At 46.6% G+C, this 71,785-nt stretch overlaps 1 protein-coding gene across 1 annotated transcript; it reads right to left on the bottom strand.

The window, feature by feature from the left end:
- Positions 1-26,991: 26,991 nt before the first annotated feature.
- TNFSF8 (TNF superfamily member 8) lies at positions 26,992-52,128 on the bottom strand. The gene is made up of 4 exons (XM_077306340.1): positions 51,615-52,128; positions 41,070-41,115; positions 35,060-35,122; positions 26,992-28,060 (listed from the first exon to the last, which is right to left on the bottom strand). Exons 1-4 carry the CDS (start codon positions 51,789-51,791, stop codon positions 27,630-27,632), a joined length of 717 nt encoding a protein of 238 aa, XP_077162455.1. The 5' UTR covers positions 51,792-52,128; the 3' UTR covers positions 26,992-27,629.
- Positions 52,129-71,785: the final 19,657 nt, after the last annotated feature.

Genomic DNA, 71,785 nt, shown 5'->3' on the forward strand with positions numbered 1-71,785 from the left:
TCGGGACGGGGGTGGCAGGCTCCGCGGCCTACTGCCAGGCCCAGGGGCAGTCTCGGCTGCTCCAGGGCCTAGCAGAAGGCTCGGGACTTCGGGAGTGGGGTTTGTGGCCTTCTGGCGAGCCCAAGGGTAGGCGAGCCTGCCCCAGGGCCCGGCAGAAGGCTCCCTGGGCGAGGGGAAGCCGGCCGGAGGACTTACCGCTGGGGAAGGCTTCTTCTTCTGAGCGGCAACTCCCCGGCCGGCCCAGGCAAGGCTGGGCCAAGCAGCCAATGGGGAGCCGCGCTTTGCGCGGCTCCCCATTGGCTGCTTGGCCCTCGAGTGACACTCGGAGGGCCCAATCAGGAGCCGCTTTGCGGCTCCTGATTGGGCCTTCTGAGTTTTTATCCCAGACAGGGCCCGCCCTAACTCCTCCCCACCAGCCCTTACTCCTTTATTCCTCCCGCTCCTCCGGAGCGGGGGAGGTTTAAAGATAGAGTCAGGACAGATGTGAAATAGAGCCAGAGCTGCATGGACAGAGTCATGCATGGTATGGAATGTAATTAAACCTTCCCTCAAGGACATTTGAGGGAAAAGCATTGATTTGTGTGAGAAAGAAAGCTCTTCTTTGGGATAGAGCATCGAGTACATGGAAATACTGGGGCATAAAGCCCACCTGTAGAGGCATGCCAAAAAACACTGGAGAATCTCAGCTAAAAAGGCAACAAATCGATTGAATGATGACTCAAAAGTCAACAGAGGATTGATCTATCTCCATTTTGCTGTAAGAGTTATGAAGATAATGAGTAAAAAGAAAAAGAAAAGAAAGAGATTGCCGTCATGTTGGAGCAGTGATTTCTTCGATCTCAAACGTGCTGTTGAAACCTAAAAGAGCCAGTTTGATGTAGTGGTTAGGAGTGCGGACTTCTAATCTGGCATGCCAGGTTTGATTCTGCACTCACATGCAGCCAGCTGGGTGACCTTGGGCTCGCCACGGCACTGATAAAACTGTTCTGACCGGGCAGTGATATCAGGGCTCTCTCAGCCTCACCCACCCCACAGGGTGTCTGTTGTGGGGAGAGGAATGGGAAGGCGACTGTAAGCCACTTTGAGCCTCCTTTGGGTAGGGAAAAGCAGCATATAAGAACCAACTCTTCTTCTTCTTCTTCTTCTTCTTCAAGACAAAAATGCACAAGGGGAATTTAAAGTTTAAATTTCAAACTGATTCATTTTACTTACAAAACACCTGGAACACTCCTGAGAGACAGGAGCATTTCAGGAAACATTTTTGAACAGCTGGACATAAATTCACCTTTCATAAGTATCACCTGAAAGCTGAGGACTTGGGATTGTGCAATACAGAATGCTACAAGCCAACCTTTCTGGTTTCCTAATGTCCTTAAGTGAAAGTAGGCTTTGGTATTAATGCTTTTTCTCCAGGTGTGCCCGCCGGGCAGGCTTGCATCACTTTCAGCTGGGGGTGGCAGCGTGGTTGAACTCATGACCTGCTTGGTAATCTCTCTGATGTCACCCTGTTTGTTGACCTTTTGGAGCTCTGCAAACTCTTGAGTCACACATTGGAAGTGTGTGGGGATGAGGTGTGAAACTTGCAGCGAGAAACTTGCCCTTATCTGGAAAGTGACAGAATAGGTTTGGAAGGACGTGGGTGCTAACCAGTGAAAGTATTTTTTTTTCTTTTGGACTTGGTGAGGCGTGGGTGGGGAGAAAAAAAGCTTCTGACTGCATGGATTGACCTAGAGAAGGGTGTTAGTAGGTGAGGAGATGGTGGAGAGAAGGCAGATACAGACAAGCATCTTTGTAATCATTCACAGCAGGGGTAGTCAACCTGTGGTCCTCCAGATGTTCATGGACTGCAATTCCCATGAGCCCCTGTCAGCAAATTCTGGCAGGGGCTCATGGGAATTGTAGTCCATGAACATCTGGAGGACCACAGGTTGACTATCCCTGATTCACAGGGTGGGGCACAAGGGAATTGCAGTGGCTGCTTCACTGAAGGTGGGATGTGTGGCTATCCCCCATTGACCACAAGGTGACCATGGGATAATGGCTTGTCTTCAAGCTGCTTTTCAAGGCCAGGCTGTGAGAAGTAGCTTGAAATCCCTTCCTGTGTCAATGGAGAGACTCTCTAATTCACAATAAACAACGAGGCATGATGGATTAATTCAGTAGAAGGTAGCTTTCTGGGATAAGTAACAGGTTCCTTCCTTGGAAGTAAAGGTGGTCATTGGGTATCTTCTGTTCAGTAGATCAAGATGACTGGATGAATACATGCTTTGTGCTGTGCCAGTAGTCCCAAGGTCAACCCTTAGCATTTCTTGCTAATGAATCTCAGGAGTGATTTCAAGACACTGCTGTCTGATGCCAAAGCACTCTCATGTGCATGGCCTCTCGTTTGCATGGGTAGCAAGAGTTCAGTTCCAAGAGATGCTTACTAGAGCAGTGTCCCATTGGTTAAATGTATTGAATCATAGAGTTGGAAAGGGCCATACAGGCCATCTAGTCCAACCCCCTGCTCAACGCAGATTCAGCCCAAAGCATCCTAAAGCATCCAAGAAAAGTGTGTATCCAACCTTTGCTTGAAGACTGCCAGTGAGAGGGAGCTCACCAACTCCTTAGGCAGCCTATTGCTTGCCTTGTGTTATCTTTCAGTTAGGTAGATGTTAAGTGGAGAAAACTGATCATGATCTTTAGGAATGCCAGTTGGAATGGACAGAGATTCCAAATGAGACAGCCACTTGCTGAAATGCAAAGCTAGAGTATGTGCTTTGGGAAGACCAACCCTTTTCAACTTGTTGACCATGGAGGAACCCCTGAAATATTTTTCAGGTTTCAACAAACCCCAGAACTGATTACATGCCCGGAGAAATGGGTGCAGAAGTAAGATGTGAGAGCAAGTCAATCAATTGATCACTTACTATTTCCATTGTGGAGAAAGGGACTAGGCCTATAGACCAATAGGGGAAGTGGGCTTCAGTGACTTCTAGTGATGTTAGGGGCTATCCAAACTTCTGGGAAAAGCTGCTGGGAAGCTCTCATGTAACCCTAGTGGTCCCCAGAACCCTGGTTGAGAATCCTTGCTTGAGACATTTCTGAGCTAGATGAAACAACTGTGTGACATAGATCGAGGAAGCTTCCCAATTAGTATTGGCCAAGTGGTTCAGCACCTGTGTTGTATTCCAGTAGGTGCAACAGACTAGAGAGACCTAGTGTGTGAAGCTCTGAGGCAGTTATAGAACACCTCTAGATGTCCTTAGGCCAGTTGCACTCTCTCAATCTAACTTAGGTCACAGACTAGTTGTGAGACTAAAATGGGGAAAGGGACAACCTTGTATGACATCCTGAACTCCTTGGAGGAATGATGGAGTTAAAATATAAATACAGTTTCTCCTTTGAAGAGATCTGGGGAAGAGGCATTGTCTGCGACAACTATATATTTTCCCCAGCCAGATAAATTGGTGTTGGTTGGTAAGGAAGATTGGTTTCAAGTCAGCTAGATGGATATCTATGCCTCTTCCTGCGAGTAGCCATAGTTCCTGCTGGCTGAATCAGAATTTGGGGTAAAGCAAGAGGAAAAGGGGGCAGCTTTTTAAAAACCTGAAACCCGCCACAGGCTACAATAAAGTGTTCGAAGTGAGAATCTGCCAGATCCCTGTCGACTCTCCCAGAGAATAGATGCATATTAGCAAAAGCAGTTTATTGAGGTAGCCCTACAAAACTCATGATTATTCTTGCTGAAACTGATTTGACAAGCAATACATTGATCAATATAACCTGAAGAATCCCCATCCCTAAGAGACCTAAGCATGTTCCAACTGGAGAAGGCGAGACTCGTCTCTTTCCCCAAGGAAAGGTGGACTCCTCCATTCCCATGGATAGAGCACAATGTAGCATTGCACCCAGGTGCACATGACATCATCCACGCCAATCTGACCAAGGTCAAGCTCACCTGAAAACATCCAAGCTCCTTTCCTCTCATGAATCCATTTTCCCAAAAGGAATTTAGCAACTAGCCTACACAAGCAAAACAAAGCAAAGCAAGAAAAATGGTTACAAACAGAACTTAGCAGTTTTTTTTCAGGCCTATGGCCCTCCTTTTATACATGATCCTGATTGACAGCTGGCACTGAAAGATTATTATTTGCACCTCATTGATACCTTACATATAACAATCCCAAATACCATGGCAGGAGGCTGACAAACAGGCAGATCCTGATAGCATCTCTCAGCGCTTCAGAGATAGTCGGCAAATTAAGTGTATATCAAGTAGAAGAAGAAGAAGAAGAGTTGGTTCTTATATGCCTCTTTTCCCTACCTGAAGGAGGCTCAAAGCGGCTTACAGTCGCCTTCCCATTCCTCTCCCCACAACAGACACCCTGTGAGGTGGGTGAGGCTGAGAGAGCCCTGATATCACTGCTTGGTCAGAACAGCTTTATCAGTGGCGAGGCCAAGGTCACCCAGCTGGCTGCATGTGGGGGAGTGCAGAATCGAACCCGGCATGCCAGATTAGAAGTCCGCACTCCTAACCACTACACCAAACTGGCTTAAGAAGATTACTGCCGCATCACACTGTCTGCTCATGTTTAGCTTACAGTCCACAGGTTGTTTGATCCTTCTAGAGCACATTATATTTTTGTAGACATCATGCCAAACAATTGAATCATCTACCAGGGGAAGGACAGGATACGTGTTGCTGGTGAGACTTTAAGTGGCATCAAGCTAATTGATTTTCTAGGACTTTTCACTTTATCACCACAGTGGTATTTATATAAAATAATGACTCCCTGCCTTATTTTCTTGGACTCAGACAGGCTAAGAGCCCAACTAGGTTGCCAAGTCAGAAAATGGAAGTCCCTTCTCAAATAAAAGCAATACAAACATTGACACACAGACCACACAAAGTGAGAACTGCAGAGAGCTCACCCTCATCCATCGGGTGTCTGCCTCAACAGTACTGTTTGCTCCTTTAAGACCGACAGATTTATTCACACACGTTTCCTCAGATACAATGTCACAATTCATGAAATGGAGGTGATCGGTTCATGCTTATAGGCAAAGTAACAGCTGCATTGGTTGCCCTTTGAATCTTGGATCAAGCTTAAGATCCTGGTAGTCACCTTTAAGGCCTTACGCAGGCTTCTCTGTATATTCCCCACAAAGAGCTCTACACTCTGCCACCTCCAACTGGCTAGCGATCCCTGGCCTGCATGACTTCAGCCAGGGCCAGAGCCTTCTGTGTCCTGGCCCCACCTGGTGGAAAGAGTTCTCAGAAGATATCGGGGCCTTGCTACCACAGTTCCACAGGGCCTGCAAAATGGAGTTCTTCCACCAGGCATATGGTTGAGTTCCAACAGAAGTAACAACTGGGCCCCCAGAACCCCTTCCCTCACACAGATGTATCCTTGGAGCAAACAAAAGGGCAACCAACAGACCAACTTATGGGATCCAGTTAATTGTTAATGTTGCTGTTGATGTTTTAATTAAGAAAAAATAATTATCACCAAATGCTATTGTTACTGCTATTGTTATCCTGCTGTTATTACTGAGCCATGTTTTATGTATTATGTTTTCCTGTAAACCGCTCTGAGTCATGAGCGGAGGGCAGTTTACGAATGAATGAATGAATGAATGAATGAATCAATCAATCAATCAATCAATCAATGAAGTGAGCAAGCATGCGAAAGAAAGAAAGAAAGAAAGAAAGAAAGAAAGAAAGAAAGAAAGAAAATGGTAAACAGATTCCGAGGATAAATAGGAATTTGGAATTGTTTGTATTCACTAAATTGCAAGGGAAATGTTTTGAGTTCAAGAAAGGTTTCTACATAGGAGAGTAATAAGCAAATATATAACCAGTTGCTGACAGCAGTTAGCTGAGACCTTCCCCTAATGCCATGCATTCTTTTCTAAAGATTATAAAGGGAGGAGCCCTCTATATTTGTTCCAGGTAGCCATTCCAGAGGACCAAGGAAGTCCTTGATAGTTATTCTTTGTTAAGGGTATTGATCCACCCCCACCTCTCATCCATTGTTAGATGCTGCTGGGTATTCCATTTGCAAGCCATCCTCACCCCACTTGGAGAAAGGTCAGACAAAAATATTTTAAACATATAAATTCCCTCCCCCCCCCCCCCAGCCCTGAAGCCAGCAGGGACCTGTTCCTTCTTTGTCCTCAAAACATTTCACAGGGAACCTTTGGAACACTCTGAGAACTTTGTTCTCCTGCAAAGGATTTTAGACGGCACCTTCCCCTCCCATTCTTTTAGACTGCTGACAAAGACACTTCTTGGCTTGTCTTAAGTAGCGGTCATGCCGCCTTGCGCTGATTTCATCATAAAGGAAGTGACTGATGTCTGTTTAATTTGTAAGATACATTAGGAGAATGCAACGGTCATAGAACTGCCAACAGTTCAAAAGGAACCACACAAATGGCATCATGGCTGGCTCTGCGTGCCAACAGTGCCTTACAATTCATCGTCTGGAAGCAGGGGACTTGAAGCTTGCTTCCTTGTCATGGACAGACCTGATTCAGTGTAGATTCATGGTTTCCTCTTCCCTCCAGAGGAGTGGTGGATCCATTAAGCTTGTCGTCCCTCCCCCGGTTCTTGATGGATCCCTGGCTTCCTGACTGCACTTGGGGAGTTCCCTACCTTCGCTGCTATAAGGGATGCTCCCCTGAAATTATTGGTCAATTCCAGGTTATAGAGATCAGTTCCCCTGGAGAAAATGGCTGCTTTGGAGGGTGGATTTCACTGAAGACCTTCCTCACACTAAATCCCATCCACTCCCTGCTCTACCTCCGAAGTCTCCAGGTATTTCCCAACCCCGAGCTGGCAACCCTAGCTGCTGCTGATTCTGTTGAAGCCCTGACCCCTCTTTGAAGTAGGAAATGGCTGAGGCTGTTGAGACAGTCTACATTAAGCACCCTCTACCCCCAGACAAAGCCAAGCAGTCTTCCCTATATAGGGAAATTGAAGGCAATTAAATGGGAGAGATGAGGGCTAGAGGGTTGCTGGTAGAGAACTGGAGGCGAGGCTGACTACTCAGAGTCTACATTTAGAGTCTAGTCTTGGGCAGTGACGGTGGCAAAAGAGCAACATTTCTCCATCACTTTTGTGTTTGCATGTATTTGTCCCGCAGAGTTGTTCCATGTGTTGTTGTTTTTTTTTGGGGGGGGGTATCTAACCTCATAGGCAAAGGAAACTGGACTACATGAAAGCCCACTGTGATCAATTTGCTACTTACCTGTCTAGACAACACTGCCCAGAACTGTTCTAGGTTCGATGTTGGGATGGATGGATATATGGATGATGTATCTTTGGCATCTGCTTGTGTGATGGATACATGTTCTGAAACCACTTCTCCTGGGGGACTGAACATGATCTCGCCATTGACCAAATATAAGAAGCCTTAGACTGTCCCCTTAGCCTTAGACTGAAGAAGAACTGGGGTTTTTTTGTACCCAGGTTTTTATTATCCAAAGGAGTCTCAAAGTGACTTACAATCACCTTCCCTTTCTCTCCCCTCAGCAGACACTCAGTGAGGTAGGTGAGCCTGTCAGAGCTCTGAGAAAACTGACTGGTTCAAAGTCACCCAGCTGGCTGATTATGGAGGAGCGGGGAATCAAACCTGGTTCCCCAGATTAGAGACTGCTGCCTTTAACCATTATACCAAGCTGGCTGTCACTGTCTTCATGAATGGAACTAGAACCAAGCTTGATGGAGAAGTACCCATTTGAGTCTTGTTCCAATGACATGTAGAAAGTGAAGTGTATATGTGGGGGAGTCACGGCTGCAGATGATTCCAGGTGTAATCGAACAAAACTTGGCTCCTTCCTTTTCCCTTCGATGGCCACAAAGAGAATAGCTAGAGGCAGAGGGCCCTCGTCTGGAACTGGATAGAGGCATGAGGGGGAGGTCCCAGTTGCTTCCTGCCTTCTCTGAATTCCCCACTGATGATTGGTGGAAGCCTGGAGAGAGTGGTGTTTGTTAATAGACCAGAGGAAACAACTCTGTCTCTTATCAGAAATGTCCAGCTAAGGCTGCAGCTTCGTGGTTTTCCCCATGAATGGAGTCAAAAACACCTTTCAGATCACAAAAGCCCCTCCGTGAATTCCTGCAGAATACAGATGACTAAGTGAATATGGGTTTGCACCTGAGAAGTCTGTTTGGAAGGCTGTCTGACCCACAAAGATGATAATATTTGTTAAAGGCCAGTCCTCTGATATGGTCCATTGAGCTGTACAACTTGGCTCATGTTCCTGTTATGCTGATAGTAGCATTGTTTGATTTTCAAGGAGACTTGTAAACACTTCTGGTTGGATCCATACTAAACCAGTAGTTTTTCTACCCCTTCCTGCTGCAGATCCCTCCCCTTGTTATTCCTCAAGATTTTCTACCGTTCCGGAGCAGCATTTTGGTGACATCAGTGAGCTGCAGTTGGAAGGTAGAGGCAGGGTAGTTCCATTTAGCCATGGGCGAATTTAATCTACACCCAGCCCTTGATATTTTAACTCCAGTTTGATGACTCAGCAGGCAAGAATGTGACAATCACCTTGCTGTGGTTGGCAGAGTTCAAAGGTGCACAAAGAAGTAAAGCACCAAGCTGCTTAAAAGAATAAAATAGTTTTATTAAGAAGAGAAACACATTTGTATAGAAATAGGAGAGAGATCTATCTAACTGTTGCTTTTGGTTCATTCTCTCCATTCTGGAGACAAACAGGGAGGAAGCGTGTTCAAAGGAACAGTAAGTCCTTTGTAAGTAAGGAACCAAAGAGGACATAGGATATTACCTGAAAAGCATCAGGAAGTTCCTATTCTAACTAAGCTAAATACTCATCCCCTCCAATGCCCCCTGGAGGAGAGTCTTCATATCCATTTGAATCATGCTCACTACAGATTTTGCATATTCCAACAGCTAAATCATACTTTTTAGCCATGCTGAGAAATGGCATCAACGTCCCTCAAAAGCAAAAGGTAAAGGTATCCCCTGTGCAAGCACCGGGTCATGTCTGACCCTTGGGGTGACGCCCTCTAGCGTTTTCTTGGCATACTCAATATGGGGTGGTTTGCCAGTGCCTTCCCCTGTCATTACCGTTTACCCCCCAGCAAGCTGGGTACTCATTTTACCGACCTCGGAAGGATGGAAGGCTGAGTCAACCTTGAGCTGGCTGCTGGGATCGAACTCCCAGCCTCATGGGCAGAGCTTTCAAACTGCATGTCTGCTGCCTTACCACTCTGCGCCACAAGAGGCTCTTTAAAAGCAAAACAATGAACAAAAGAAAGGTTGCTTCATCAAAGCCAGTTGCCAGGAAACAGTGGCTTTCCCTGATGAATAGAGACAGTTGGAGGGATCCAATTTTTGTGTGGCCTTTATTGCCAATGGGCAATAATTTTGGTTGCCAAGATCATACGGAGACAACATTTATAGTTTTGCCAAAATAGTCCAAGAGATTCTTTATTTTGCTTCTCAAGGGAAGTTCTGTCTTGTCCTGGCAGAGCGTGCCAGCCTCTGTTCCAGAGAAGTGACAAATAACCATGACGGGGTAGTATAAAAGCCACCAAATAAATAAAAAATAATATGGTAGTCACAATGAGGAACGAGCTGAAAAGGGACCTGCAAGAAAGGCATTGGAAATGAGGAAGTTAAAGCTTAAAGGAATTTTTGACATCCTGTGCTCTGTTATTAATAAGTAAGAGGGCATGAAATCAGTACCCACCCTTCCTGAGCTGAAGCCACTGATTATCATATTGACCTGAACCAATTCTTGTGAAGGGGGAAAAGGGAGAAGAGAAACTAAACTCGGGAGAGAGCAATGAGGTCGCTTTAGTGTGTGGCAATTACGGCTTCTGATAGTCCTCACGTTTTGGAAGTGTGTAATCTTCAGAAGGTTGTCTCTCTATTGTCCTCTCATTAAAACATTCTATGTCATTCTTTTTTTTTATTAAGGTATAAGGCAGGGGTAGTCAAACTGCGGCCCTCCAGATGTCCATGGACTACAATTCCCAGGAGCTCCTGCCAGCATTCGCTGGCAGGGGCTCCTGGGAATTGCAGTCCATGGACATCTGGAGGGCCGCAGTTTGACTACCCCTGGTATAAGGTATATAGAAAGCAGAACATTTGGTTGCTGTATTTCCCCATCCCTCATCGTCCCGCAGTCCCAATCATCTTCCTCACTTTTCATTTAGGGAGGTAATCCATGTAAAAATGCCATTGTTCTTGGAATTCATCAATTGGTTGTCTGTTGACCATAGAAGCAAGTTTCACCATTTTCGATAAATCAGCTAGTCTGTCAAGCCATAATGACATGGTTGGTGTTTCCAAAGACTTTCAGGTCTTGGCCAAGACGGATCTTGCTGTTGTCATAGTATAGAAAAAAAGTTCTAGCTTGGGGGGGGGGGGGTAATTTATCTGGACGCAAACATAACAGCATATGTTCAGGTCTCATAGAAAATTTTGTAACAAAGATCTAATACTTCATGTACTTTTGCCCCAAATTTATTCACTTTCCCACATTTCCACCACATGTGAGAAAAGGACCTCACTTTTTCATTACATTTCCAACAAGCATTATTGAACCCCTTGGCCATTTTTTGCAATTGCTTTAAATGTTATGTACCATCTGTAAAAAATCTTGTTCCAGTTTTCTCTTAAGATTTGACTGTTTGTCAGTTTGGGAAACTTCACCAATATGCATTTCCATTCTTCCACAGTAATATTAACCTCAGTATTCTGCATCCATTTAATCATGCATGTTTCATATCTCAACAACAACTTATATATATATGACCTTGTAGGTGTAGTTTAGTTTAAAATAAAATATTCCCAAACTCTGGAAGCAGGGCTCCCAGTTCCAATTATCCAGTAAATTCTGATTTAAACCTGTAGAGTAATTGGTTATATTCTCACCATTATATTTGCACCCCCTCTTCCTTTAGTGTTTGTATGTCTTTAGATTCCCCTGTCTTGGTTAGTAGGTCCATATTTTAGACCAGTGGTCCCCACCTTTTTATCACCGGGGACCGGTCAATGCTTGACAATTTTACTGAGGCCTGGGGGGGGGGTAGTCTTTTGCCGAGGGACATCGTAGCCACCACCGCCACCTGAGCCCCTGCTCTGCTTGCTTTTTCGCTGGCGCTCCTGACTTCCCGCCACCCACTGGGCGGTGCTGCCAGCAGCAGCTGTGCAGTGCCATGCCGAGGGGAAACCCCAGCCATGGTGGCCGCTGGAGAGCACCAAAGGTGAGTCAGTGGGAGAGTGGCAGGGCAGTCCCCATGGCAGCAGCCGGGGAGGAGGACAAGGAGGAGCCACGGCCTGGTACCGACTGATCCACGGACCGGTACCGATTCCCTGACCAGGGGTTGGGGACCACTGTTTTAGACACATTACTCTTTTTCACTGCATTCTTGTAAAATAAGCTTCTATTGGAGATTTCATCAGGGAGGGTATAGAAGAAAGTCTGTTTTTAGCCAGATGACTATTCATTACATTTTGATTTTTTTCCTCCTTCCCTTTTAGCTTTGATGAATGCCAAAGAGCCCTGTGGAATCCTTTACCCAGACTCACTTTCTGCAATATCAAATCTACTGTCATACCCATAAAACTCAATTAGTAACCACTAATAAAACTCAAGTAGTAACCACAAAATAGCTTGTTCTGCTCTAGCTATTTCCCATTCTGTAATTCAGGGGTCATCAAGACAGAAATGTCTATTTCTTGTTCTACCTTGGTAGAACAATCACAGCTATTGCTTTGATTCTTGGAAAACTCCCAAGGTTCCACCCTGGGTTTTGTCTTTACTCCGGAAAGACACATCACCTACTTTCTAGTTTCTTTGTCAAGCACAGAAATCACACAAAACATGTTCTAGGACAGTGGTCCCCAACCTTTTTATCACCGGGGACCGGTCAAACTTGACAATTTTACTGAGGCCTGGGGGGATAGTGCTGAGGGACGTTACTGCTGCCTGAGCCCCTGCTCCATTTGCTTTCCCACACTGCCATGCCGAGGGGGAGCCCCAACCATAGCGGCCACTGGAGAGCACCAAAGATGAGCCGGTGGCAGAATGGCAGAGCAGCCCCCGAGGCAGCCGATGGGGAGGAGGATGAGGAGGAGCCGTGGCCCGGTACCGACTGATCAGCAGACTGGTACCAATCTGCGGACAGGGGGTTGGGGACCACTGTTCTAGGGAATCATGTGCTAGCCTGAGAGTACATTTTTTCTGTTTAATCAGAACACCTATCATGCATGTGTATTTGTCTGTTTCTTGGTGCTCTGTATATACCGCCTGCTTCCATGTAGGCTACTTTTCTTCTCTGAGATACTAGTCATCGTTGTTGGTTCCACAAACTTCTTCTTCACTTCATGATGGTAGCTATAACTCCTCTTTATTCCCTCTTTTTATCCCTATTCATCCTTGCTTTCTTTAGCTTAAGTGACCCAAGACAGGGCGGAATACAATTTTCAAAATTATTATTATTATTATTATTATTATTATTATTATTATTATTATTATTATTAATTTCCTGTGCATACATTTACAAAGTTTTGATGTGTTTGCTTGTATTTACTTTAAGTTCTCTTTTAATAAAAACAACTCCCACTTATCCAGACTGATCTCTTTTAAGAGTTTCTATGAGAAATAACCCTGACATACACTGGTGTTGTTACTCCTCTCCCTAGCTAAATTCCCCATTCCACTCTCTAATTTGGGTAACTAAATTGGCCCTTGGAAGATGACCTTAGTGGTCAGGCAGGTTAATAAGGGACTAGGGACTGAAAGACCTTCAATTATGCCGGTCTCAAAGATCAGTGCCAACACCTTGAATCATGCTCTGAAACAGTTTGGGATCCTGTATAAATGAGGCAGTGTAGGAGTGAAATGGTCCCTACAACCTGCTCCAGTGAACATCTTGGCTACATCATTCTGTCCCAACTGAACTTACTCAAACTGTGTTTTCTGAAATGCAAAATAATCCCCTTTGCTGTGTATATCATTTTCTAAATTTTAGATTGGCCCAATTGCTTAGATCAGGGGTAGTCAAACTGCGGCCCTCCAGATGTCCATGGACTACAATTCCCAGAAGCCCCCTGCCAGCGAATGCTGGCAGGGGGCTTCTGGGAATTGTAGTCCATGGACATCTGGAGGGCCGCAGTTTGACTACCCCTGGCTTAGATATTATGAAGAATGCAAATATTAAGTTTTAATGATAGGACAATGTGTTGCAATGAATGACGATATTCCCATGGCTCCATAATAGAAGATGTTTCCTCTCTTCCTCAAAGATTAACATACAAAAGCTGCCTGGTCTGCTTACTGGTTCATGTAGGTCTCATTGTCTCCTCTGCAGCAGCAGATCTCAGGACAGGAACCTCTCCAATTTTGATTCTTGAGATCTTGTTCACAACAAAAGACAAGGGTTGAACGTGGGCATGTCCGTTGTACAGATGGTGTATTTTCTCGCTGAGCTAAAATAAGCTATCATCCAAATATTTCCCCTACACATCTTGGCTCAAGCCTGGAATGCTGGGCCGTTTAACCGCCACCCACTTACATTCTTGGAAATTCTCTAGCTTGCAGCAAGTGTACTGGATTCTTGTGTAGTGAGAAGATAAATTAAATAGCTCTGGAGTGAATATTCTGGTATCGGAGGAGGTTGCTGTTTCTGTTTTCCTGGCTTGGGAAAAAGGTAACTTTTATTTTCATTAATTCCTCTAAATGGCAGGCTCTAGAAAGTTTACTCTTTGTGGGAATTCCTCCCCCGCCCCCAGGTTAAATTACTCACAGTTCATTGTGCCTCTTGCACACACATGTTCAGTGATGACAACAAGCAGGGAAGCCCCAAGTACTTACAGGTTGCCAGCCTCCAGATGGGTAATCAAACCAAGGAACAAAACATTGAGTTGAGTCTCCCCAATTAGCTGTGACAAATGTAACTGTTTATTCAAAACAATGGCTGAAAACCACACAGGTTGAATTGGTTTTTCAGTGGACTATCTCAACAGCCAATATCTGCATTAAATTTATAACATGTCAAATGTTACAAATGTCGACAAAATCCATTGACATGCAGGCATGGAGTTGGGTTAAGGACGACACTCACACCAAACAGGCCACAGCTTTTATTTAAATTTTAACACAACAGAGTATTGGCCAACAAGGAGACAGGGGGCCTAAACCAATTTCTTATGGGTCATCCGATCCTCTATACCCAAACAGTGCCCTGGGTATCCTGTCCTAGACCCCTTGCTTTGGGGTATACCCACAAAGGCAAGGCTGGAATGCTTCGGGAGGCATAGACCCCCTTCAGCCCACTCCAGCCCACCTGCCTTTAATTATATGGGAATCGGCCCTATTACAGTTGATGCCTTTCAATGAGGCCTCCCAATCAAGGAAGTCCAATCGTTCCCTTCTGTTTCCCTTTCCTTATTTAGGCTCCATCCCCTTGTCCCCCAGCAGCTGTGACAAAAGTACGTATGTATTACAAAACCCCAACCATATAAAGCCATCCCCAGTGAACTGAGCCAACCCAAACCCTCTTCACAATGGGTGAGTGGGTAGGAGCTGTTCGCTGCATTGGTCAGGGAGAATAGGCTGCAAGCAAGCATGTGGCACCTTTTATAGTTCCACGCACTCACTACGTCCCCCCTCCCTTCTCTGACGCGGCATACCTGCCTGTGCCGTGCATGTCTGGCCTTACCTTCTGTGCTCTAATTAGAGTGCTATCCCTTTATGCCAGGGGTAGTCAAACTGTGGCCCTCGAGATATCCATGGACTACAATTCCCATGAGATTGGGAATTGTAGTCCATGGACATCTCGAGGGCCGCAGGTTGACTACCTCTGCTCTATGCCCTGCTATGCTGCTTCTTCAATGGCAGCCATGGCTGGTTGTGGGTTGCTCTTTGACTTGCAGGCATGGAGTTGGGCTAAGGTTGATGCGAACACCAAGCCAGCCGATCCTTGGTGAGGGATGAAATGTACTTGGACTGCATTCAGTTAGAGGCAAGATCAATGGGGATTTTCAGGGCAAGAGAACAGGGGTGAGAAATGTTGAATTATCAATTTTTCTTGTTATTGTCTTCTGCTGATTTAGATTAAAAACATGCCAGAAAATCATAATGTCACAGAATTTCATTACTACACTATTTAGATTTGGACACCCCTGTTTCTAACATGGGTTCTTCCCGTTAAGGATAAAACTGCACTCATCTGTTTCCCCTCAATCTTACTAATATCATTCGATAAAATTATTACTGTAAGCCTTGTTCCTGATTTGGAAGCAGTTGCATAGATAAAACATAGTGCATCTAACTAGGACATATGCATCCTTTGCCCAGTGTACCTGAGGGACCACCTCACTGTCCATACCCACCAAAGATCTCTACACTCTGTCATGTCCAACTGGCTGGTGATCCTTGGCCCCAAGGAAGCATATCTGACCAGAGTTTTTTCTGCCCTGACCTCTACCTGGTGGAACAAGCTCCCAGAAGAGATCTTTCCTTGTATGACCTGCCTGTCCATGGAACAAAGGAACTGGGCCATCCTTCAACAAGAAAGGGGATTTTATATATTCAAGAGACTTTCTTAGTATGCAGAAAAAAATCTGCTGGGTGGGAGGTATTATTGGAGCCAGAGGAGGCCAGCTGTCAAGCAAGGCTGCCAAGGCCAGACCACTGCCCATGGTGCCAACAAGCATAGCCTTCCTTCTCTTCCCCACTCAACGGTGGGTGGGAGGCAGCCTTGGGAGTGGCCAGGTCAGCAAGCAGGGCTGCCAGGGCCAGCTGTGTGCGCAGGCCACCACCAAGAGTGGCCAGGCTGGGACTGGAACAGCCCAAACAGGGAGAAGGACCACTGGGGTCAGCCCTCTGCCCATGTTGCCACCAAGCATGACTGAGAAGGTCATGTGGAGACTAGAGTGAGCCAGGCATCTGAGCCAGGCCACCAGGGTAAGCCTTCCATTCACTGTCCTGACTTAGCTTCAACATCTTGCTGAGGAGTGGAACCAGCTCTTTTCCCACCCTGGCTACAAGCAGTAGGAAGGAAGGGGGGAGGAGGAGGGGAAGGAAGGAAGGAAGGAAGGAAGGAAGGAAGGAAGGAAGGAAGGAAGGAAGGAAGGAAGGAAGAAGGAAGGAAGGAAGGAAGGAAGGAAGGCAAGACTGGCAAGATTGGCAATTGGACTTGAGTGGAAGAGTGCCCTCTCCCTACTGTGTGCATATCTGCTGACTGAGAACCAATCAAGCAGAGTTTTGCCTTGGGCTTTGGAACATTCATCACATTTTCCCTGGGAAACAGGAAGAACACCCACGCTTATATATGCATTCTGTTGCCTCAGGCAATTGCCCGTTGACACCAGATTGGCTGCTTTAACACACAGCAGTGAACCACAAATAAGGACTGAGGAGCCAGGTCATGCCACAATTTCATGGTACAGGCAAGTCCAGACATGTCCAGGCAAGTTCAGCATACAGTGACCCAGGCACTGCTTCATGAGCATACATCACATCTCATGAACTCAAAAGGAAAGAGGATTCCCCCTCCCACCCACATAAACACATTCATTGCCCAGTGAGCACTGTACACGAGTCATGTAATCTGGAAACTCTGTAGAGGATAAGGAAATTAGCCAATGGAACTCAAGAGGATGTAAAGAATTTGGTGGGGAAATTTGGATGGCTGGAGAGGGAATTCTTGCATCAGACTTCCCACCTCAGGATTCCTGGTGGGCTGGCAAGCATCTTGTTTCCTCTAGCAGCAGATGTCATAGTCAAGCAAGCACCAGGAAGACAGTGAAAGAGGCCTGCTTGAAGGAAAAATTGAGCTTGAGGCCAGGAAAAGAACATCTAACTCATCTACCTCACAGGGTGTCTTTTGCAGTGAGAGGAAGGGAAGGTGATTGTAAACCAGTTTGAGACACAGGGGACCTGCTGGGTGACCTTGGGACAGTCACAATTCTCTCAGGAGTGGAACGTACCCTGGTGATCTCTTCTAGCCTACAGAGTTTTCTTCCAACTTTAGTTGTCCTCAAAGACCAACATTTACCATTAGAAGGGGGAACTTCTCTCAAATGAGGGGGGTTTGTGAAGAAGAAGTTGAAAGGAAAGTAAGGAAGGTCAAATTCCTTCAGGAATTTTAGAGATTGCAGATATGTGGCAGACAGAAAGAGAGAGCCAGTATATTATTCTGGTCTCCTAGCTGTCATGAACCCCGATTCATGCCAGCTAAGTTTCGTTTTCTTGAAAGCCTCGTTGCTTCTCACCAGCCTGGTAAAGCCAAGGCCATAAACCCATAAATCTGCCGGTGGGCTCCTAGCCTCCCTTCCCTTTCCCAGCGGGAGTTTTCCGTTTTCACTATAAGTGTCCTTGTGGAGACAGCCCAAGTCTCAACAATGTGGCAATGACTTAGGCCATCTGGTCTCTTGGGAATCAACTCACCTTTGCTGCCCTCTTGCTCTCCCACCAAAATGTCTATGTACTCCCTCCCTTATGTGCTGGGCTCTATATCTGCCCTGGGTTTCCTATTGTTCTTTGTTATTATCAAGATCTTTGCCTAGGAAGATATTGGCTTTAGCATTCTGTGGACTCTGTTTAATAAAGCTCTCTTTGGATTTACAACTTCCTGTTGGGTCTCGGATGGCTCTTTATAACGGACTCTGCAGGCTAGGCTCAGCCTGGTCCCTGACAATTTGATAATAACCGACTTCTCCCTGCTAATCCACCCATTGGAGTGCCTCGCCACCCATGGCAGTGGCACCGTCGGAGAGTTCAGGGGCGGACTTTGTGGAGCAGTCCCCGGACTTTTCTCATCTATGATTTCTGGCCAAAAGGCTGTTGCCTTGCGGTGAGAGTGTGAGATGGCTCTCTTCAAAAAACGTACCATGTGCGGTACAAAGATGGTGCAATTGGACAAATACTCCCTGTGGTACCTGTTATGTCTGGTCAAATCCCATTGCTTGTGAAGCTTGCAAGCTGTTGAACCTGAAGGCCTGACAGGTAAACCAATTACTTGTGCATTTTATAGGTACAGAGGGAGGAGAAGGTTTGCCCTTCAGGCTATTGCCCCAGGTTTGTGATCTAGCTCAGGGGTAGTTAACCTGTGGTCCTCCAAATGTCTATTGACTACAATTCCTATGAGACCCTGCCAGCGTTTACTGGCAGGGGTTCATGGGAATTGTAGTCCATGGACATCTGGGGGACCACAGGTTGACTACCCCTGATCTAGCTGATATTTTTTCTGCCTGATGGAACTTAAAGGTAAAACTTAAAGATAAACAGCCAGGTTGCTGTAGTAGTTAAGAGTGGTGGCCTCTAATCTGTAGAACTGTATTTAATTCCTCACTCCTCCTCCACATGCAGCTAATTGGGTAACCTTGGGCCAGTCACATTTCTCTCAGAACCCTCTCAGTCTCACCTTCCTCACAGGGTGTCTGTTGTGGGGAGAAGTAAAGTGCTTTGAGACTCCTTCAGGTTGTAAAAAGTGGGGGTACAACATCCCCAGATCTTCTTCTTTGTTACAAAGGTGTATCTACAGTGGAACTGAGAGTTCAGTCCCCCGATACTTGGTCTTAACTTCTCAAGAGGGTTGTCTACTCTCTTGTTCCCTATCCCTTTCACTGTGGAATTTGTCTTTGGTCTGAATCCATGGCACATGTGAGCCATCATTCCTTTCATTTAAGACAGCTTTTCTTGTAGACATAACCTTGATCCACAGAGCCCTGGGAACCGATCTCCCTTTCACTTGGCTCCATGTGGACAAGGTGATGCTCAGGCCAAGTCTAGCATTCCTCCCTAAGGTAGATTCAGCTTTCCACCATTTGCATGATATTCCCTGGCCAGTGTTTTCCTCTTCCCACTCTACAGATGCAGAAGGTGTTCTCTGTTCCCTGGATCTTAGGGCATTGCTTTTTGTTGGAATGCAATCAGCAAGTGATTTGGAAAAGGCGTATCTTGTAGGGCTGTTTGTTGTAAACAACAAGGTTCTGGTGGTGTGCTCAGCAGAGATACTCAATGATTGTAGAAGGAAAAAGCTATGGCCAATTCCAAAGACACATCTGGACATGTTTTCCCCTGATTCACCGAGAGTCTTTTCTTTCAAGGAGGCAATGCCCACTTTCCTCGTGGAGGGGAAAAGAAGGGGGCTTTGTTCTCTCCCTGCAGTAGCCATTCCTGGTGTGCTTGCTGTGGAGTAAGCAAGCAGACTCCATGCTTAGTAAGTAGGAACAGTCTATCTTGCTCGCAGCCCTCATTAGCAAGGTGGGCTAATTAGGGAGAATGATCTATCTGTATTTATATCTATGCCAGGAAAGATTTTACAACTTCGACTCTATTTCTGTGCCTTTGTTTTGGAGCTCTTCTTCGCTCATTCATGGCAACCTATTTTACTGTAATCTCTCTTGATGGGCAACTCAAATGGAACCTTTTAGCAAGTTGTGAGAGTCTCTTTCTTTTTACTTATTGTCTGACCTTTACCAGCACGTCTAATACAGCTATCACATCTGTGGGCCGGTGCAAAGCTTTATTGGGAATACTCCAAAATCCCAACACTTTTCTATTTATCTTGATAGAATTCTTGATCATTCATTTGTCTGCTTTCCTTGCTGCAATAAAGGTTGGGTCCTTTGGCCACAAACAGTCTCCTGGTGCGTTGTGTCTCCTATCAAGCATGTCTGCTATCAAGCAAGATCTGGAATTCCTTGTCCCTTCCCAGTGTTGGTAAAGGTAAAGGTATCCCCTGTACAAGCACTGGGTCATGTCTGACCCTTTGGGTGACGCCCTCCAGCGTTTTCATGGCAGACTCAATACGGGGTGGTTTTGCCAGTGCCTTCCTCAGTCATTACCGTTTACCCCCCAGCAAGCTGGGTACTCATTTTACCAACCTCAGAAGGATGGAAGGCTGAGTCAACCTTGATCTGGCTGCTGGGAATGAACTCCCAACCTCATGGGCAGACAGCTTCAGACAGCATGTCGCTGCCTTACCACTCTGCACTACAAGAGGCTCACTGCCTAGTGTTGGTACATTCCACCAAAGTGCAAGCATTTTGGAGGGTGATTCTGAGCAATGTCTCCATCAATGAAGGCTGTAAGGAGGTGACTTGGTCCATGCCATCAACATTTATGAAGCACTTCTCGATAGACATTGATGTCAGGAAACAGGTACGTGTAGGAAATGTTGTGCTGTAGACATTATTCTGCTAGCTGGCCCACACCCTCCTCCATGTTGATGGGTGGTGGGCTTGCTATTCTCCCATGCTGAGACTGTATACAAGCCATGAAGGTGAAAATTGGGTTGTACTTACCTATAACCATTGTTCATCATGTGGTCTTCTGTGCAGGCACACGTCCCTCCCTCCTTTCCTGATTGTGGGCTGCTTCTCATTGTAGTTTCATTGGTGAAAAGAGAGGGACTGACAGAAGGAGCAGTCCTCCCTGGGTAATGTCTTAGTTTAGGTGGGAAGAGACAGCTTGTGCCAGGTGGAGGGGGACCACACACATGGAAAGTGCTAGAAGAAAAGCTTTTAAGCACTTTACCTCTATGGTTGCCTTTTCCAACCTTTTGACCATGGAGGAATTTCTGAAATATTTTTCAGGCTTCATGGAACCCCAGAAATGGTGACATGCCCATTCAGAGGAGTGGGCACGGAAGTAAGACGTGGAAGCCAATCAATCAACCTGTCATTTATTATTTTCATTTTGGAGACTCTAAGCCAATAGAGCAACAGAGAAAGTGGGTTCCAATGACATCTAGTTATGTCAGCAGCCATCCTAAGTTCTTGGGAGCTCTTGTGTAAACCCAGGGTTGGGAATCCCTGATCTTTGGCAAGCCTGAGGACCTGTGTGTGCATGTGTGGGTGTTAATTGCCAAGAAGGTTCAGCTAGACTTCAGATGCATAATTATCTGGGCAATTATAGCTGAGATAGAATTGAGGCAGTTATAATGCTTTACCTATATGTTTGGCTGAGGAAATGCTGTTCCATTATATCTGAAGAAGTATGCTTGCATACGAAAGCTTATATCTTGATGACCTTAAAGGTACCAATGGAACCAAACTTTTTCTGTTGCTTCAGACCAACATGGCTACTCACCTGAAATCGATGAAAGATGGTTACAGGTAAATACAATCTTTTCCCTCATTAAAACAAAATCAGAGTCCAGTGGCACCTTTAAGACCAACAAAGATTTATTCAAGGCCTTGAATAAATCTTTATTGACCTTAAAGTTGCCACTGGACTCTGATTTTGTTTTATTGTTCTGCTTCAGACCAACACGGCTACCCACTTGAATTTTTCCCTCATTGTCTTGGCATGTCACATAAACCAGACGTTGTGGCTTTTTTCTTGTGAAAAAGTGTTCTTTCGATATGTTATCACATTCCTGGATCAGCAGTCTAACACATGCAGTAGTAGAGTGATTATAAGAATAAACACGCACAATCTTCTACGAAGAGATTTTAAAAGCAAATATGTAACACTAAAGCAATACCATAGACTCTGGCAGCGGCGCAGTTTATGGCAACTCTGTGAGAGGTTTGATCTAAGGTGTGTCTAAGGAAAGGAGCTATACCATTCCTCTGTCCTTTCTAGGATTTAGGGATCATGAACCACATCTCGAGTCATTTCAATGTCCCCAGTGGCACAAGGGGTTTAAAGCTCATGAGGCAGTGCACCACAGTACCTCATAAAGTGTGTTGAGAAACACTGAGCGTAAAAGTTATCCAGAGTCTAGGAATCAATAAATTATCTAACAAGCTTGACGACACCAATTTCCTGTTTCTGAAGTGAGGGTGTTTTGCTGCAGAATTTAAATGGTGTTGAAGTTTTGATGTCCACAATCCTTTGCTCGATTTCCAATTTAGCTTTGGAATCGGATCATAGAAGCCTAGAGTTGGAAGGGGCCATCTACGCCATCTAGCCCAACCCCCTCAATGCAGGATGAGCCTAAAGCAGGGGTAGTCAAACTGAGGCCCTCCAGATGTCCATGGACTACAATTCCCATGAGCCCCTGCCAGCGAACGCTGGCAGGGGCTCATGGGGATTGTAGTCCATGGACATCTGGAGGACTGCAGTTTGACTACCCCTGGCCTAAAGCATCCATGAGCAATATCTGTCCAGTTTTTTAAACTGCTGGAAGACCATCCAATGGATCGTAATTTCTCTGAAAGTGACTTTTCCCACTTTGACTTAAAGTTTTCTGTTACTCTTAAAGATGCAAGACCCCCCAAGAGTGAAAACAAGCTTCATTCAATAACTGTCAATGAACGGGTGTTAACATACCATCCAAATTCACTATATAAACCAGCCTTTTGCAAAATAATCCACTTTGGGGAAGGGAGGGACCTGCCCGGATGGAAACTGAGTATTCCTGTTGAGCAAGCAGCAAATGTGCATCATCAGCCTCCAATGAAATCATTGCTGTTTCCACCCAGAGATTTTTCTCTACCTGGAGAGCAGGAAGTCCCACCTGGAAGGGGGGCGTTCACACCACATTGTGCTCATTCTGAGCACAGCTTGTCGTATTCCTAGGGCTTTTCCCTATAACAAGTATCGAATGTAGACTGAGTTGGATCTGATCCCAATGGGATTCTTCATAGTATCTATGTACAAGCAGGCCATCTCACTGCTTCTCCTCTCTGCCATTTTATTCTTGAAGGCCTTTTTCTCTTTCCCCATTGAATAGCGCTACAGCCCAGTTTGACTGGAACAAAGGGCAGGAGGGAGGGTTTCCTGGATTGCTGTCATAGGAAATGGGGGACAGGGGAGAGTAGAGAAGCAGCAGTGAGATTCTCAGTGGTGTGAGCAAGCTGCTCCTGTCCCACTTGCCGGTGATGCAGTAGGAATGCATTTCTGCAGCCCTCCATGGGGATGTGGCCTTTGTTGACCCAAGAGGTAAGTTTATCTGTTTTATCTCTGAGCAGGAGAAAAAAAAAGATCTGGACAGGGTTGCCAGCTCTGGGTTGGGAAATACCTGGAGACTTTGGGGATGGAGCTGAGAGTAGGTGGGATTTGGAGTAGGGAAGGACCTCAGTGCAGGATAACACCAAAGCAGCCATTTTCTCCAGGGGAACTGATCTGTCTGGAGATGAGCTACAATTCCAGGGGGCTCCTAAGTTCCACTGGTGCACTGGCATCCGTAGAACTGGGACATCCATGTCATATCCTTCTGCTCAGACCATTTCCCCCTACCATCAAATAGTCACATCTGCTACATTCAATTATTGAATGCAATAGTTGTCCAGGTAGCTTCTGAAATCCTCCCTCCCTGACTTTGACCCTGAGTTTGAGAGTTCTGAATTATTTTAGCATTGTTTCCAAAATGGCACTGATGATACGGGAATCCTCAAATCTCTCATTGTTTTTTTTAATCTGCAGATTTTGTACAGCATTTCCGTACAAATGTCTGTCTCTTCAGTTAATTTGCATATTTCAAATTCTACATCAGTGATGTACTTATGTGCATTGATAAAACAAATAAAGCAGATCTACATATTCATCCATTTGTCTTTCAGAGGGTTGTGTGTTTGTCAATAGTTTCAGTTGTCTGATTGTTGCAGATTTGCATATAAGTTGCACACTTTGTTGAACATTTGTATAGCATCCATGCACAGCAAATGTTAATTTACTGATGTCAAAAGGGCGAGCTTTTCATGGAAATTCATTGAATGCAAAGAAAACAAAGAGAGCAAAGAAATAAAAAGTCACTACATTAATTCCTGCAAGGACAAAGTGGCATGAAAGTGAGAATTTTCAATCTGAAACAGCCAGGATGAGATCATTGAAATTATTCCAGTATATAGCTGAGTTTAATGTGTGTTTGTGTAGTCAGTTCCCAAACAAATTCTCAGGAAGTGTACCATGAAATGGTTGGAACTGTTGAATCTACGAAGCCAAATGACTTTTAGCCCTCCAAACATCTCTGGCACATCTTAATAGTGGCACTTGCCCTCCCAGTGCTCAAGTGCTCTGTGATAAGTTTGAGACTTTGTATTCTAACATCTCTATTTTTATTTCTTTAGTCCCTATTGAGAAATAATTTCCAAACTAGAAATTAAGCTCACTGTAGGTAAAATACAGCGAGCGCTAGTGGATAGGGAGGAATAAGGAACAAAAGGAAGGTGCTTCGTGGCTCCTGATTGGCCCCTCCGAGTTTTTATCCTGGACTTGGCCCGCTCCTTTCTCCTCCCAACTTGCCCTTAGCGTTTTATTTATACGCTTACGCAGGACTTTTTTACAGTGGACTTTTAAAAATCAAACAGAGAGGGGATCTGATCAGGACCAGAGCACTTTGATAAGACATTTATAAATACCAATAAAGACTAGGTCAACTTAAAAAAAAAACAGTTTAAAAAAACATGCCAATAAAACAGCCAATAAAGCAGAGCAACCGAAAGCAAAGTTAATAAAATAACTCTCAGTCCAGGCGAAGATTATAAAACAGTTTTAAAAGATGGCATTCCTTAGTTAAAAGTCAGATTAAAGTTCAATATTTTGGCCCCGTTCCTGTGTGAGAGAGAAGAGTTGGCTTTTATACCCTGCTTTTCACTGCCCGAAGAAGTCTCAAAGTGGCTTACAGTCGCCTTCCCTTCCTCTCCGCACAACGGACACCCTGTGAGGTAGGTGGGCTGGGAGAACTCTGAGTGGGATGTGACTGGTCCAAGATCACTCAGCTAACGGCATGTGGAGGACTGGGGAATTTAGGTTCTCCAGGTTAGAGGCTGCCACTCTTAACCACTACACGAAGCTGGATCTCAGGTGTGCTTATTATCCATATTATCCTTGCCAATATAGCCTGACTTTGCCTGTGGGCATGGGAGGACAAGAGAAGGAAATGGGCAATTGATTGATTACATTTGCAGAGCAAACAAGCACAAAAAGCAGACCCCTCCACTGAAGTCCTGACCCTGTCCTCAGATGCATTTTAAGCTTAAAGACCAATCAGGAAATCAGTTGTTTAATCTCCTATATAACAAGCAGTTTGGTTCACAAAGGGCTTGATTGGCACCATCCAAAGCAGGTCTTCCAAACAGTGGCATAAATATCAGTGCTGCCATGTAAACCCAGAGATCAGAAGCAGCTTTCAATACAGCTGAGAGCTTTTGGAACACTGAGAGCTGAACATTATTACATGACTGAGGGTTAAAGTAACTCTCCCAGCTGAATGTCAGAAGTTATATTTATCCTGTGCTAGGATTTCCGAACATCAACTCAAATAAGCAAGCCTTTAATAAAATATACACTTTATTCTTGAAATTAAAAAACAAACAAACAAACAAACAAAAAACCTTTTTTTTATCATTCCTTCTTTGGAAGGCAATCCAGCATTTAAAGAGGGGGTGTGTACATATAACCCTCTTCCCAATTTTGCTTCTTTAAAAAGATATATGTTGCTATTGCGATCCAAATGGTAGATGTTCCTCCTGATTTAAGTGTTTCTCTGGGGTTGCTTTTATGCTATTGGTACATCAGTCATAATGAACATGGCATGAATCTTAACAGAGAAAATTTAGCACAAGAGATGGGGAGGGAGTCTCAAAGTGGCTTCCTCTCCCGACAACAGTCACCCTGTGAGGTAGGTGAGACTGAGAGAGCCCTGAGAAAACTGCAACTGGCCTAAGATCACCCAGCGAGCTTTGTGTGTCTCAAAGTGGTTTACAGTCGCCTTCCCTTCCTCTCCCCACAACAGACGCCCTGTGAGGTAGGTGAGACTGAGAGAGCCCTGAGAAAACTGCAACTGGCCTAAGATCACCCAGCGAGCTTTGTGTGTCTCAAAGTGGCTTACAGTCGCCTTCCCTTCCTCTCCCCAACAACAGACGCCCTGTGAGGTAGGTGAGACTGAGAGAGCCCTGAGAAAACTGCAACTGGCCTAAGATCACCCAGCGAGCTTTGTGTGTCTCAAAGTGGCTTACAGTCGCCTTCCCTTCCTCTCCCCAACAACAGACGCCCTGTGAGGTAGGTGAGACTGAGAGAGCCCTGAGAAAACTGCAACTGGCCTAAGATCACCCAGCGAGCTTTGTGTGTCTCAAAGTGGTTTACGGTCGCCTTCCCTTCCTCTCCCCACAACAGACGCCCTGTGAGGTAGGTGAGACTGAGAGAGCCCTGAGAAAACTGCAACTGGCCTAAGATCACCCAGCAAGCTTTGTGTGTCTCAAAGTGGTTTACAGTCGCCTTCCCTTCCTCTCCCCACAACAGATGCCCTGTGAGGTAGGTGAGACTGAGAGAGCCCTGAGAAAACTGCAACTGGCCTAAGATCACCCAGCGAGCTTTGTGTGTCTCAAAGTGGTTTACGGTCGCCTTCCCTTCCTCTCCCCACAACAGACGCCCTGTGAGGTAGGTGAGACTGAGAGAGCCCTGAGAAAACTGCAACTGGCCTAAGATCACCCAGCGAGCTTTGTGTGTCTCAAAGTGGTTTACGGTCGCCTTCCCTTCCTCTCCCCACAACAGACGCCCTGTGAGGTAGGTGAGACTGAGAGAGCCCTGAGAAAACTGCAACTGGCCTAAGATCACCCAGCAAGCTTTGTGTGTCTCAAAGTGGTTTACAGTCGCCTTCCCTTCCTCTCCCCACAACAGACGCCCTGTGAGGTAGGTGAGACTGAGAGAGCCCTGAGAAAACTGCAACTGGCCTAAGATCACCCAGCGAGCTTTGTGTGTCTCAAAGTGGTTTACAGTCGCCTTCCCTTCCTCTCCCCACAACAGACGCCCTGTGAGGTCGGTGAGACTGAGAGAGTTCTGAGAGAGAGAATTGTGACTGACCCGAAGTCTCCCAACTGGCCTCATGTATCTCAAAGTGGCTTACAATCACCTTCCTCTCTCCACAACAGATACCCTGTGCGGTAGTGGATGCTGAGAAAACTCTAAGAGAACTGTGAGTGGCCCAAGTTCAGCCAGCTGGCTGTGTGTGGAGGAATAGGGGAAAACAAACCCGGTTCTCCCAATTAGAGGCCGCTGCTCTTAACCAAAATACCAAACTAGCTCTCAGAAAGCACATACAAGCATACGATCTTTTTCCAAACCATATGTATTTTACGTCAGAATTTAATACAGCCGAATGTTTCAAAAATTAAGAGGTGAAGAATATTAGTTTACGGAAAATGATAATTAAAATAGTTCAACATAGCATTGTATCGATCTGCAAAATACAGCAAGTGGATTCTTATTTTAGTGGTTCTTAAAAATCTTAACTTATGGGATTCAGGCGGAAAATGGCAGCCTGAGGCCTACCAGCGGGGTCCTGGTTGTAAGGCCCAGCCAGTCAGCCAAAGTCTCTGTTTGCCGGAGATGAAGAGAAGGAGGAAATGGGCAGCATGTTGGCTATATTTCCAGATCAAATAGCAGAAAAATTTGGTCCCTCCAGCTGAAGTCAGGAGCCCAGCAAATGGAATAGATGGCAACAGGACATAATACCAGGAACCGCTTATGATCCCCACTCTGTTTGTAACATCAGTCCAGTCTCTCGTTACATCTTTTTTTTTTCTTTTCCAGAAGTGTGCCTTTGATCAGGGATATTTGCAGCAAAAGCCCATCCTTTACAAATAATGACAACTGAAACAACTTCAGCGTAAATGAGAATTGAACATTCCGTAGTCCCTCAAAGTGAGGCTAGAAATGGCACACCAAAAGGTAAGACACAGTTTATTGTTTAGCTAAAGATCATTCTAAAGTAGTGTCTGGAGCAAGGGCAAGCCCTCGTCATCACCATTGTACCTGAAAGCTCCTAAGACATTGTTCGGGTAGAGAACATCCGTGTCCACGTATTCAAACATTTCGACGTTCACCGCTATTCGATTTCCCTTCTTCAAGGTGATCAGAAGCACCTGGAAGAGATCGTGGTAGGTCCCGTTGGCGGTCTGGTCACAGCTGCACAATGTGAGCAGAGTTTGTTTCAGTGAAATCTCATTCACACAAATCTCTAGCTTGAGGTCAGATGTCTTGTCGGGACACAGGCTGATGTAAAAATGTAAATGGCAATAGATGAAGTACGTTCCAGGCTGCTGGATCACAAGCGTCCCATTCTTCTCCTCATATATCATGTTGTAGAGAATGTCTTTGATCCACCTCAGTCGTGACTGGTTGATTGGTTTCATCACTGGGACAGGTGGGGAAGAGAAGAAAAAACATGACCATCGGAAGGGGCTTACCCACACCAGGCTTAGAGGAAGAAGAAAAAAGAGTTGATTCATATATGCCGCTTTTCCCTACTCGAAGAAGGCTCAAAGCAGCTTACGATCTCCTTCCCATTCCTCTCCCCTGTGGGGTGGGTGAGGCTGGCCCTGATATCACTGCCCGGTCAGAACAGTTTTATCAGTGCCGTGGCGAGCCCAAGGTCACCCAGCTGGTTGCATGTGGGGGAGCGCAGAATCGAACCTGGCATGCCAGATTAGAAGTCTGCACTCCTAACCACTACACCAAACTGGCTCACCAAACTGGCTTAACCACACCCTTCCTAATCTCACAAACATTGGTTCATTTCACCAATGAAGATAGAGACCCATTTGCATCATCTCTAGTTTTATGCCAAGGGTTGCTGCTTAAACCCCACAAATATGCATTGCTGAAAATTCTGCCCTTCTTGTCTTAATTCACTGTCTCGTCTCTCTTGTCTGTCTCCCTGTCGTTCTTGCTGGAATTACAATCGGCGAGCAATTGGGAGAAATCCGCCTTGTTAAGCTGTTTAAGCAGCAGGTGAGCTGTACCTGTGTGATCACTAGTCAAGTGGTCACTGGTGAAGTTGCAGGGAATTAAATCAGAGTCCAGTAGCACCTTTAAGACCAACAAAGATTTATTCAAGGCATGAGCTTTCGAGTGCAAACACTCTTCGTCAGACTATGAACTGACCATCATAACAGTGGGAACATAAAGCAAAAATTAATTCTGTTAAATTAGTAAACTGTGTCATACATCCAATTATAGCCATATGATGATTCTTTGCCAAAACAGCCAATCAGTCCCCTCGAATTCAGTTGTAGTCCACAAAAACATAGGAGAAAGAAAACTGTCTATGTCAGTGATCTACGGCTCCCACCCCACCATTTGATGCTGGCCCCATCTGGCGTCATACAAGGGGGAAACATTCCTGCAAGTGAATTGCTGCGCAACTATCTCATCCCAAGACCAGGGAGTTAATCTCAAAATTCCATTATACTAGTAATATGTAATGATATGCAATGATACAGTAGTGATATGTAGTGGAATTTTGAGGGCCATTTCGCACGGCTTCAAAATAGCACAATGGTTGCTAATTGGAAACGCTACTAATTTGCCATAACCCACGACGTCATAGACAATCTGCAACAATCCTGAAACCGACCCGCAAAAAGCGCTTCGTTGTAGCGCTTTCGGGGGAATCCAGAAAAGTGGATTCACCCTCCGGATAGCGATACACTCCTGCAACCAATTTGCAACAGTAGCGCTAAAGACCTGTGCGTTACCATTGTTGCTGGTTCTTCAAAGTCCCTCCCCCTGGCTCTCTCCTCCAAACTTCCGGCGAAGCGATCGCCATTTTTTTTTCTCCGAGCGAGCGGGGATAAACGCACCAGCGAGCCTCTTTCTGTTTCGAGGCTTCCCTGGCTTCAGTCCTTCACCTTTAGTCACTAAGCACAAACCACATAAAAGCCCGTTTGCTGAAATAAAGTCCCTTTATTTTTTACACATAAATTCAGCCGAAAATCGGGACCGTGAGAGGGGGGGGGGATTTTTTTTTATCACTCGAGGCAGCGTGCAAACGATCATACAATCAAACGACAGCTCACGTTAGGCAGCTGGATGGGTCTCTCCGTAGCAACGAATCTACCTAGATTCGTTGCTATGGGTCGTTTTTTTTTTTTTTTTTAAACCTTTCTTAAAGGGAAAGGGGCTGTTTGGGAGCATGCTAACGGCTGCCCATTGGCTGCTTGACGGCCAGGGGCGGGACGAGCTTGGCAATAGCGCTTCCTTTCTAGCGATTTCTGCCGAGACCGGAAGCCTGTGGGAAACGCTAAAAAACGCAACTGATTCCACTACAAAGGCAGGTATGCATAACGACGAATTCCACTATTTTAAATGGCGATTTTTCATTTCGCAAACAATTTGCAACAAAGATCCCCGTGCGAAAAGGCCCTGAGTCTTGGGATGAGATAGTTGCCAGGCCAACAATCTGCATTCGTTTCACAGAGGCCACAGTTTAAAAGTTGCACCATTTTTGCTCTTTGAATGGCAACTTTTTGTAATGGTATGGACAGCTGTTTCAAGGATCACTCAGAATAGTTTTAACTAATAGTTTTAACTGGGATTCACTATATTGAAATTCGGGGGGGGGGCAGGAGAGTCAGAAATGTGATAGCTCTACTCAGCTTCCCCAAGCCCTTGGCAGTTCTGAGACTTGTTATGCATTGTATTCCTCCTTAATGCTGATTTAACTTAGACATTTCTGCACTGGAGGCTTCACATTGGGCTGCAGGCTGGTCTTTGATCTGGGGCAGGTTGCCCTGCCACTTCCTGCTCTCTCACTGGGGAGCATTTGGCTCAGTACACCCCCATACACCCCAGATCTATGCTCCCAAGTGGGAGCCGGGGCAGCCAAGTTCCCAGTGCAGAAACAGTCTCAGAGACTTTCAACAGTTAATCCTGGAATGGCAGCCTGAGTCATTTGCAGCAGCTTGCATTTCCTTTAATTTTTCCCAATCTTATTTTACTACCTCACCATGTATCACATGCAGTTCCGCCCCCCCTCCAAGAATTGTGGCTTAGTCTTTCATAAGATCATATAAACATTGCTGTTTTGAGTTGTCAATCAATTTTCAGTCAATACACCTTAGTAAAACTACCATTTAAAAAATCTTGGCGCAAGTATATGCATGCACACATGGGTGCTATTATTTTGAATTTTTAACCAGGGTACGTGTGCTTTTAAAAGTAGTGGAGGGGGTGCAAATGAAAGTGGAGGAGCTGAAAACTTAAGCCTACGGGCTATGGAGTGCTTTGTACAACCATCAGAAAGAGGAGAAATGAAAAGGGAAACCAAAGAGGATTTCTAATGCTTCCGTCCATCGGTACTGATAAAGCCATGCCATTTGAAATTCAAAGAGCTGGGAAAAATTTAGGCAAGGAGAATTTCAGAAATATCTCTAAACAGAAGTGCACAAAACAGGGAAACTCTTCAGAAATATGAACAGGTCATATTCACAATCAAATTCACTGGAGGAAGATAATGAATATAGCAGTTACTTCAGGAACTATACATCGCTGATAAGGGGTATATTCTGAAAACATTCTCTACAACTCATTAACTCTCATAACACTGTTTACAAGGCTTATGGATAGAAATCCAGAGTCTCTGCATAGATGAATGTACACGAAAACCTACAATTATATCTGGAAGCACTGATGATAAGACATTCAGGAAATCAACTCCGACCCTGTTGGTTATTACTTCTAATGGGACTCTTGGCATTACACATCTATGTAATTTCTAGAGAATTTGCATTAAAAGATGCACAAAATTAGAATTGCATCAAGGAGCCTAAAAGAGGGGGAAATTCACATACATTACACAGTATCTATGTCGCTCACCTAGAATCTTTAATATAGAGTGTCTTTGTAATGATTATTTACCTGCACATATGAGCAATTCCCCCAGCCTCATCCACTTAGCAGCTGAAGAAAGCAAGAGGTCAAAAACTGTCTATTGTTCTAGGTCTTTTTTCTTATGGATGCTTCCAAAATCCTCATTTCCCCCTTGGATTTTGAATTCCCAAATTACCTGGTTTTGCTTATAAAATGGAACTGGTGCTTATTTCTCCAAGCTTATTTCCACATTTTGTACAGAGCTTGGTGCATGTGCACTTTGCCCCAGCATTACTGTTCCATGCACTCCATGGACTACTACAACTTGCTGTATGCAGAGCTGCCCTTGAGGCTGCTTTGGAAACTCTAACTCAGGGGTAGTCAAACTGCGGCCCTCCAGATGTCCGTGGACTACAATTCCCAGGAGCCCCTGCCAGCGAATGCATTCGCTGGCAGGGGCTCCTGGGAATTGTAGTCCACGGACATCTGGAGGGCCGCAGTTTGACTACCCCTGCATCCAGTATTCAGCTTCACGGGTCTGTACTAGGACTCAGTGGAGAGCGCATATTTGATCGGTGCTCTCCCAGCCACATTGGCTCTAGGTAGAGGACCAAATCAGGTTCAAGGTTTGGGTTGCCACCTTTAAAGCCCCAAACAGCCTGGGATATTTGTACCTGTGGGACCTTCTCCTCCTCTATGTCCTTCAAAGGAAACAAAGATCTACTGAGCAAAACTTGCTCAAGGTCCCCAACCCTAAATATGTTAAGCTGATCTCAACCACTGGCCTTCTGGACCGCTCTCCCTGATGAGGTCAGGGTCCTGTGGGACCAAGGGCACTTCCACAGGGCCCGCAAGATAGAGATGTTCCGTCAGACCTATGATCGAGGCCAGAGATAATACTGGAGATCTGGCCTCCCTGCGCAAAACATCAGTCCTCTCAGAACATCAGATAAACCATCAACCCCTTTATCACCCATCCAGGTTTATATCACTCCTCTCAACAGAAAGAGAGAAGGCAGCTTAGAACATCAGATTTTAACCTAATTCTGAACTATTGATGATTTTGATGTTTATATTATTATTATTGATTTATAGGTTGTTTCATGCACTGAGTCCAAAGAGAAAGGTAATAAATAATAAAAACTACTACTACTACTACTACTACTACTACTACTACTACTACTACTACTACTACTACTATCACCCTAACCAGTGAGACCCTTTTAAGATCATTGAGGTAAATGGGCTTACAGAGATATAGGTCAATTTAGGACTGCACAGTCAGTCTATGTTGCCTCTTACTCCCCCTTCTGGCAGCTGCAGGGCAGAATTTCTATGCTGGAAAATGTTGGGATGAAGGGATGTCCCTGATATTATTCCTTTGTTATTCTGGAAACTTGCTATTTGCTGTATCCAACACCCCTTTTTGTTAAACTGACCATCTTTCCCGCCTTTGGTGGGGCAGTCCCGCATTTGGGGCATTTGCCCCGTGTCCCGCAGCATTTTCAAATTGTCCCACGGCGTTCACATATTTTAAATGTTTTTTTAATTTTTAAATTTTTTTAAAAAAAACAATTGTTTAAAATTTTTTAAAAATATATTTTTTTTATTAATTTTTTTTTGCCCGCGTGGCAGGCAGCCCACTAGACAGCCCCAGCTCCGGAGGCCCCCGCAGAGGCCCCCGCGCAGGCACCTGGCCTCTGGAGGCAGGTGTCCAGGCTCTGGGGCGGGGCTTCCCGGCCAGCTCTGCTGTCACCTTTTCCTATAGGCGGCCTTTTCCTCCGGGCCTCCCTGCCTCCTCCAGGACCAGGCCTTCCCTTGATCCAGGCCGCTGCCGCCCTAAGGCCAGTTGGGGAGGGAGGGCTGAGGGAGGGAGGAAGGAAGGAGGGCCCCCCAGCTGCCGCCGCCTCGCTGCCACCCCTATGCCACCCTTCTAAGGGTCAGGGAGGAGGGGGGAGGGGGAGGGAGGGTCTGCCTGCCTGCCTGCCTGCCACCGCCACGGTGGCGCATCCTGCCTTGCAGGGCCAGATATCGGGTCACCTTACTTTATGTCCAGTTTACATCCTATTCGTTAGGATTATATTAGGGTTTCCTGTTCTGGGTTGGGAAATACCAGGGCAGGGTTTGTAGAGGGACTGGACCTCCACAGGGTATAATGCCACACTGTCTACGCTACAAAGCAGACATTTGTTCCGAGGGGACTGACCTTGGTTAGGGTGCCACCTGCAGGTTGGGAGCCTAATTATAGAGTCAGGTCTTGTTGATTCAGCAGTTTGTCATACGATAAGTTTACATAGCGAGACTGGCTCCCAATTCTTTCAGCTACGCTTGAAACACGCCATGTTGAACGTATTTCCGGAGCCAGCTCATCGGTCCATCTATCACAGAATTCTTTGCTCTTACTGGCAGTGGCTCTTCTGGGTCTGAGGCAGATGAAGACAAAGCACCTGCCGTCAGAAATTCTTGAGCTCAAGATGCAAGGTTAGAATCTGGGACTTTTGGCAAGTTCCACCACTGAGCTGAAATCCCATTAGCCCAAATAGATCTCTTGCTTTGCAAGCAAAGGTGTCAGGTTGAATTTCAATCATGCCCAGCTAAAGAATCAAAGCTAGCAGGTGAGGGCCTTCTTTTCCTTAAAACCTGGAGAGCTGATGCCAATCAAAGCAGAACAACAGCATGCTTGATGGACCAGTGGTGTGACTCGGACCCTTTCCACGCCAGCAGAACCATGCCGGGCTGCTGCCATATGTTTGTGATGGGGCAGTTTGCCCTGCCACTTCCGGGTCCAGATGGGGAAAGATTATCCCGCTGGACATGGTCCGCCCTTGATTAGTGCCTCCAAACAAGGCAGCTGGGGTGGAAAGGTTCTGCCACAGGGCCTTTTTGGTTGTTGTTTGGAAATATGGTAGTAATACTGTGTTCCTAAGCATATAAAAACTGCTCCAGGTGGCTTGGCAGCACTGTGCAGTGATGCGGGGCCACCTAGGGCATTTTGTGTTCCTTCCAGGACACTGTAGTCAGCCCAGGGTGGGAGAGGAGCCAGTCCTTCATGTCCCGACTCTCCCCTGTCACACAAGCCTTCCCCAACATAGGCCCCATTGGTGCCTGGGGCAGAAAAAGGAATGCGGAAATATCTGTGTTCCCTTGACTAGATAATCCCTGTATTCCCATGCCGGGATAATCTTTCCCTGATTCAGAGGGCCTGAATCAGGACAGGGCTGGGAGAGGCCCAGGCCAGCACCAACATCATATGGAAGCAGGGACTAGCCCCGCAACCAGACGAGCACCAGTCCAGGCCTCATTCCCTGTGCAGAAAAGGTCTCTGTGTAAACTGCAAATATTGAAATTATAACTTCATTACGAAACTAATCACACCAAAAAGGGCAGAGAATGCTCAAGGTGCAGCGAGTGACCATCCCATGTAAAGGAGGACAATATGCATTCAACAACAGGGATGCAATAAAGAAGTACTGGAGCTCTGACCATTGCAAATCCATTAGTTTTCTCCCCCCCCCCCTCAAATGTCTTAAATGCCCTCACTGACCTTTAAGATATGCAGCAGCTTTCTCAGGAGATCTAGAGTCGGGGGGCATCGTGTGAGGTTTGCCTGAAATAATCCATGAAATAAAAATTAAAAAATTATTAGATTGGAAGCTCCTCAAGGCAGGGACCATTCATCATGCCATCACTCTGTCAAGGCAGTAAGCTCATTGAAAGCATTGCCCCTCGAAAGGTGCTGTTCTACCCTAGCTTGTGATATTGCCCATGCCCAGTGTGTTACCATCTCATTCTGGTTTTGCATGTGTAGAATATTCTATTTATTTACATTTGTTTATATTTGTATTTATACCATTGCACCAGGCATCTCCGGGCAGCTTACTACGATACAATAAAAGTAACATTAATAAAATAAATTCCAGTAAAATCATTAAATACATTAAAATAGCTTTTTAAAAACCGGCAGAAGCATTGCATTGCATTGCATTGCTACTAAATATCAACAGAAAGCCGGAGTACCTGATCCCAGTAAGGGAGGCCCATATGGTATTTTGGTTCTTCTGGGCATGCTGGCTTCAACCATAAGCCCGGCGGAAGAGTCCTGTTTTACAGGCCCTGCAGAACTGTGTCAGTTCCGCTGGGGCCCTGATGTTCTCTAGGAGCTCATTCCACCAGGCGTGGGCCAGGGCCAAAAACGTGGATGTAAAGAGTCAGCACCGTCAGTGCAAAATTAGATTAGGATTACCCCCTCCCCCAGCTTTCCTGGGCAAAAACGATGTCCTCTTTTTTTCTTTTCCTGAGACCCAGCAGAATGGCTTCTAGTCGGTAGTGCAATGATGGTGCTAATTGGACCAGCGTCTTACCACAAGCTAATTTCCTACTAGTAAGTTTGCCAACCCCGGTTGGACTTCTTTTAAGAGATTTGTCAACTGCAGCAAGAAGAGTACGGGGAAGGGAGAGGAGGTTGAAGGAAACACCTTCAATGTTAAAATGACAGTAGGTGATGGAATTAGCCTGAATTGTGATATTAACAACTTGGATTTCAGAGTAAAATGATCTAGGATTCATGGGTGAAATATATAGACCTAATGTTCAGTGACGAGAACATGACTTTGGGTTTTACAAGTGGATAAAGGTTGGTAATAAATATATGTTGGAAGATTGATGAATAGTATTTGGAACTGTGAATATGTACAATGTACAGTTATTCATTCTTTCTTTCTCCCCCCTCCTTTTTATTCTCCCCTTTTCTTTTTTTTATTGGCTTATTTATTCCAAATCTATGATAGATCTATCTATCTATATTTTTATATTTGAACATTTCACTGTACTGTATTTTTATGAGTTATAATGTAAACTGCCCTGAGCTGAAAGGGAGGGCAATACATAAATATACATACATACATACATACATTCACTATAGCAGGGGTAGTCAACCTGTGGTCCTCCAGATGTCCATGGACTACAATTCCCATGAGCCCCTGCCAGCAAACGCTGGCAGGGGCTCATGGGAAGTGTAGTCCATGGACATCTGGGGGACCACAGGTTAACTACCCCTGCACTATAGTATTAGATCTGCTTGCTGGTCATAAAGTTTGCCAACCGGCTTGGAATATGCGTGTTCTGTGTTCATAACTCTCCTTTTCGGTGAGGAGCCAGGCTTCCTCCCGATGTTCGAACTCAGATTTAATAGTCAGCAGGATTTCAAGAAGGTGCGTTGCTTTTGCACCTGTGTTTATTGGATCAGGAAACTTCTCAATCCCCTACTTCGTCCCAGGGGTTAGGTCAATGATGAAGCTACACTCCAGTTCCTGCCCAATGATCTTTCTGCAGAGACCACTGTGTGTGCAGCTGAAATTTTAATGGTTGTTTCTCAAGCCAGATCTAAGATGTTTTAATCAGCCAATTTTATTCTATTTTAGTTTATAATATGAGCTTATTTTACCCTATTATATTTGTACCCTGCTCGGCTGTATTTGCCTCTTATTGTTTTATGCCAATAAAGGTTTATTATTATTAAAGATCAGGAAGCGGAGGTTGGTAATAGGTGCTGATGCATGCACAGAGCCTGATCTCTTTCTCTGCATGAGATGTCTTTCCTTCATGTGAGATGAAACTAAGGAATGTCCCCCCCCCCCCAGTGGCATTGCATGTTACTGGACACTGACCTAGTTTTACCCCAAACAGAAGCCATGCGTTGCCATTAGGACCAGGCTGAATGCCAGAAAATAGAGTTCGCACTTTAAAGTTTCAGAAGCTCCTTAATCTGAGATGTGGCTGATCAGAGCCCTCTGCTGGTTCTGTGCAGAAATTTCAAGTTTGACCTCCTAGAATGACAAACACGGCTTTCATGTGGTACCTTTAAGAGCAGCATGGTTTTATTGAAGGTACAGGGGTAGTCAAACTGCGGCCCTCCAGATGTCCATGGACTACAATTCCCATGACAAAGGCATTGGAAAAGATTATAGGCATTTTTGGGGGGTTAATAGCTTTGAGGAAGAAGGGTGACCTCCAAGGGACTTTCATCTCGCAGGTTTTTGGGAATCTTGCGATGGTCGAATATGGCCATCATGCCATTTCAGTTGTCCATTATAACACCTGCACTCTTTTCGGCCCCTGAAGTGACAGTCAAAGCTAAATATATCAGAATCGTGGGATTAACCCCATGTCAAAAAAACTTGTCTTTCCTTTTAGAATTAATTTTACATCTCACATCCTGCATTATCTATGGCAGGGGTAGTCAAACTGCGGCCCTCCAGATGTCCATGGACTACAATTCCCATGAGCCCCCTGCCATCAAATACTGGCAGGAGCTCCTGGGAATTGTAGTCCATGGACATCTGGAGGGCCGCAGTTTGACTACCCCACTTTCACGTGCATGCACACTTGAGGAATGTAGTTTATTGGCAATATTGCTCTTGAATTAAAAGATATGCTTTTGAATCATTCATGCTACACTTCTTATATATGCCAACAGTTGCTCCTCAAAACGCTAAACAATGGGAGGAACCCCTCTGCAGGCTTACTAATATATAGAAGTTTTTATACCCCGCTTTTCACTACCTGAAGGAGTCTCAAAGCAACTGACAATCACCTTCCCTTCCTCTCCCCACAATAGACCCCTTGTGAGCTCGGTGGGGCTGAGACAGCACTGCCAAAACTGCTCTGCAAGAAGAGATCTAACATGACTGTGACTAGCCCAAGGCTGCATGTGACTAGCCCAAGGCTACACATGCTGACTGCGTGTGTAGGAGTGGGGAATCTAGCCTGGCTCTCCAAATGAGAGGTTGCCACTCTTAACCACGACACCAAGGTGTGGTCTTCTAGTTTGCATATCATTTGACATTTGTGCTGCTTTAAATGCCGATGACAAAGGCATTGGAAAAGATTATAGGCATTTTTGGGGGGTTAATAGCTTTGAGGAAGAAGGGTGACCTCCAAGGGACTTTCATCTCGCAGGTTTTTGGGAATCTTGCGATGGTCGAATATGGCCATCATGCCATTTCAGTTGTCCATTATAACACCTGCACTCTTTTCGGCCCCTGAAGTGACAGTCAAAGCTAAATATATCAGAATCGTGGGATTAACCCCATGTCAAAAAAACTTGTCTTTCCTTTTAGAATTAATTTTACATCTCACATCCTGCATTATCTATGGCAGGGGTAGTCAAACTGCGGCCCTCCAGATGTCCATGGACTACAATTCCCATGAGCCCCCTGCCATCAAATACTGGCAGGAGCTCCTGGGAATTGTAGTCCATGGACATCTGGAGGGCCGCAGTTTGACTACCCCTGATGGCCTGCACCATGCCAGCCAACACACACAAGATCCTCCTGGAAGGAACATTCAACCGTCCCATAGCCTATTCATCTCAATTAAGCACTGGTGGATCGCCGCCAACATATCCCTTGAGGACTGATAGCTGAATAATGAACCCGGGCCAATGGGCGAATCAAATTGCCATTCTGTACCACTTGGCGTTTAGTTAATAACATCCTGTGCTCAGTAAAATCCGAGAGAAATATGGGACAAAGATTTATCGGTTGGTTTTAAAAGTGCAGATTCCACTCGGCAAAGCAAGCCGCTCTTGAAAGGCCTTGTTAATTTGATGAGATAATCTCTTCATTTTTATATTTCAGCTGCCGTTTGCCGGCAAAACATATTTGCCATAAAGCCAAGAACTTGCCCGCAGGGTTGTTCCCCCTCAGCACACCGCTGCAGACCTATTTTGATGCAGGGGCTTCAGGGTGACCAGTTCCTCTATATGGTCCATAGTAGGCTTGTGCGCCTGAATGGCCAAATTGCACCGAAGCACGCATGCCTAGTCCATACAGTGGCCATGATTGCTGCTTCGGGGATAGCCATTTCTTTTTAAGCCAGTGTAGTTGTGGAACTGCTGATGCAACAATTCTACTTGAATTAGGGTGCCAGATCCAGGATGGGAAGCTCCTACAGATTTGGAGGTAGAGCCTGAGGAGGACCAGGACTTCAGTGGGGTACAATGCCAGAGTCCACCCTCCAATGTATCAGTTTCCTCCAGTGGAGCTGACCTCCGTAGTACAGAGATGAATTGTAATTCCAGGTGATCTCCAGGTCCCACCTGGAGACTAGCATCTCTCGTTTGAGAACCAGCTTGGTGTAGTGGTTAGAAGTGCGGACTTCTCATCTGGTGAGCTGGGTTTGATGCATAGTGTTTTTGGAAGGCCTCCCCTTATGGAATCACAAGTCTTGAATCTTTTAAAAATTAATCTAATTCCTGTTTTTTTTTTGGGGGGGGGGAACTTGAGAGAGGCATGCTTTGTGTAACTGGGAAACTTTGTGTAATTTGGGAAAAATTATTTCTGACATTTTGCTTGTTCACCTATTCTTTGCTCCAGACTGTTCTCCATTTTTAAAAAGAACTTCCCATCCCGGGAAGAGGGGTAAGGGAAGGGGTGTGAGGTTGGAACATTGGAGGCAGGGGTAGAAGAAGAAGAAGAGTTGGTTCTTATATGCCGCTTTTCCCTACCCGAAGGAGGCTCAAAGCGGCTTACAGTCACCTTCCCTTTCCTCTACCCACAACAGACACCCTGTGGGGTGGATGAGGCTGAGACAGCCCTGATATTACTGCTTGGTCAGAACAGTTTTATCAGAGCCGTGGCGAGCCCAAGGTCACCCAGCTGGTTGCATGTGGGGGAGTGCAGAATCGAACCCGGCATGCCAGATTAGAAGTCTGCACTCCTAACCACTACTAGTGCTCCTTCACCTCCATACCTTTCTTTGGCTGGTGGCCAGCTGGTTGTCTGCTGGGGGAAAGCGCTTTTTAAGTTGGTGAATCACCTTTTTGGGATTCACCAACTCGCACTTTAAAATGGCAAATATTGCGAGCAGTTTGCTTGCTGGAGGCGGGAAGTTGGTGACGTCATGCGGAGCACCCAGAATATAGCATCTTCAGGGGAAAGGTATTATGCTAAATTTATGGCGTGCGGAATGGCCCTTAATTGAATCATCAGAGGAGTGGGAGTGGGGGTGGGAGGGAGGCCATGCTCTAAAAAAGTAATGGGTGTTAAGAAATGTTCAGCCTGCCCTTCTGAGCCCATAAATGTAAACACAAATCTGGTCAACCAGCATTTGCAGCAATACTGTTACAGATCACAAAGGGAAATACTTGGTGACACATCTAGCAGAGAACCAAAATGACACCCCATGTCACAAAAGAAAAAAGGAGAGAAGTAAAGGACTGTTTTAAACAGACAACAGAAAGATGATTGGGGAGGGAATATGTTTTGCTTTGCACTTTGATAAGCAATCAGATATGTTTGGTTCTAATGTCTCCATACCAGGGTGAGAAAGAAACCACTGAAGTCACTAAGGTCGGAGATGAGCAAATTAACATAATGATTTCTTTTGCGTCCCAGTGTGTGTGGTTGGCAGATGATGTGACTTCTTGAATATAATTCAAAAACGGCAGGGAAGTAACAGACCTATTTTTAGGCCAAAAATCCAACATTTTCCTTCCCCAAATTGCACACAATAACCTCATTCTGTTTTTGCCTGCCCAGTTCCGATCATCTTACTTGTATTCTGTGGGCTGTATTTTAATCCACACTGTGGACAAGATCCCTGCAAGAGAGCACAAAACAAGAGAGTTAAATAGATGATTACTGGGCCATATTCTTATTCTTACTCATTATATTCCCTGAGCACTGGTGTGCAGTGCCCATGGGCGTTGATCCTCCCCTTCCACAAGGCGGTTGACATCAGTCTCTTCTCCCCATTTGACCTTATCAGTGACCTTGTGAAACAGAATCAGGCCATTTCAGGTAGTGCTGTCCACTCTGGTTTGGGAAATATCTGGATACTTTGGGGGTGGAGCTGGGAGTGGTAGGATTTAGGGCAGGGACGGATTTCAGTGGCATATAATGATGGGGTCCACTCCCCATAGCAGCCATTTTTTCTCTAGGGGAACTGGTCTCTGTCACCTGTAGATGAGCTAAAATTCCAGGGGGTCCCCAGGCCCCACCTGCGGACTGGCATCCCTGCACTCAGAGGACTTCTTTATAGGGGAAATATGAGGTCTGTTTTTAATAGTCTTACAGTATAATCCTGTGCTTATTCCAATCAAAGACACTTTCAGTGGGAATGAGAGTAACTCTGCGTGGGATTGGAATGTATTGAGAGTAGAGTTTAAGCTAGAGGGGAGGGGCTCAAACATGCACTGAGTCACAATGCTTTTGGGATGCCATTAGCTAAGCACTGTATCTCAGCCAATCCTACTTCATAGGCCTGCTATGAGAAAAATGAAGAAGGGCTAGGAAAGTGGTCAGATTGCCATAAACCAGCGGTTTTGATTGGAAAAGCACCATCATCTCTTACTTGAAATCTGGAATTTAAAATAAATTCTTATTCAGGCAGTGGGGGTGGCCTCAAGTTCCGTGGGGGGGAAAAAATAAGGAACCTTTGCCATCTCCATTGCAATGGATCTTTCTTAATAGAGGACTGTAACTAAGTGATATTCCCCAGACGAGGAATAGCTGAGACTTACCTGGGCTGTGGCTGACGCTGTGGAAGGTTGGCTTGGAGGTGGACGCAACCACCCCAACAGCTTGGGTGTGGCAGGCACTGCTTGCCCAGCAGTGCAAGCCATGCAAAAGAGGGTGAGGTGAGCCCATGGCTTCTATAAAAGGCGCCATGTCCATGGGCTCAGCCTCTTTGTCCACTGACCTTTGCAGGAATAAAGGTGTGTGTATATATATAGGGTTTCACAAAACCCGGGCAGAGAAAGCCTGCTGTAACTCCATGAATTTCTTCTTATGTTCTTATAAAGGCTAATTATGCATTGATACTTTCTCTTGCCCTTCTTTTGAGATATACTTCTATGCAGCCTAGGCAATCTCTGGTTACACAAAGTCTTAGTGCGCTTCCAAGGCAATGAAGTGACTTTCCATCAAGGTCTGAACTTCAGTCTGCAGAATCAATTCTCTGCAAAACTGCAAACACAGCACAAAGGAAAAAACAAAGTCTTCTGTGAAGTCCCCTCCTGGGCCCTCTTGCCACTTTCCAATTTCCTGACTAAGTTAGTCACGTAGTAAGTTGTGATCATTAGAATATTCTCTTAACCTTTGGGGCCCTGCTTGGCAAGATGTTGCTGAATCTTCATGTTGCATGAACCATGGGATCATGGTACAATGTGGAAGCCATGAAACCAATTCTTTCCTTTAAGGCTGATGTCAGAGATCTTTGAAACCAATCCTCTAGGCCAGGGGTAGTCAACCTGTGGGCCTGCAGATGTCCATGGACTACAATTCCCATAAGCCCCTGCTAGCAAACACTGGCAGGGGCTCATGGGAATTGTAATCCATGGACATCTGGAGGACCACAGGTTGACTACCCCTGCTAGGCAACCTAACTGGAATGGATGAGCTTCACCCCTGGCTCGAAATAATACATGATGAGTTCTTAAGGGATGGGAAGTATAAGAAGTCTCACAGCATTACCAAAAATGTTAATACTGTATTTTCTAGGATATATTTAAAAAAAAAAGGATTTAGGGGCCCAAACTGTTGTTTTCTTAGCCTGTGGATTAATCCCTCTCTGAGCTTCTCAAAAGAACAACTGCCACCAAGATAGGGATGTCAGTCCCCTTGTGGGACCCCCTCTTCTAATTACATCTCATCTTCAGACTAAAGAGTTCAGTTCCCCTGAAGAAAATGGCTGCTTTGGAGGGTGGACTCCATAGCATTATACTCCCCTGTGTCCCTCCCTGCCCCAAATCCCACCCACTCTCAGATCCACCCCCAAACTCTCCAGGTATTTCCCAACACAGAGATGACAACTTTATCTCCGGGAAACAGACATCAGTTCCCCTGGAGAAAATGGCCGCTTTGCAGGGTAGACTCCATAGCAATATACTTCCATGTATCCCTCCCTAGAGCCTCTTGTGGCGCAGAGTGGTAAGGCAGCCATCTGAAAGCTTTGCCCATGAGGCTGGGAGTTCGATCCCAGCAGCCGGCTCAAGGTTGACTCAGCCTTCCATCCTTCCGAAGTCGGTAAAATGAGTACCCAGCTTGCTGGGGGGGTAAGCGGTAATGACTGGGGAAGGCACTGGCAAACCACCCCGTATTGAGTCTGCCATGAAAACGCTGGAGGGCGTCACCCCAAGGGTCAGACATGACTCGGTGCTTGCACAGGGGATACCTTTACCTTTACCTTTTTATCCCTCCTTGCCCCAAATCCCAACCACTCTCAGATCCACCTCTAAGTCTCCAGATATTAACCAACACAGAAATGGCAACCCTCCCCGCACCAAGGATGTCAGCCAGCATGAGACTCACTAGTCTGACTGGGGTCGGCCTCTCTGTCAAGACTGTCTCAGATGCAATCCGTAAGTGACGTCATTATATCAGATGATGCTCTAGCATTTGCCCCAAACTGTATGTTTTAACCATAGAGTTTTGGGCAAATGCTAGAGTGTTGCCCTTACGTGGTGAAGCCACCTCTGGATCGTACCAGAACAGACATCACTGCGTCATACATGTTGATGATTGTCAGCCCGCTGAGTGGCAGCAGGGGAAGGGGATCGCCACTGGTAAAGGAGATGGCAGCCTCCCACCCAAACTAGGATGGCTTCTCTTGTAAGATAAAAATCAGTTTTTAAAAAATGACATAAGTTAAAACACCAATATGCCCCCACCCCTCCAGCCAGCCTCTGGCTTCAGTTTGTAGAAGATGAGCTCATTTTTAGACCCTGCTTTCCACTTCCTGAAGGAGTCTCAAAGCAGCTGACATTCGCCTTCCCTTTCTCTCCCCACAACAAGCACCCTGTGAGGTAGGTGGGGCTGAGAAAGCCCTGATGTTACTGCTCTGTGAAAACAGCACTATCAGTGCTGTGACTGGCCCAAGGTCACCCAGATGGCTGCATGTGGAATCAAACGTGGTTCATCAGATTCGAAGTGGCCACTCTTTACCACTACATTATGCTGGTTCTCTGCCTCTTCATTTTGTAAACAGCAAGTAACGTCAGCTTCATGGGAACTTTTACCCTAATGTTAAGAGCAAGGAAGTCTCTGGTTTGAACGGAATCTCGTTAAAGAACTCAACAACTAGCTTTAGGCTATTCTCTTTCTCTCCCCCCTTCCTCTCTCTGTCTCACTACCCTTCCCTCCTCAGCCTGAGGGTAATATCACAATATATCCAACACTGTCTCAGAAGCAACAGGCCCCAGACAGGGCCAGTTCCCAATTGAGCCTAACCAGGCTCCCTTTCTTTGGCCCCTTTCTCTTCTAACAAACCCCTTTCCATGTTGCCCCTCCCAGCTGACTCCTCTTCTTCAAACATTCCTTTTTCCATTTCAGTTTGCTTACTCTGGGATAGAGAAATCATACAAAATCGTCCTTTCTTTGTGGGACTTTCATTTTTTGTGCTACATTAAAAGCCCGTTTGTGTCCTCTCTCGATAGGCTTCAACTCTTGTCCGTCGTGGTGAAGGCCCAATCAGAAGGCGCTTTGCACCTTCCAATTGGGCCCTCACCCAGACTGGCTCCACCCACTCGGCCCTTAGCCAAATATGTATACAGCGAAAGCTGTATAAAGAGAGAAGAAACCCTGCCTTCCATGATTTTGTCTGATGCATTTTTCAATAAAAACATCTTTGGCACAAAGGCTATAAAAATTCCTCTGAACTAGTCTCAAGATTTGTGGGAAAGTCTCTCAGCCTTGTTTCTAGAATAGTTAGTTCACAATCATTACAAAGAGGGTGGAGGCCAAGATGCTATTGCACGCAAGGTGTTCATTCGGAAACATCTGGTTTAACTTAGTTCTATCACTCAGCAGGGGATCACAGAAATTGTAACACCGCTCATACAAGAAAATAAAACAATGCTGAGAAATGTATTACTCAATGTTTGAAACCAAGGGTTTCGTTTTTCATGGCTGCTTTAGGCTGATCCGGCATTGAGCAGGGGTGGACTAGAAGTAGTCAAATTGTGGCCCTCCAGATGTCCATGGACTATAATTCCCATGAGCCCCTGCCAGCAAATGCTGGCAGGGGCTCATGGGAATTGTAGTCCATCTGGAAGGCTGCAGTTTGACTACCCCTGGACTAGACGGTCTGGTTGGCCTCTTCCAACTCTAGGATTCTAGGATTCAAAGCAGTGGCTGGGCAGATACTTATCCTGGCTGCTTTAGGCTGATCCTGCATTGAGCAGCGAGTGGACTAGACAGCCTGAACGTCCCCTTCTAACTCTATGATTCGTTGATCCATGACACAAAATATTTAATCTTCCCGCAAATATTGCAATCCAATTCTTAAGCTGTTGGTTATACATATATGTACTGTTTTAAAATTTTACTTGCATTACCTGTTATGGGGGGTGGGGGTGGGGAGATTGCCAAGGATATTTTTGCCTGTATGTGCTCAGCATGATCAAGATATGTACCCTAAGAAGGCACCTCTGATGCATCTACTGGTTGCAGCAGCTACAGCAAAATTTTGACAGCATCTATGATTTGACAGCATGCAGCATTCCAGGATGTCTGAGTCAATGTTTTCAGGGTCGGTTTTGGCAAATATTGCCAAGCTACTTCTCAGAAAAGGATGAATTATTGTAATGTCACTTCCGGGTGATGGCAGCACATTGCACCATTCTCCACCCCTGGAAAGTGCCCCTCCATTCAACGCCAGCAGTGCCAACTGATCTGGCAACCCCAGGCCTGTCTGGGGCTTCTTTGTGGGCACAGAGTAAGGAGCTGGGCCAGAAAAGGAAGTTTTTGTTCTTTGGCTGCTACAGCAGCAGCAAGGAATATCACTGTGGGAGCAAGAAGAAGAAGAAGAAGAAGAAGAAGAAGAAGAAGAAGAAGAAGAAGAAGAGTTGGTTCTTATATGCCGCTCTTCCCTACCCGAAAGAGGCTCAAAGCAGCTTACAGTCGCCTTCCCATTCCTCTCCCCACAAAAAACACCCTGTGAGGTGGGTGAGGCTGAGAGAGCCCTGATATCACTGCTCGGGCAGAACAGTTTTATCAGTGCCGTGGCGAGCCCAAGGTCACCCAGGTGGCTGCATGTGGGGGAGTGCAGAATCGAACCCGGTATGCCAGATTAGAAGTCCGCACTCCTAACCACTACACCAAACTGGCTCTCACAGAAGCCTTCTGTGTAGGCCCTGCTGAAGATCTGGCCAGCCAATCACTGATTGTCTGGGCTGACCCGGAGGGAAAAGGCTTGGGAGGGCCTGAGGAACAAGTTCTTCCATCTGATCCACATTTCCCCCTCTATAGGCCAACAGTGCCATGAAGCCCCCCCCCCCCCGCCCAGTTGCCTCCAGAGATCGAGCTTGTGTGGTAATCCTGAATATCCAGATATTCAGTCCAACTTCTGTGAGGAAAAGGGATATTGTCAGGGATTTACACTCTATGTTAGCGATCCCCAACCTGTGGGTTGCGGACCACATATGGTCGGTTGACTAATTGGAGGTGGGTCGCGAAGGACGCCTTCTCCCCCCCCCCCCTGGCCCTTTACTTCATCCCCCCTGGCCCTTTACAACACACTTCGGGTGTCATTGTCTCCCATCACTCCCAGATGGGACTATCATTGCAGAGAAACAAGCTCAGGGTTCCCATTGATTTGTCATTGCCATGAATTAAAATTTCCATGAAAATAAAATGTTCCTTCTGTTCATTGTTGTGGCGTGTCTGTATCTTATTTTGAAGGGATGTTTAAACATTACCATAGTGATCAGAGAGCGTTAGGGCAGTGGTTGAGAGTAGAGGAGTAAACTACCCCCCCCCCACCGGGCCTCAGTAAAATTGTCAAGCGTTGAGTGGTCCATGGTGATAAAAAGGTTGGGGACCACTGCTCTATGTGGGACAGGCTGAGGCCTAAGCAGGAGACTGGGAATATAGAGAAGCTAATAGATGTGAAACACAACACAAAGGAGGCTGAACGTTGATCTTGGAGCCCAAAGGAAGAGTTGCTGGATCGTAAGTCTTGAGAAAAAGGAGCCAGACATGGAAGTGAGGAGGGGTTAACATGGAAGAGGATTTTAAAGACATTCCTCAGCACTTAAAGGAAAAATGAGCTGTATATTTTGGATACTGAGAAAGAGAATCAGGAATGCTAGGGTGCTAGTCTAAGAAGAGATGGTTAAATCCACAGTCTAGACACCGACAGGGGAATTTTGATTGTTGCATCTTGTCTAGTTCTGCAGCAATAAGATTTGGCCCAAAAGAATGGATGGAGTCACTTTCACATAGTAATTTGTTCTAGCTACCCATGTGTTTTGCAGCTGGCTTCTAGTTATTAAGAAGATGAAGAGCTGTTTCTTTACCCCACTTTTCAGTACCTGAAGGAGTCCCAAAATGGCTTACAATCGCTTAATCTTCCTCTCCCTTGGGTATGTGGAGCAGAGAGAGCTGTGAGAGAACTGTGCCAACCAGCTGGCTGTGGATGAGTGGGGAATCAAACTGACTTTTCCAGGTTAGAGGCCGCCATTCTTAACAACTACACCAAGCTTGCTAGTCTTTCTTCAGCATGGGTGGCTCAGCTCGGATAAGCCTAAAAGTACCTGAATCAATGCTGATTCAGGTACTTTTCTGACTCCTCCGAGCCAAATTGCCAATTCCCTGCATTCTAGAAGTCTGAATGAGGGTGACTGAATCGCGATTCGGCCATGATTCGAATTCATTCTCTCCCCCACTTAGGCAGTACCGGAGAAGGGTGTGTATGTGGAGAGCGAGCAAGGCACCTATCATCAGCTGATCAGCACACTATCCACAGTTAAAAGGGAGTAACCCAGGGGTAGTCAAACTGCGGCCCTCCAGATGTCCATGGACTACAATTCCCAGGAGCCCTTGCCAGGATTCGCTGGCGAATGCTGGCAAGGGCTCCTGGGAATTGTAGTCCATGGACATCTGGAGGGCTGCAGTTTGACTACCCCTGGAGTAACCGGTGCATTGATCAGCTGATGACAGGCGCCTTGCCTGCTCCGTTTAAATGCCTCCCCAACTGAGAAGGCATTGAAATGGAGCATGTGGGGCCCCTGTCATTAACAGTTGATCAGTGTGCTGGCCGCAGTTTTAAAAAAGTGACCAGCGTACCCATCCGTTGATGATGAAACCTTGACACTTTTTTAATTCAACTGAATCAATCCAGACGGATCCAAAAAGATAAAGGGGCATTCATGATTTTTAGGCAAATGCTAAACTGTATGTTTTGTTTATTTGTACACGCCTAGTGTTTATCTTACCCCATTTTGCTCTACCAGGAAGTGGTCCAATACAGCAAAGAAAATCTTAGCTTATAATGTAACTCACCCAACAAACCCATACATTCTTACTAGTGCTCCCAAGTAGGGTTGCCAGTTCTGATTCCCATTTGGGCCTGAGGATCCTCCAGGTTGGCACCTCCCCTGCCCCCACTTCAGTGGTTTAAGAAACTGGGGGAAATCTGAGAAATGTCATTCCATTTTTTCAGCTTTCATTCCTCCCCAGACCCGCTAAGTTCCCCCCACCTTATCCCCTACTGTCCGGTCCATTGGACCTAGCAGCCATAGGGTGGTGAAATACCTAGACATTATTGGGGTGGAGGCTGAGGAGGGCAAGATTTGGGGAAGGAAGGGACTTCAATGGGGTATAATGCCACAGAGCCTACCTTCCTATGTGTCCATTTCCTCCAGAACAGTGGTCCCCAACCTTTTTATCACCGGGGACCGGTCAAAGCTTGACAATTTTACTTAGGCCCGGTGGGGGGGGGGTAGTCTTTTGCCGAGGGACGTCACCACCGCCGCCTGAGCTCCTGCTCTGCTTGCTCTCCCGCTCTTCCTGCCGCCTGCTGGGGGCGCTGCCAGCAGCAGCTGTGCACTGCCGTGCCAAGGGGGAACCCCAGCCATGGCGGCCGCTGGAGAGCACCAAAGGTGAGCCGGTGGCAGAGTGGCAGGGCAGCCCCCGAGGCAGCAGCCGGGAAGGAGGATGAAGAGGAGCCGCGGCCTGGTGCCGAATGATCTACGGACCGGTACCGGTCCCCGGACCGGGGGTTGGGAACCACTGCTCCAGAGAACTGCTGCTCTCTGTCACTTGGAGATCGGTTGTAGTAGCAGGAAGTCTCTAGGTGCTAGCTGGGGGTTGGCAACACTCCACTCAGGTCTCCGCATGTCCCTGGCCACCACTTAGCAGGTGGGTTTGGGGAGGATGGGATGGGATGGGGAATTCAGTGCATCACCAATTTGTCATTTGGGGAGTTTAAAAAAAAGAATGATATAATCACCTCCCCAAACATCATAAGTAGCAGGAGAGGGACTAATGAATTCTTAGTGTGATTTCCAAGGAAACAACAGGCATTAAACACTCCTCATTTTCCTCCCAGGATGCTGCTTAATGGAGATCTATAGAAGGTAATGTGGGCATTGGATTTCTACATGATTGCAGTGGACACCCAATAAAATACATTCATTTCCCAGAAGTCTGATTTTTCTGGCCCATAAAGACCAAAAAACAAAAACAAAACAGTCCTATTAATGCTGAGATATGAAATTAGATTGGTTCTCCTCTGCTCTCCTACTGAAATGAAGTGACAGCATAACAAGCGAAGGAAAGGGAGACTATTTCATTATAAACAAGCCGTGTCACATTTCCACATTTAGGGAGCCAAAGATGAATGGACTCAATCGTCATGTAGCTTCCGTCCATTAGAGAGCAAGAATGCGCATTTGGAATGTATCTGATCACGATCCAATATGAACGTGCCCTGCTTGCTAACCATGGACCAGTAATTCATTTGGATTACCTCCATCTTCAGGTAAGGGACTCAATGGCTACCTCCTAATGAGATTTTCAGCAGCACTGCAATGTCCACGGCTGCACACAGTGATGACTTTGCCTTTCCCCAGACCATCTTTCCCCGGGACACCAAAGAGCAGGGAAAAGGCAGCACTGGGAGAAAGGGACTGGGATGGTGATGAGGAAAGGGGTGTACCCAAACACTCAAAATGGCAGGCACCATGAAAACCCGAATGCATGCATTTCCCCACTGAACAGCCCCAAAACAGACTCTGCTAGTCCTGCTTCGATAAGTGAAAACCAGATTTCTGGGGATTACTTTGCTGCAGAGCAATTGAGGGGGCAATTCGGGTCTGTGCCTGGCAAGGTGAATTTCAGTGCAGAAATTGATTAAATATTCAACCCATTCAAAATGCACATCCAAACAATATGCCTAGTGCAGAAACAGTCTACAGAATCAACATAAGTCAGCTGTGACGGGGCAGCAGCAGAAGACCTCTAAATGCTGAGCCCTCAAGTCCACTGCCCACTTCGTTATTGTCTGGATGGGTTATAGAATTTCACATAGAGTGAGAATTTGGCCCTGTTTCCCAAATGTTTTGGTGCTTAGACCACCAAAACTTTTCAAAATAGGACTCTTGAGGAATCCTTTTTAAAAAGGCAAAACAATTTTTAATTGGCAACTTTTGGTGCAGCAGCAGAAGAGCTGGTTTCTATACCTGGCTTTTCACTCCCCGAAGGAGTCTCAAAGCAACTAACAATGGTTATTACTCTTTAATGGGTGTCTCCTCGATGAATGTGTCTAATCCTCATTGAAAGCCATTCCATAGCAACCTCTCTCTACAGCAGGGGTAGTCAAACTGCGGCCCTCCAGATGTCCATGGACTGCGATTCCCATGAGCCCCTGCCAGCATTTGCTCTACAGTGTGAGTTCCTTTTGTCTGTCCTGAACCTTTTGTCTGGCCATTGCTTCAGTCGGCTGAGCCTTGCATTACAGGAAGAAAAGAGCTTTCACACTGTTTCCTCCACTTCAAGGTAGGCAGAGAGTAACACCATCAATTTGCAGGACGGTTTAGAAACGAACACAACCAAAATACATGCCTCATGGCACTCGCCTTGTAAATTTGCCCAGTCCGGTCTTTGCCAGGCACTTGCCAACATGGAAGGAACTGAACCCGCATCGCAGCCTCAACAGCCCATGCTCCAAATTGCACCAGCTCTGTGGAATTCAACCTGGCACCCCTCTTGGCTTTCATAAACCAGAAAAAGCCAAGTATGAGTCCCTGCATTCGACAATACTTTCTACAGGAAGGAGCAGAGTTTACAAACCAGGGAGAAAAGGAAGAAGCCACTTACCGTTCTTTGGAATACTAAACCTACGATGGTTCCTAATGCCGCAAGAAGACAGACGACAAGAGAAACAATGACCAAATGGACAAAGGTTTGGGTGGGAGTCCTGGAATTCCTGGTGATGTTTTCATCAGTCATGTCTCTGGCTACTTCCCAGGTACCATCCATCTGCGAGAAAGTCATTTGCTGTGTCTTGGAGATCCTCCCCTTATAAAGTTCTCCGTGATTCACCCCATGTCTTCCTTTATTCTCCTTTGATCTTACAACTCCGTTCCTGATAGGATCCTCCCCTCATCCTTACTCATGTGACCTGGAAAAAATAGATTCATCACTCGTATGAATAACCTGAAGGAGTTCTGGAGGCGTCAAGGAAGCAGGTGGACTAGAGCCTCGAAGAAGAGAAGACACTTTGAGATTCCAGGAGGTTGCTGCCACCATGAATGGGGTCGAGGGAGCCCATTGACTGAGCCCGGTGTTGTCTAGCAACAGGGACCCAAAAATCTGCTGCTTTCTCTCTGCTCAGCTAGTCTCTGTGAACAAGACTCACAGCACAAACCACCCCTGGCTGGCAGCTTCCTGTTTCACCAAGTTGAATCTGATTTCCTTTACTGGTGAACCGAGGCAGTGATGTAACTGCACCAAAGGAGTTCCCCTTTGTCTTTCTGGAACTTTAAATTTCCAGAGTTTGCGCCAATTCATATCCCCACCCCCGTATCTTTCAGTGGATTTCTTCCCCCTGTCAGCCATGAGTTGTGATGGTAAATAACACTTTGTTTGAATGGTAGTTGGAGCACCAAGTGAGGCATCACCCCTTGGGATTAGAAACCACTGCTTCTCTGTAAGCCGAGCAGTCAGATCTTGTTCTGAGTTGTATAATTTTTCTGTGCCTGCATGTTCTTGCACTCTCCCTTAAGACCTATTCATTGCCTGAGTGGGAAAAGGCACCGATCCATGTCCAAGTTTCATGCTGTCCCTGTCTGCCTTACTCACCCACTGAAAAGAAAAAGATCCTGGGAAAGTACTCTCAAAACATCCTTCTCTGGGGGGTCCTTGACTGGCTGATTTTGCCTGTCTAAGTTCCAAAGCTACTAATTGTGGCTAAAAAAATATTATGCTTTGGATACCAGGCTGGGTAGGTTTACTCATGACAGACAATCCTTGGATCTCCTGGCTACACATGCAATAACTAAATGCCCATTCTGTTGGTCCGAGTTCAATTCCTTCCTGTCAGAGTATGCACTGGGCCATCTGCATCCTGACCTATATTATCAGCAAGGACCAATCACATGGCATTGGCATCACCCAGTTATGACTTTTGGTAGCCACTATGGTCAAAATTTGATTATGCCATTCACGTTATCTCAGTGGCAGCCATAGCACGTATTCTAGTGCACCATCAGAACATGAACCCCTGAACTGGATAGTCCAGGTAAGCCTAACCTTGTCAGATCTTGGTAGCTAAGCAGGGTCAACCCTGGCTAATATTTGGATGGGAGATTTGCAGATAATACTAGAGCAATGATGTGGAGGCAGGCAATGGCTAACCACTGTCAGCTTTCTGTGGAATGCTCAATAAAGAGACTAGCTGTTCAAGAAAATATCTTCATTGAAAAGGGATGAACAGAGCATACAGTGCTTCCTTGCTAGAACTAAAGGACAAGCTTACAAGCATAACTTTTATGTTTTGCCTGAGACCTGCCCCCAATTTGAAAACAGGCATACTGAACAAAATACCAGGCACAATGGTTTCCCAGGCATGGTTTTCCATGAAAAGTATGCGTTAGAACCTAGATATTACAAAGAATTCCTAACCAATGCACGTATACTGACTGTGAAATAAAAATAATGCTCTGGGAGAAGGAGGCCTGCCTCCTTGCTTGGACCTCTGGGCTGTGGGGAAAAAATACTGGGCAAGACAAGCATACTAACATGTCACGGCAGAGAAGGGAGCATGGGAAAAGGTAAACGTGTAACATATGAACATGGCATGACTCATGGCAGGACCATGGGGACAGGTAAACAGGTAATGTGTGAACAGGGTCTTGACAACACCTCCAAACATCTCTTCCCTGGCTGCCAGACAACCTCGGATCCATACAAGCAATAAAAATAAAACAATCAGAACATGAGAAGGAGTACAATACATGGCCCAGGAGTTCCAAGAAATTCCTGCTGGGGACCGCAAGAGCTCCATTGCCTTCACTTACAGTATGAGGAGCAAATCAGATGTTAGGGGTCTTTGTTTACGATGAGGCTATAGCTAATAGAAACAGGACTGTTCCCTCCCAATATTTTTGATCTGATCATTAAACTATGTAGTTTCACATAACCAGCAAGGCTGTGCGTGTGCAAAGCACCTCTGCTATAATCGGGCAGATTCCTTGTCACAACTACATGCAAACTTTCCCTATTTTGCCATGCCTCAACTCTCATCCTGACCAATGGGATGATGCTCCGAAACAAGCTTGATTCTGCTGCCACACCCCATCTACTCGATCATGCTCCTGGTAGCTGGATTCTGCTGTTTCCTTGCCAAAGGGCAGATGCCTTCTTTTGTATTCCTGCCTCCACCCACTTGAATTCCTTTAAGACTCCTCTTTACTTGCAAGTTTCACTTGGGGAATGAGACCGGGAAGAAATGATCGGATGGCAAGAAGTCCCTTGGAATGAGATAATACTTCATCTTACAGTAAAAAGTGAACTCAGGGATAAGTCATATGTGTGCTGTACTTGTGGGGAAAGTAGTGGGCAAGAAGAACCACCCAAGAGCACCCATTGGTGAGAAACTATATGCTATATGCACAGCAAGTTCAGAATTACCCCACATGGTAAGCACAGCAACAAGATGCACTGGCCTGATGCTTTAACCATGACCTACCAACTTGTGCTGTTTCGCCACTTCCAATATGTCTGATTTGGCTCTATTTCAAATTGAGCCAGCTTGGTGTAGTGGTTAGGAGTGGTGGCCTCTAATTTGGAGAACCAGGGCCCTTTCTGCACACATAGGCTAATGCACTTTCAATGTGCTTTGGCAGCTGGATTTTCCTGTGCAGAACAGGAAAATCTACTTCTAAAGTGCATTGAAAGTGCATTATCTGTTGTGTGCAGAATAGGCCCAGGTTTGATTCACATGCAGTTAGCTGGGTGACCTCGGACCAGGCACAGTTCTCTCATCCTCACCTACTTCACGGGGCGTCTCATATAGGGAGAGAAAGAATAGGCAATTATAAGCCACTTTGAAGAAGAATTGGGGGTTTTCTGTACCCCGCTTTTTACTGCCCCAAGGAGTCTTAAAGCGGCTTACAAGGACTGCTTTGGAGGGTGGACTCCATAGCACTATGATCCACTGAGGTCCCTCCCACCCCAAAATTGCCCTCATTCCCAGCTCTACCCCAAAGTCTCCAGGTATTCCCTAACCCAGAGCTGGCAAATAGGTAAGTGAAACTCTGTTTCACATTCAGTCAGTTCTCACCCTCTGATATTTAATCTAGTATGCCAAATTTCCTGCTCCTTAGTTGTGTTTGCCCCTTAGAATTGTAGGTCGCATCAGCTCTCCAGATCCTAAAACAAGTTTGTTGGAATATTTAATGAATGCACATATGTGCATTGTTAAGGTAGAGGGCATACAATTTCCAATGATTTGAGGGAAGCTGAAACTAATAAAATGGACACGATCCGATTCCAAAACACAAAAATTAAGGAAGTCTCTAATTCACAATCAAGGAAGGGTAAATTGTCACAGAGAAAAAAAATTTGGAACAATAAAAGAAAGCCTCAGAAAAATTGCAGAGACCTATTTGAGTCAAATGTAGGATTCTGGGAAGTTAAATTCTGCATCAATTGCTTTGAAAAACACTGCCCCCTTCTGATACATACGAAGTTGCATATGAAGTAAAAACAAAATCAAATGCTACAAAAATAGACACTCTCCCTAAAAGACAAACGGGCAGAGTCAAGAATGGGTTGGTTTAAGCATCAAAGGAAAATGGAGAAGAAAATCAACAGGCACGGAGAGGAGGTGGGCGTTATGAAAGAGATTTTTTAAAAACTCAGAGAACAAAACTTCGGTTTTGGACTTTTGAGAAACCAGCCTCGGCATTTTGGAGCCAATAGATAAAGATCTGTCAAATGGTGAGCCTTGCCCTTTTGTGACTGAAACGAGAAGTTTCCTTTATGTCATTTCCACTAGGGTTCATTCAGCCATGCACAACAGGGATCAGTGTAATTTTCAGGCATGCATGCTGTGGACGGAACCCCTAAAGATCTCAAGATAGGAGGTACAGGGTGAGCTCCTTTCCTGCCCCTTGCTTCTGAACCATCGTAGTGAGTCCTTTAAAAGGTAAAGGTATCCCCTGTGCAAGCACCGAGTCATGTATGACCCTTGGAGTGACGCCCTCCAGCGTTTTCATGGCAGACTCAATACGGGGCGGTTTGCCAGTGCCTTCCCCAGTCAAGTGAGTCCTTTAGAATGACTCAAAGTCCCAAATTCAGGTTGGAAACAGTTTCTTCTGAACTCAGATGTAAATGGCAAGAATGATATGTGTTCCATTGTCCATGAGGCAGGGCTAACTCTCTCCATTCAGGTAAAATGAAAACACTTATTTTCCAGAAAAAAAGCACATCCCTGGAGTTGTCTCAGAATTACAAGAGCTCTCCAGACTACAAAGATCATTTTCCATGGAGGAAACAGCGGCTTTGGCCAGAGGATTCTACGGCATCAGATCTCTGTGGAGCTCCTTCCCTTCCCCAAACTTCACCTTCCTGAGAAGCTACACCAAAATCTCCAGAAATTTCCCATTACTAGGAAAGTAGGAAACCCAGGTCCAAATTACAGCTCAACCATGAAGCTAATTGGAGGCAGCCCCCCCCCCCTGATCAAATGGGGTCTAATTCGGGGCTACCCAATGTGTGCAATCGGGTTTTTTCCCATGACTGCTATTTTGGGCTGTTTGTAATGCGCCTTCCTCCTCCTCCTCCTCCTCCTCCTCCTCCTCTTCCTCCTCCTCAACCACTCCTCCCTCTGTCCATCTCCCTCCCTCCATTCGGAAAAATCTGCTTTTTTAAAAAAGGGGTGTTTGTGTTTCAATGCTGTTGCTAAGTTTAAAAAAAAAACAGATTTGCACAGCAATTATATATTGTGTTTTCTGTAAAATGCTCCCGTGGGAGCGGTAGAAATAAAAGAGTTAGGGGTAAGTGGGTGGAGAAAGGGGCGGGGCGAGTCCAGGATAAAAACCCGAAGGGGCCAATCGCGGCTCCTGATTGGCCCCTCTGAGTGTCAGTCTGGGGCCAAGGGGGCAATTGGGAGCTGCGCAGAGTGCCCCTTGGCCCGTCCCAGACTCAGCAGGGGAGGGGAGCCTGGGGGAGGCTTCAGCGGCTGAAGCTGCAGACTCGGGGGGAAGGGGGGTGGCCAGGGGAGGCTTCAGTGGTGGTCTCGGATTAGGTGGGGAGAGGGGCAGCTGGGGCAGCCTTCAGTGCCGGGCTCAGAGCAGGCCCAGTGCATCTGGGACGCGCCGGGCCTGCTCCGAGCCTGCCGTTGATGCCACGGACTCGGGGGAAGGGGGGCAGCTGGAGGAGTCTTCAGCGGCAGCCTTAGACTTGGCGGGGAGAGGCCTGCTCTGAGCCCGCTTCAGCCCGAGGCTCCAGCAGGCACTTGCCTCCAGAATGGCCTTTCCCTGCCTCCTGCCTTCCCGGTGGATCTGGCTCTCCTCCCCCGTTAAGGCCCTCCCCCTCTGATCCCGCCCCTTCCCTTGCATGGCCCATCTGGGTCCCTCTGTGCTCACTGCCCTGGCATCATGTCCTACTCAGAGGAGGTCCACTGGCTGACAAACAATGCCTATCGGGTGAGTGGCGCCTCTCCCTGAACCCCCCCGCCTCCCTTTTGCTACTCCCCACCACAAGCCTCCCTTAGCTTCTTTCTTCCTTTCTTCCTTCCTTCCTTCCTTCCTTCGCCCTTCTCCTTCATCTCTCCTGTTCTTCTCCATCCTACTCCTTCTCCTCCCCAGGTGGATGCCTTCTTCCCTTCCCTTCTTCCCACCCACCACTCCGGCCTCGCATCTTGCCATCCTCTGGTACAAGTGCCCCCCCCAAAACCCTTCTTTGCTTTTGCCGTCTTTCTGCTTTTGCCTTCCGCTTCCCCAAAATCTGTAGAGGAACAGAGCCCTGAAAAGGAGGAGGCATGGAGTATATGAAAGGGGCATCCAGCAATTCTGCTCCTTCCCCCCCCCCCAAAAAAAAAACAGTCTCTCCACATTTTTAATGACAAAACATCCCTTTAATGTGCCAACGTTAAGAGCAGGGCTCAGTTATTTCCCTGCCCAGGAAAAACAAGAAAAAAGCAATCACCCCTACCTAATCACAGCAGACCTAATCTCTCTCTCTCTCTCTCTCTCTCTCTCTCTCTCTCTCTCTCTCTCTCTCTCGGTGTGTGCTGTTATTTTATTAGGCTTTAAGACCTGCTCTATATGTTCATGGCCCCAACTGTTTTATTAGACTAATTCCACTGTGTATTTGTCTGTGTGTCTGGAAAACTTTGGAAAAGTTTGACTACAGTCCTCCCCTCCCCCCCCCCCCCCCCCAGTGTGTGTGTGTGTGTTATGCTTCCGTTCCTGCCTCGGAAAGAAAAACGCAGACTTTCTTTGACTGGCTGGGGCCACACTTTGATATTTTGGCTCCTGGGTTTTGAATGAAATCTGCGCTCACCCCCCTTTCCCCCCCTCGTGGTTAGTTTCTGCTCAAAGCTGGAAGGCTTCTGCAGTCTTTCATTTCTCGATCTCTTTCCGGCATGGAAATGAAGCAAACACCATGCCTGATCTTGGCCTCGCCATACTTGGCCCGGAGATGAACAGGGTACCTTAACCTAGCGATCCCCAACCTGTTGGCTGCAGACCACATGTGGTCCCTTGGCTAATTGGAGGTGGGCCCCGAAGGACGCCTTCTCCCCCCCACCGGCCCTTTACAACACACTTTGGGTGTCATTGTCTCCCATCACTCCCAGATGGGCCTATCTCGTTGCAGAGAAACAAGCTCAGGGTTCCCATTGATTTGTCATTGTCATGAGTGAAAATTTCCATGAAAATAAAATGTTCCTTATGTTCATTGTTGTGGCGTGTCTGTATCTTATTTTGAAGGGATGTTTAAACATTACCATAGCGATCAGAGAGCGTTAGGGCAGTGGTTGAGAGTAGAGGAGTAAACTACCCCCCCCCCACCGGGCCTCAGTAAAAGGCATTGAGTGGTCCCCGGTGATAAAAAGGTTGGGGACCACTGCCTTAACCCACTCTTTTCCCTCCCTGCTTCAACTTTTTGAAGATGGGAAGACACCCCCCCTCCCCCCTGAACATCTTGCCTCCAACTGGATGGGATATTCTTATCTGGAGAGGAAACATGTGCATCACCCAACTTCCTGTGCCTTGGTTGTCTTCTTCATCTGACAGTTGTTTCAGCCGACAGGGAGAAGCAGACCTTGCAGTTGGGGAAAGAGAGACAGTGGGAAAACCAGGGCTCCCTGGCCTCTGCAAAGCCTGGCCTGCAAAGGGGAGCTTTATATATTGTGGACTTTCGGCTAAATCGGGGGCATTATGCCAGTTGGGGTTTTATGCCAGGGGTCCCTCCAGTATTCTGGACACTGCATCTTTCTCCATCCTCCCTCCCTCCCAACCCAAGACTTCAACACATTATACTCCACCCTCACACCATGCTAGCGCCTGTTGTATTTCTGCCTACAACAGGCTTAAGCTACTAGTAACATTATAAAGTTATAACCCAGGGTTGTTTTTAAAAAATGACCTTCAGGGCACTTTGGGGGGAGGAAGGGGGGTGGTGATTAAGGGTGCAGGATGGTGGGATTAAGGGGTACAATGAAAACACAGGTGCAAGCAGGGACATTTTGCAAAAAAACCCCACATTTTTTGAAAAGGGGAAGGGAGCAAAGCATGATGGGAGGCTACCTCCGTTGCACTCAGTGTGGAAAACATGTTGTGAATTGCAGTGTGGGAAACAAGGGAAGGAAATGAGGAAAGGCTAGAGTTGATGCGCAGCATCCAAAGGAAATCCAAAACAAGGTTAAACAAGGTATGTCTCCTAATGCAGAAACGGTCTCTCTCTCAGACTAATGCACTTTGTAGGGCTGTTGTGAGTTTAACTCGGATGAACTTTGGATATGACAGTCTGGAAAGGGTCTTATAGCAATAATGCACTGCAGATTAAGACAGGCTCCATTACAAAAAGATAATGGGTGGGGGATAAATTTCCCCCTGATGTTACTTTGTTGTTGTTAGGTGCGAAGTTGTGTCCGACCCATCGTGACCCCATGGACAATGATCCTCCAGGCCTTCCTGTCCTCTACCATTCCCCAGAGTCCATTTAAGTTTGCACCTACTGCTTCAGTGACTCCATCCAGCCACATCATTCTCTGTCGTCCCCTTCTTCTATTGCCCTCGATCGCTCCCAGCATTAGGCTCTTCTCCAGGGAGTCCTTCCTTCTCATGAGGTGGCCAAAGTATTTGAGTTTCATCTTCAGGATCTGGCCTTCTAAGGAGCAGGCAGGGCTGATCTCCTCTAGCATTGACCACTTTGTTCGCCTTGCAGTCCAAGAGACTCACAAGAGTCTTCTCCAGCACCAGAGTTCAAAAGCCTCAATTCCTTGACACTTGGCCTTCCTTATGGTCCAACTTTCACAGCCATACATTGCAACTGGGAAGACCATAGCCTTGACTAAACACACTTTTGTTGGCAGGGTGATGTCTCTGCTTTTTAGGATGCTATCTAGATTTGCCATAGCTTTTCTCCCCAGGAGCGTCTTTTAATTTTTTTGCTGCAGTGATATTGGAGCCCAGGAAAATAAAATCTGTCACTATCTCCATTTCTTTCTATTTGCCAGGAATTGAGAGGACCGGATGCCATGTTTTCTTGATGTTGAGTTTCAAGTCAACTTTTGCACTCTCCTCCTTCACCCGCATCAACAGGCTCTTTAGTTCCTCTTCTCTTTCTGCCATTAGAGTGGTATCATCTGCATATCTGAGGTTGTTGATATTTCTCCCTGCAATCTTGATCCCAGTTTATGACTCATCTAACCCCGCCTTTCTCATGATGTGCTCCGCATACAAGTTAAATAGGCAAGGTGACAGTATACAGCCTTGCCAAACTCCTTTCTCAATTTTGAACCAGTGATTCCATGCCCGGTTCTCAGTTTTGCTTCTTGACTTGCACATAGGTTTCTCAAGAGACAGATAAGATGTTCTGTATTCCCATCTTTTTAAGAACTTGCCACAATTTGTTGTGCTCCACACAATCAAAGACTTTAGTCAGTGAAGCAGAAGTAGATGTTTTTCTGGTACTCCCTAGCTTTCTCCATGATCCAGCGTATGTTGGCAATTTGATCTCTAGTTCCTCTGCCTCTTCGAAATCCTGCCAGTACTTCTGGAAGTTCACGATCCGCATATTGCTGGAGCCTAGCTTGTAGGATTTTGAGCATAACTTTGCTAGCATGAGAAATGAGTGCAATGGTGCGGTAGTTTGAACATTCTTTGGCATTGCCCTTCTTTGGGATTGGAATGTAAAGTGACCTTTTCCAATCCTGTGGCCATTGTTGAGTTTTCCAAATTTGCTGGCATATTGAGTGTAGCACTTTTACTGCATCATCTTTTAAGATTTTGAATAGTTCAACTGGAATGCTGTCACCACCACTAGCTTTATTGTTGCTCAGACTTCCTAAGGCCCATTTGACTTCACATTCCAGGAATGTTATTTACTATTCCAGAATTTTGCTTTCCTCTCCATTCTGCTCCTGTTTAACGTGGACCATTTTAAAATCCAATTTCAACACTGAACAATCTGCTGCAGTTTTCAGTCCATTTGCACTCCTTTTGCTTTTACATTATCAATGCAGATAAACCACTGCAGAGAAAGCAACCCTGATGCAACAGGATGCACGGAATCTCTTTTATGTGAGTCAAATATTACACAGAAGCAACTTAATGAAACTGTGTATGCAGTAATATAAAAAAATATATTAGTTTTTGCATTTATGCATCTTTCTGGAATGCAGTGCGGATAAATTGAAGGTGCTGAAAGCTGCAGCCAATTTCTACAAATCTGGAAATAAAGAAGGGCACAACAAAAAAATCTATGACACTAAAGGCAGAAAGTAGATATGCAGAGAAGGCCAATCTTAGAAGCACTTTTCTGTGTATTATCAATGCTTAGAAGGTAACTTCACTAAGATTTTTACCAGGAAAGAAGCAGACAGCAGCAATGAACAAATGAGATCATGTTCACAACCCGCAGGTGACCCATGGGATCCAGTAGCAGCAAGGAAAGATTTAGAGGCAGCAAGTTTAGATACTGAGTGTGTGTGTTGGGGGAGGGGGGGGGACAGGACCGGAGCCAGAGAAACCCTGTGCTTGGCTCTGACGGGATTCACCTGTAGACATGCATGGCTTTTTCTACATTGATTCCCGCCCGCCCCCCCTTTATTTGTGGGAAAATATGCAAAAACCAGTGCTCCTTCAAGAAAGGGTATGTGTAGGAATGACTGACTGTGATATCCACGATACCATCAAATAATCAAGTGTTTCAAAAACCCGGTGTTCATTTTGCTGGGTTTTGTTTTTAGCAACAAAAAAAGGGTGAAAGGGTTTGAACTTCAAAGTAAAATGTTGCAAGTATTCCATTCTTTTCACTCACCTCCTACAATTTTCTAGAACATTCTAGAATCTCATGGAACCTCCCACCCTTTGTATCATGTTTTTAACCTTCCCCTCCGCTGAGACAGCATAAATACTTTTTATTCTTACAACAGTCTTGCGATGTAGGCTAAGTTTAGAAGTTATCCAAGGTTATTCCGTAAACTTCTAGGCTAGAGATTCCCAGTCAGGACTCCGTGGAGTCCTGGGGCACAGTGAGAGCTCCCCAAGGGATCACTGGCCTTTCCCCTATATCCTGCCTTAATGGATGTGGCCACAAGCTATTCCCAGCATTGCCGTGAAAGTGGGATACCATTTTCATGTGCTTACCACACCTGGGAAAGGGAGCTCCTACTCCTGCCTCAAACTGCCTCCTTACTCTCCCCCCCCCAGTCCTCATTGGATAAGGCAGTTACATGTGACCAACTGACATAATTTCCTGCCCATTTTTGGGGCTCCAGAAAGCCTGAAAAATATTCCAGGGGCACCTCCGCCGTGAAAAGATTGCAAAAGGCTGTTCTAGGCAGAAGTGATATCTGAACTTATTCATTTTTTCATTGCTTGTCTAAATGACTGCAAATAAATGAACCTGAGCCTGATATTCATTTTACGCCCCTCTCTAAAACTGTTCTAATGACAGCGACATTTTTATTTATTAAATTTATTTATAATCAGACTTGTACACCTCCCTTCTTGGACTAGCCATCTTGGAGCAGTGAACAGCAGGCTTGCTTTGCAAAATAATTATACTCAGCAATAAACAATAAAACAATTATAGTACATTATTATAGTGTAAAAATTATTAAAAATGCAAATAGAATACCAATTATCTGCACTGGTAGTAGATGGTTGGCGATGAGGAAGGCAATGGTGGGGGATTAAAGGGGAAAAGGAAAAGAGGCCCGGTTAGTTGTTTTGAAATATTTCCTGACTGGCCTTAATCCAAAGCCCAGTGTAAGAGCTTCATCTTATAGGCACTGTGGGTCTTGGTAAGCTCCATCAGGGCCCTGATATCCATGGGGACCTCATTCCACCAGCTTGAGGCCAGATTAACTTCTTTGGAGCCAGGAATCCTGAGCCAGTTGGAGTTGACTGAGAATGGTGTTGATTTCTTTGAATACATTCTCTCTGGGGAATGTATTCAGAGAAGCGGTCCCTCACACGCGCAGGACCAAGCCGTATAAGGTCATAAAGGTTATGAAACCCAGCACTTTCAACGACCAGAACTTTGAATCAGATCTGGAGTCCAACTGGAAACTAGTGCTGCAGAACCTCTACAGTGTTCATGTGAGATCCCAGGCAGCTGATTCTGGACCATCTGTAGTTTTAGGTGCAGGGTCAAGGCAAGGGTGTGCTCATTCATTCTGCAAGGGTCAGTAGGTATGTACATTTTGAGAATGTTATCATAATAAGCCATTAAGGGGCGCCACTATAAAAATGTTAAACTATCCATTGTTGTTCCTCTATATATTTCTGAAGCAGCCTCGGGGGTGGGGCGTGTCCGGCTGTCCAAGTTGGAATAGTGCCAATCAGGTTGCAGCCAGCTGTGTCCTGATTGGCCCTGCCCCTGTGCCTCCCACACTCCGGCCCTGGACTTTGTGGACTGGCATCCCTAGTTGGGAGAGGGAGGAAGGACTTGTCAGAAGAATGAGGAAGACCTCTGTAAGCCAATCAGAGACAAGAAGGGAACAGTAAGAAATAGCTAGCTTGCCCCCTTTGCTGCCCTTCCAAGATTTTCTACTTCTCCAGAGTAGATCTTCTGTATTTTGCATTTGACATGCTGTTGGGATTCCAAGGCACCAAAGAATGACTTTTTTGTGTTGGCATAACCTGGGCACAGCTTTTATTGCTCATAGGAATGTGGCTAGGGTAAGAGTTATGCTGGAGTGTTTAGCCGACCACTCCCCTTCCCGCTACCTGGATCCTAGTGGCTCACAAAGGAGTCCCCCCTCCTCCATCTCCCAGCTGGAAGCCTGGGCTCCTTGCCACCAGGATCCTCTTTTTTGGGAAGTGCTCCCCCCCCCAAGGTACCTCAGGAGTGCACACCTCCATTGGGCCACCTTGGGCCAGCCAGTGGAGTGAGACCCTGTGGAGTGAGACCCTGGCATGCCCACAAGGGTCAGGCCCACTCACTGAAAATTAGAAGAAAGAAAAGGGGAAACAAAAAGGGCGGCTGCTGGTTCACCGGCAGCCCAGCATTAATGAAGCGGCTGGGTTGAGCCGCAAGGAGCAGTTTCTACTGGGCTCTCGCTTGCCCCGCCTCCTCCCACCCCTTGGCAGGCGCAGCTTACCTGCGGCGGGGGGGCGTAGTCAAGGCTTATTTAGCCGCGTGCTTCCGCTGGGCCTTCCTCTTCGGAGCACAGCTCTCTGGTCGCCCATGGTGTTTCCCCCGCCCTCCCTCCCTTGGATTTAGGACACTGCTTTCAGGTGTTTCAGTTATGTGTCTGAATTGTCACAGCCGGCGGATTTAGGAAGGGGCGGGTCCTAACTTTGGTGAGACCGCTCCTGCGTGCCGGGCTCGGAAGTTATTGGGAGCCTCTGTAAGAGGCTAGGTGCACGCAAAACAGCAGCACCTAAAGCGGGGGGGAGGGAGCTGTTGCGCGGGTGACGGTGGGAGCCCTAATAGAGATTAACGTCCGTAGGGCCTCCACCAGCATCACCCTCCCGTGGGGCCCAGCAGGCCTAAGGAATGGGGAACACGACCACGGGTGTCGTAGGGTCCCATAAGGATTGGCCTGCTGGAGATTATTTGGGGCGGCTTTGAATGGGCCATGCTCCATTCATGGCCAGATCCGCCCCTTGGTTCGCCTATGCTCATCTTAACACAGCCCGCGGCGCCGCGGACTAAATAAAAGGATAAGGGCTTGGGAGGCGGGATGTGTCCGTGATGAGGAAGGGTGCCGATTGGCCCCTTCCTCTGGACAGACTACTGGAGGGACCAATCCGAGTCCCCTCCAAGTCCCCGCCGGGGTCCCTCCGAGTCCCCGCCAGAGCAACTGCGAGCCACGCGCAGCGCAGCTCGCAGTTGCTCCTTTGCCCGTGGCCTGATGCGGCGAGAGGCACAAAGCGCCTCTCGCCGTGTCAGGCCGCTGCCCAAGGGAGCTCCCGGCAGCCACGCTCTGCGCGACTGCTGATGGCTCCCATGCCTAGCGCCCGCTGTATTTATTTTACAGCGGGCTTGATTAATAGTGTTATAATAAAGCTGTGGCCATTTTATTTGCCAAAAAGATTTTATTGCTTCGTGTCATTCAGTTTGTGCGCTCCGCGTGGTCCATAACATCCCAGCCTCCTAGTCAATTATTTCTTATTATTATGGGTTGAAGGAGCAGGAGAATTATAAGGTCGGGGAGGAATAGGAGGTTCAAGTATTTCTAGGGTGGGAACCGATGATGGTTCTTCCGGGTTGGATTCTTCTGATGGTCTTGCACTGGCGATGGTCTTGCACTTCTCATCTTCATAGTGAATATTGTCTACCTTGTTCTCTTCTGTTTTACGAAGAGGCTGGTACTTGATTATAGGAGTTTTCCGTCCACACAGAATGTCCCTCATCTGGGGAATATTTCTTGAATCATGCCAGAAAGCTGTCTTGGGAAGATGAACACTATGAGCGCATCTTAATCAGGCAGATGAAAAAAACAATAGCCATGAGTAAGGCCATGAGGGAAACAGCCAGCACCATGTTCATTCTGTACCCAGAGATGCTTGGCTGATCCGCAGACTGTGTGGCGGCCTTTGCAAACTCTTGTCCATCCTTCACATGGCTGAATAATGTTGCCTTGCTTCTTGGCTGTATTCAAAGCCAGTTTTCTCTCATTCTTTTCCTCACCAGCCTTTCCTGCTTGTTACATCTGGGGTGCACACCTCCATTGGGACACCTTGAAGAAGAAGAAGAAGAGTTGGTTCTTATATGCTGCTTTTAACTATCCGAAGGAGGCTCAAAGCGGCTTACAGTCGCCGTCCCTTTCCTGTCCCCACAATAGACACCCTGTGGGGTTGGTGAAGTTGAGAGAGCTCTGATATCGCTGCTCGGTCAGAACAGTTTTATCAGTGCCGTGGTGAGCCCAAGGTCACTGAGCTGGTTGCATGTGGGGAAGCGCAGAATCGAACCCGGCATGCCAGATTAGAAGTCTGCACTCCTAACCACTACACCAAACTGGCTCTCTTGGGCCACCTGGTGGAGTGAGTCCCTGGAGTGCCCACAAGGGTCAGGTCCACTCACTCCCCACCACATCTTAGGAGGCTTCAAACCTGGGAGTCCTGGACACAGGCTGAATCTCCCCCCAAAACCTGATTTCCCCTATGCCATCCTGCCAGCTGTGACAATAGCAAAATAAGCAAACACAATATACAACATTAACTTGTCCACTGCACTATAAACATTTTAACAATAAGTAGAATTATAGGGTGGGCAGGAGGGAAAAAACCCTGTCACTTCAACTTTGGGCAAATAGTGTACGTGGTGTACGTGGCACTATTTATTGGCCTGCGTCTGTGCCCCTCTCTCTTGTTGGATGCCTGAGCATCCTGGTGCCTTGACCGTGCCACTGCACATCAAGCTCATGCGTCTCTCTTTGGCACCAGCTTCTCTCCGTCAATGAGCGGTCCCGGTGAGTCAGATCCTTCCTAGATGCACGTTAGTTCTTGTGTGTTCTAACAGAATGCATTCCAGATCTAAGGGTCATAGCTATAAATACTAGGAAATCACAAGTATATATTTCATCATTATGCCACAACCCCCCTAACGGAAACGGCGTTATGCTGCCCTCTGGCCCCTGCCCCAGAAGGGCTGCCATTATGCCTCATACCCCCCGTGGAAGTGATGGCATCATAACCCCCCTTCTACCCTCTTTGCCCCCAGAAACAATTTCCACAGACCATGCTCCCACCGGAAACGCAGCCACCTTTTTACACCCCTCGTGACACCGTTGGAATTGTTGGAAGTTCTTTTTAAATTTGGAAGTTCTTTTTACAGGAACTCTTTATTAAGTATTTGCAATACACATCAAGAAAAAGAAAGAAAGCCAAAGAAGAAGAAGAAGAAAGGGAGAGAATGAAATAAAAATGGATTAAGTAAGAAGGGAGAGAGAAAAATCCAAACTGAAAAATAGAAGAAAGAAAAGTTGAAACAAGAAGGGCGGCTGCAGGTTCACCGGCAGCCCAGCATTAGTGAAGCGGCTGGGTTGGGCCGCAAGGAGCAGTTTCTACTGGGCTCTCGCTTGTCCCGCCTCCTCCCGCCCCTCGGCAGGTGCAGCTTACCTTCGGCGGGGGGGGGGGCGCGTGGTCAAGGCCTATTTAGCCTCAAGCCGCCGCTGGGCCTTCCTCTTCGGTGCACGGCCCTCTGCTCGCCCGCGGTTTGTTCCCCACCATCCCTCGCTTGGATTTAGGACAGTGCTTTCAGGTGTTTCTGTTATGTGTCGTGAATTGTCACAGCCGGCGGTTTTCGGAAGGGGTGGAAGGGCCCGGCAGAAGGCCCCTGGGCCCGGCAGTAGGCCGCAAAGCCTGCCGTCGCCTTCCCAAGCCTTCTGCCGGGCCCTGGGCCAGCCGAGCCTGCCCCTGGGCCTGTCAGTAGGCCGCAAAGTCCCCTTTCAGGCCACCTACTTTACTCTGTTCCTTCCTCCCAGCATTCCCTTTATCCTTCCCTTCCTCCCAGCATTCCCTTTGTCCTTCCTTTCCTCCCAGCATTCCCTTTGTTTTTCCCTTTCTTCCTTCTTCCCTCTCTCCCATCTGCCTCTTTCTCTCTACCTGTTTCTCTCCCTCTTCTTCTGTATCTTCCTCCCTTCCTTTCTGTCTTTCTCTCTGTCTCTCTTTCTGCTTTTTTTCCTTCCTTCGCCCCATCCCTCCACCCACCCATCATGCGGGGGGCCCACTGTATTTTGGCCACAGCAGTCTTAATATCTAGTCTTTAAATAGGACAGGGTCCTATTAAATAACAGAGTAAGGCCACCTGGGGAAGAGTTAGGGCGGGCCCTGTCCAGGATAAAAACTCAGAGGGCCCAATCAGGAGCCTCAAAGCGGCTCCTGATTGGGCCCTCCGAGGGTCCATCCAGGGCCAAGCAGCCAATGGGGAGGCGCGCAAAGTGCCTTCCTATTGGCCCCTTACCAGGACAGACCAAAATTCCATTCACCCAGACCAGTCTGGCTGCCAGTCTGCTCCTGACCACCAAAGGGAGAGGAGGTCAGTAGGGCTGCAAATGGGGATGAGAACAGAGGCTGCGCCAGCCCTTTTCGCCCCAAGGCTGTCCTAACTGTCAAGTCCAACTGCAAACTGCCTCAGAACCCTGACAGAGGTGGCAGGAGGCTGCAGAGTGCCCCCCTCTCTGGCCTGCTGCGAAGGAGCCTCTGACAGGCCCTGGCTGAGGGGAGGAGGCCTTTCCAAGAGCAACACAGGGGAGCCTGAGGGGCTTCCTTTTGAGGGGGGGAACTTTCCCCTTCTGCCAAACAGTTGCCTGACAGGGAGGCCACAGAAAAGCCCCTTCTCACTTCAAATACTGCTCTGGCCGGGGGTTAGACACAGCCAAGCCATGTGTCTTTCTTCTTTGCAACTCTCTGCAGATTTGAGGCCACTTTACAGCGTTATCCTGCAGAGGAAGCTGGGTCTTTTGTCTCATTTCATATGCACAACAACCCTGTGCAGTAGGCCTCAAGTCTTTCAATTCAACAACAACCTGTGTGGGAAGCCTTAAATGTTTCTTTTCTACCACAACCCTGTCCAAAGTAGCCCTTTCTGACTGGGGAGCTGATCTTTATACTCTGCAGGTGAGCTGTAATTCCAGGAGCTCTCCAGGCCACACCTGTAGGTTGGCTACCCCAGGGTTGGAAATATTCCTGGAGGTTTGGAGGTGGGACTTCAAAATTGTACAATGCCTCAGAGTCCAGCCTTCAAATGAGCCATTTTTGCCTGCAGTTGGTAGGGAGTGGTGCAGGAGTGTCCCTCCTGGCCTATGGGTTATGGCCAGCCCTTATCAGCAACTGTTTGTATTCTGGGGCGCAGACAGGCAGACCAGCATCAGTCCTGTGAGTCTGGAAAGTGCAGGAAGATCTAAATAAATATTTACAGCCTGAAACTAAATAGAGAACAAGTAAATGTCTGGAGACACATCGTAACTGAAATAGTAACTGGCAAATAACCTTGGCCTGGCAAATAAAAAACACAGTATTAAAAACCTTACTAAGGTCAAGACTGCTGTGCACAGTCTTCCTCTTAGGTTTGCCAGCTTCCCTGTGAGGCTCGCTACCCCACCTCCCTCATGGGGAGTCTGCTATGGGGAGAGAAGGGGAAGACGATTGGAAAATGCTTTGAGACACCTGAGACCTGCTGGGTCACTGCGGCCCATTCCCAGTTCTCTCAGATCTCTCACAACCCTACATACCTCACAGGTTGACTATTGTGGAGAGACAAATGGAAAAGGTGTTTGTAAACCGCTTTGATACTCCTTTGGGTAGTAAGCAATAGGGTACAAAAATCCGTTCTTCTAAGGAGCAACCATGAAAGAAGCATGTGGGCACATAACATTTTACCAACAGTGAAAATATGGGAGACAGAAGGAACAGGGTGGACACCTGTGTACTGTGACTACCCTATGTGTATTAGGGCAGAGGGGCATTTCGGTGAATGTGGCCTAATTCACACAAGGGAAATGACGCAGAACTGGGGGGAATTGGTTGCCATGTAATCTTCCCCTAAGAAGAGTCTCCAGTCTGATTTTCCCTTCACATATCTGAGGACATGGCTCTGGAAAGCTCATCTGTAACCACTATGCCACAATTCCCAAAGGTCAGTCCTCTCCCACAATCAACGAACATTCCACACCACAGGTTCTTGACACCCATATCTCCACACCCATGGCCTCATTTGTCACCATGCCACAACAACCTCCCACACAACACACATGACAACCCCATGCCCTTACAGACTGGACAACTCCTCCCCTTCCTCTTCCCACTGCCAAGCTCTAGCGCCCGTTGTATTCTTGGAGACAACGGGCTTTGCCCCTAGTGTTATAATAAAGCTGTGGCCATTTTATTTGCCAAAAAGATTTTATTGCCTCGTGTCATTCAGTTTGTGCGCTCCGCGTGGTCCATAACATCCCAGCCTCCTAGTCAATTATTTCTTATTATTATGGGTTGAAGGAGCAGGAGAATTATAAGTTCGGGGAGGAATAGGAGGTACAAGTATTTCTAGGGTGGGAACCGATGATGGTTCTTCCGGGTTGGATTCTTCTGATGGTCTTGCACTGGCGATGGTCTTGCACTTCTCATCTTCATAGTGAATATTGTCTACCTTGTTCTCTTCTGTTTTACGAAGAGGCTGGTACTTGATTATAGGAGTTTTCCGTCCACACAGAATGTCCCTCATCTGGGGAATATTTCTTGAATCATGCCAGAAAGCTGTCTTGGGAAGATGAACACTATGAGCGCATCTTAATCAGGCAGATGAAAAAAACAATAGCCATGAGTAAGGCCATGAGGGAAACAGCCAGCACCATGTTCATTCTGTACCCAGAGATGCTGGGCTGATCCGCAGACTGTGTGGCGGCCTTTGCAAACTCTTGTCCATCCTTCACATGGCTGAATAATGTTGCCTTGCTTCTTGGCTGTATTCAAAGCCAGTTTTCTCTCATTCTTTTCCTCACCAGCCTTTCCTGCTTGTTACATCTGGGGTGCACACCTCCATTGGGACACCTTGAAGAAGAAGAAGAAGAAGAGTTGGTTCTTATATGCTGCTTTTAACTATCCGAAGGAGGCTCAAAGCGGCTTACAGTCGCCGTCCCTTTCCTGTCCCCACAATAGACACCCTGTGGGGTTGGTGAAGTTGAGAGAGCTCTGATATCGCTGCTCGGTCAGAACAGTTTTATCAGTGCCGTGGTGAGCCCAAGGTCACTGAGCTGGTTGCATGTGGGGAAGCGCAGAATCGAACCCGGCATGCCAGATTAGAAGTCTGCACTCCTAACCACTACACCAAACTGGCTCTCTTGGGCCACCCGGTGGAGTGAGTCCCTGGAATGCCCACAAGGGTCAGGTCCACTCACTCCCCACCACATCTTAGGAGGCTTCAAACCTGGGAGTCCTGGACACAGGCTGGATCTCACCCCAAAACCTGATTTCCCCTATGCCATCCTGCCAGCTGTGACAATAGCAAAATAAGCAAACACAATATACAACATTAACTTGTCCACTGCACTATAAACATTTTAACAATAAGCAGAATTATAGGGTGGGCAGGAGGGAAAAAACCCTGTCACTGAAACTTTGGGCAAAAGAGGCCCAGCCAGTGTACGTTGCACTATTTATTGGCCTGCGTCTGTGCCCCTGTCTCTTGCTGGATGCCTGGGCATCCTGGTGCCTTGACCGTGCCACTGCACATCAAGCTCATGCGTCTCTCTTTGGCACCAGCTTCTCTCCGTCAATGAGCGGTCCCGGTGAGTCAGATCCTTCCTAGATGCACGTTAGTTCTTGTGAAGAAGAAGGAGTCTATTCCTTCTTTAGGAGTCTATT

This window comes from Paroedura picta, chromosome 12 (assembly GCF_049243985.1).
Source record: "Paroedura picta isolate Pp20150507F chromosome 12, Ppicta_v3.0, whole genome shotgun sequence".
Lineage (NCBI taxonomy): Eukaryota > Metazoa > Chordata > Lepidosauria > Squamata > Gekkonidae > Paroedura > Paroedura picta.

What these genes read in the sequence shown, in the direction of transcription:
- TNFSF8 (XM_077306340.1), bottom strand. Translation starts at nt 51,791, where the DNA reads ATGACTTTCTCGCAGATGGATGGTACCTGGGAAGTAGCCAGAGACATG. An exon ending in ATACAGCCCACAGAATACAA is followed by an intron (nt 35,123 to 41,069) that starts GTAAGATGATCG and finishes GGATTATTTCAG; the next exon opens with GCAAACCTCACACGATGCCC. An exon ending in AGCTGCTGCATATCTTAAAG is followed by an intron (nt 28,061 to 35,059) that starts GTCAGTGAGGGC and finishes CACCTGTCCCAG; the next exon opens with TGATGAAACCAATCAACCAG.